The 71,012-nt window shown below is 42.5% G+C and overlaps 4 protein-coding genes and 1 long non-coding RNA gene across 9 annotated transcripts in view; 3 read left to right on the top strand and 2 right to left on the bottom strand.

The window, feature by feature from the left end:
* Positions 1-7,173: 7,173 nt before the first annotated feature.
* On the bottom strand, positions 7,174-8,332 carry LOC116791847. The gene is made up of 2 exons (XR_004358888.1): positions 8,251-8,332; positions 7,174-7,398 (listed from the first exon to the last, which is right to left on the bottom strand). It is a non-coding gene; the product is annotated as an uncharacterized LOC116791847 (long non-coding RNA).
* A 222-nt stretch (positions 8,333-8,554) lies between these two features.
* CMBL (carboxymethylenebutenolidase homolog) lies at positions 8,555-15,307 on the top strand. The gene is made up of 6 exons (XM_032698236.1): positions 8,555-8,755; positions 10,518-10,740; positions 11,503-11,610; positions 12,690-12,832; positions 13,701-13,792; positions 14,804-15,307. Exons 2-6 carry the CDS (start codon positions 10,526-10,528, stop codon positions 14,981-14,983), a joined length of 738 nt encoding a protein of 245 aa, XP_032554127.1. The 5' UTR covers positions 8,555-8,755; positions 10,518-10,525; the 3' UTR covers positions 14,984-15,307.
* Positions 15,308-30,325: 15,018 nt separating this feature from the next.
* On the top strand, positions 30,326-39,740 carry LOC116788711 (serine/threonine-protein kinase SBK2-like). Its single transcript, XM_032691745.1, is given in 6 exon segments — positions 30,326-30,466; positions 30,468-30,539; positions 30,541-30,567; positions 37,441-37,636; positions 38,385-38,587; positions 38,845-39,740. Coding segments are annotated over 6 exon segments (1,227 nt in total). The 3' UTR covers positions 39,433-39,740.
* Positions 39,741-59,326: 19,586 nt separating this feature from the next.
* CCT5 (chaperonin containing TCP1 subunit 5) lies at positions 59,327-67,549 on the bottom strand. Its single transcript, XM_032699891.1, has 11 exons — positions 67,367-67,549; positions 66,326-66,386; positions 66,069-66,233; positions 65,373-65,571; positions 64,443-64,635; positions 63,382-63,531; positions 62,942-63,061; positions 62,383-62,568; positions 61,057-61,194; positions 60,499-60,679; positions 59,327-59,613 (listed from the first exon to the last, which is right to left on the bottom strand). The coding sequence occupies exons 1-11, from the start codon at positions 67,469-67,471 to the stop codon at positions 59,486-59,488; spliced, it is 1,626 nt and encodes a 541-aa protein (XP_032555782.1). The 5' UTR covers positions 67,472-67,549; the 3' UTR covers positions 59,327-59,485.
* Positions 67,550-67,643: 94 nt separating this feature from the next.
* ATPSCKMT (ATP synthase c subunit lysine N-methyltransferase) overlaps positions 67,644-71,012 on the top strand; it is a 9,698-nt gene continuing 6,329 nt past the window's right edge. Inside the window, exons 1-4 of one of the 5 annotated variants that reach the window (XM_032704005.1) lie at positions 67,644-67,831; positions 68,378-68,649; positions 69,698-69,835; positions 70,581-70,631. In XM_032704005.1, the coding sequence (XP_032559896.1) occupies positions 68,383-68,649; positions 69,698-69,835; positions 70,581-70,631 (456 nt within the window). In that variant the 5' untranslated portion in view covers positions 67,644-67,831; positions 68,378-68,382. The other 4 variants (XM_032703988.1, XM_032703996.1, XM_032704011.1 and 1 more) reach the window with 4 other exon arrangements.

The raw sequence follows: 71,012 nt of genomic DNA, 5'->3' as shown, positions 1-71,012 counted from the left end.
AGTCTTTTTAAAATAAACAGTTATTCAAGCTGAGTTATATTATGGGATTTAAAAAATTGTCATCAGCAGAAATACACATGGGGTATTAAATACAATCTCCTTCCCCCCCCCAAATGTTTCACATTCATTTTTGATGCCCTGCAACAGTTAAATTCCAAAATGCAGCAACATCTTGCAAAAACTGGATATGCTACAAGGTACTCCATTTGCTTTATACTTTATAAACCTTAATATAGGGTTTGACCTGGCCTGCAGTTTCAAAAAGCAAACCTCCATGTGATTCTGTAGTGGTCTAGTTTGGAGAGATAGTGCCTTTAATGCCCTCAGTCTATGGAGAATGCAGGAAATCAAATGTCAGCAAACAGTTGCCATGTGGCTGAGATCTATTTGTGGAACTGAAAGGAGCTCTGTGTCTCTGAAGATAAGAATGCTACCTTTGTGAACATTTGGATTTTCTGATACACTGGAACAATTAATTGGTCTATAGCATGCTGCTTGCTGCTGTCTTTCCTGAGGACTTGATATCCACTATTCTGCTCCATGTTTGGAAGTATGTTTGTCTTGTGACCAAATGCAAACATTCTCAACATGAGAATGGACACACACTTTGCATGCTGTGCAGGATACTTGCAAATCACTGGTGCAACACTGTGCTGCTTTATTACATTGAGAGTCTGCTCTGTCAAAATACTCAGTGTCTGATGAATTGGTCTTTATCCACATTACCTTACTTGTAATTTTTCTCAGTGATTCATGCCATGTCACACTTCTTTTTGTAATACCTTCTTTCCCTCCACCTATACTGCCAGTACTGCAGTGGTCAAGGGAGAAGACTGGTGTATCCATTGCTCTAGACAGGAGGAGAACTGAGTGTTTTCAGGTAGTAGTGTCTGAACGAAGAGAAGTCATATGTGTCTTGCCTGATTGCTTCATGACGCTTCTGAACTGGTGCACTGATGTTTACTGAGAGGAAAATAGCTGGATTTTTTCCTAGTGCAGTATGAGGTGAGGAGATATAAGAGATGTATTTCAGAGACTGTGTGAAGACTGATGGCTTTTAGTTTCTTATTAGATCAGTTTGAATGGGAAAGAACCTGTTCTTTGTAGGCTCGGGAAGGTTCATTTTCAAAGCAGTGTGTGTCTTTCTGACAGGTGGTTATCCAAAGGCAGCACAATTTTGCCCATACATTTCCAAACACACCACGCTGTGGATGTCAGTGTTGGTTTTTGGTTCGGGCTTATTGTTTTTGTTTTCCCACAGAAATGATAGAAATGATCAAACAAGGTAAAAAAATAATAAATGCAACATGTTTTGGTCTGATTTAGGCCAAACCAATCCAGTCATTTCACCATGATCATTATCATACACAAGGTGTGTCTGAGGAGGGAGAGAGCCAGACATTTAATAAGTGAAAGATGATTGTTATTTCCCAGGGATCCCATTGCTTCCCTATGGGTCGGTCTTGGGAGAACACACAGCAGCATCTGGTGGTGACCTAGTGATGACAGCCTCTGCCATCATGTGATGGAGTCCCTGCTTGTTTCCTTCTGCATGAAAAAACTCTACTATTCATTACTGAATGCGCCATCATAACTGTGCTGCTGGTCACACAACACATTTCAGCTGAGGTCATCTTGAGCCAGGGTTTGGGCACCCTCGTGATGCAGGAACTCTGCAGTACTGAGTGGATTCTTCCTGTACTTCCCTTTTTCCAGTCACCAAATCAGTAAAACACTCCTCCCTTTCTTCCCACACAGTTTCCCTTCACTTGTTTTTTGCTGACCTCAGTCTATCAGGTGTCTTTCTGGTTTTTTTTTTCTAGCTCATAAGTGAGTGCTCTGTAGTAAACATCTATTTTATGTAATTGTCTTTATTTACATGGAACCCTTTAATGATGCATTTATGTTAAATGGTATATGTTGTATGCAAAATCTAAAATTTTTGTAATCAGGACCTAGTTGCTTAATCTTTTACAAGATACTCTATTATTTTACTGTGTACAGTTTCAAATTATGTTCTCAAAACAGGTAAGTAGTAGGGATAAAAGTATTTATATTTTCCAGATTTATATCACAAAACGTATTTTGTGGTTTAGGCATTGAAAAAAAAGAATATATAGATATCTATCAATGCTTTCTGACACTCATAGGTATCTGTAGAAGAGGTAACAATGGTATTTAAAAACATGACTTAGGAAAAAGAAATCAAAACTATGACTGGATAGAAACCTTCTATGTCATGAAGGGCCCAAAAAAATCTCAGTGTTTGATTAATTCATTCAACGTTATGCTTTGTGTGTATGTGTGTGTCTGTGTGTGTGTGACTTTTTTCAGGAAGAGAAGTTTAGAAGTCTTCTGATGAGTGGTCTATGTTTGGTGACAGGCTGAAAGCTCAAGATGCCATGAAAAAAAAAGTAACATGTCAGGGAGCTGGATATCACATTGCCTGCTGCTGTTACAGACTGCTTTTTTTTTTTTTCCATTTTTTTTATTCTTTTTTATGTTGGTTTGTCATTTTTTTGTTTTGTTTTTTTTTTTTTTTGAGGTTGTATGCAGCTAATCTACCTGCAAAGGTGGCGTTTTTTAATGACTCCTTAGAAGTGGGATTGAATTAGTGACCTTTTATTTTGCTTTGAATAGAATCACAGATTCACAGAATATGTTGAGTTGGAAGGGACCCACAAGGATCATCGAGTTCAACCCCCATTTCTGCACAGGATCATCTCCAGAGTCACAACATGTGCCTGAGAGTATTGTCCAAATGCTTCTTGAACTCAGACAGGCTTGGTGCTGTGACCATGTCCCTGGGGAGCCTGTTCCAGTGCTCAACCACCCTCTGTGTGAAGAATCTTTTTCTAATATCCAGCTTAAACCACCCCTGACACAACCAGTTCTGTCACTGGTCACCAGAGAGAAGAGATCAGTGCCTGTCCCTCCTCTTCCCCTCACAAGGAAGTTAGAGATTGCAATGGCGTCTCTCTTCAGTCTCCTCCAGACTGAACAGACCAAGTGACCTCAGCTGCTCCTCATATGGCTTCCCGTCAAAGCCCTTCACTATCTTCATTGCCCTCCTTCAAGGACAACTCTCTTAGTAGTGGCTTAGTGATGAGTTTTGTCATCCAGTGTTGGAAACATAGACTGCAAGTTGCTTCCTTTGCTTCAAAAAGCTTTGTTTAAAAGTGCCCGGTAACACAAGCCATGAGAAAGCACAATTCTCATCTGGTGTCTTGCCAAGCGTAACAGACTGATCCTTTAAGATGTTGTATGGAAAGAAGAAAAGAGTTTTTGATTGTGCCAGAGTAGTTGCCCACCATGGTGTAACTGCTCTCAGGCAGCTGATGGCTGCATCATCCCAGAGCAATGAGAGCCAGTGGCTCCCTAGGGAATGAGATGAGAGGAGCCAAGAGGAGTACCACATCTTCCCCTCCCATGTGCAGCACTGCCCAAGTATTTATCAGCAAAGACCTGTCACTAGCAGGCTCTGCTGCCTTAATAACACAGAGGGAATCTATTGGCAAGAAAACATGGAGAAGGGGTCAGACTAATTAGAGACAAAACTAAACTTCCCGGGATAGCAAATGTCTTGGGCTGTTGGGACTAGCTATGTCAAAGGTTGCTGGGCTTAGGTATTCGGTGAGAAATAAAGGAGACATAACTGAATCATTTCCAGAGAGTTCCTGTCTCAGAGGGCTCAGTTGTTGTAGAAACCCTTCTAGTTTGGAATCTGTCCCCTATCTGCTGCAATGGGAAGGCAGGGTTGGGCACTGCCTAGCATTTCTTACAGGCAATTCACACGTTTCAAGTGTCAGCTGCAGTGAGGAAAGAATTTTTTGGCAGTTAATTTGCTTCTGTATGCATTTGTGCACTGGCAGATAATGTGCTATTTGCGAAGCTGGTTTATTGATGGCATAGATAGCTTGCATGACCAAGGGGGGAGGAAACAGGTCTGAAAACACAGCCTTGAGGTGATACAAAAGCCTTAAATGCTACCTCTCTCCCACCTAAACTTTCTTTTTACTGCCTCTGCATGGTGACAGATACTTCAGGGGTAAATGAGTATTTTCAGAACTCAGCATCTAGCCAAAAAGTATTTCAGGCTACATTGTAAAATCTGAAAACATCTACCATGTTATTTACATTGACTTCCCTGCAACAAATACTAACTTCAGTTATTGTCAGCATTTTGACTAGCTAATAAGTAGTATTCTCCAGAGAGGTTTTTATTACTTTTTAATCAACATTTATTAAGCAAAAGTTTATCCAGCTTCTCAGAGAACATTAAACTTTTTTTAACTCTTATATAGTGTGTAATCAATCATCTACTTTCTATCCCTTTATGTTTCCTTTGATATATATTATTTATATTGCTTTTTTATTGAATTCTATTGGGTTCTCTTTTTTTTTCTCTCTCTGGTGACTTCAGATTAGTAACCCCTAAGGTTTACCTGAAATAATAATTTATATGAAGTATGTGAAAGAAAATATAGTTGCAGCATGATGTGGGGACACATATGCATCTCTGTATTTTCTTTTCATATTTCAAATACTGGTTTTACTATGGTTGCTTGATTTGCATTTAATTATATGTTCTAGAGAAACAGATGCTGTCCTGAAATATCTAAAGGAACAGTGTGGTGCAAAGAAATTAGGGATCATTGTTTTTTGCTGGGGTGGTGTTTCTGTACATCACCTGATGATGCCACACTGGGAATTAAAGGCTGGTGTATCTCTCTATGGTAAGTAAATACAAGAAGGTAAACGTGCACATGCATGTTGTGTAGCTTAAGTACTTGATCTAACATTATTTCTTCAAATGAGACTGTTAGCTGATGAAGAGAGAGATTTTCATCAGAGCTGGAAGGATATTATGCAAAGAAAATAGCAGTGAGGATATTCGTTCCTATTTTCAGAATGGGTCATAGCAGCCATGTCTTTATTTTAGATCTGGACAGACATACATGTTGTTCTTTGGTCACCTTCCCGATTTAGCTTCCTTTTTCCTGTTTACTACTCCTCTGCGTGCTGCAGAGCTAGAACTTCACCCAGTAACAGAGTGTAATCAAAGATTCTGATGATCTACCCAGTCTCCTGAACCCTACATTTTTCATTTTTGCTGAAAGATATGACTTCATTCCCCTTCACTGAGTATGCTAATAACCATAATTTTTGATTTCTGCATGTTTAAATTTCCATTCTGAATTGGGAGTAAAAATTCAGCCTCATAATAATGTTTGAAGATCAAAAAAACAAGCAGGAAAACAGAGCTAGACATAGAAGGGCTAAGAATGAAATCTAGATTATTTTTTTTCTTAAGTCTCTTTCTTTTGTAAAAGTATGGCTACTAAACTCAAGTTAAAAAGTTTTATCAAAATCCCACTGCTGTTTTACAGTAATCTGCTCAGGGAGTTTTGTTGTATGACAGCTTTCTATTGGTCCTAGCAACATATAAACCATGTAGGATACAACAAACCACATCCGTAGGTGTTTTTAAGAGGCTTTTTTTCAGTTATAGTGTATCTAGCATTGTCATAGATTTCACATATAGGAAATACTGCTGTTCTGTCCATATCTCTGCAGACTGTAAGACCTGCCCTTATATTGTAACAAATTGTCTAGAACATTACCGCAAAAGTTGGTGACATGTTTTAATACACTTTGAAATATCCTCCAGTTCCTTGAGATTTACCTTAATGTTTGAAATAAGTTAGACTAATGGTAAATTAATCTGTTTGTGTATTATGGCCACTGTTTGTCTAAGTTCCACATAAATCACAAGTTGAAAATTTAGGGACACAAATACATTGTTTGGCAAAGCTCATTTTGAGAAATGAGGATTTTTTGACTCGTACCCTAGTGGCAGATATTTAACAGGTGATGTAATGGGTCATATCTTGTTTCAAAATTTGTAGCTAAGGTTATTCAGATGGTATACTACTTTCTCAGATTACCTGTGGCTCTGTGAAACTCTATAGACACTTTCCTGGTCAGATTAGGAATTGAAATGTACAATGCGATCTGCAGACAAGGCATTTAATGTGGGGCTTCCAACCATGGCTACTGCCTAAAGGAGAAATGTTGCATAGCTTTGCATAATTATATCTTGTTACCTACTTTTCCCAGCAATGATATGAGACAAAATCCTCTGTGTTGCATCAGCTCAAGATTGTATCCACCTCAGCACCCAGCCTCCACTTGTGGCCAGCAGTGACTATGCAGGAAATATCCTCTGTTGTGAAACATCCTGGCAACCTGCCCTTCAGGGGATTCCTGAGCTGGATATTCCCACTGGAGGATTGTGTCCAATGACCACTGGTGGACCAAACCTCTGAGGATTTGCCAGTCCCTCTTTAAACTTGCTTGATCTGCTGCTCTCTAGCGTATCTTGTGATGGTGACTTACACTGCTTAATTTTGCCTCATGGACTGAAAGGCTTCTGATTGTTAGTTTGAAATCAGGTGCCTCCTGTCTTCACCAGGTGCTGGTACCTCTAAAGTTATAAGAAAACCAAAAATGATTGTACGTCTCTTTTTACCTTATCAGTGCTACTGATGAAGACTGTATGGAATTTATTGGGGAGAAAATGTAATTTAGGGAAGTCTTAATTTTACTAGTGACAGTCTCTCAAATTAAATATACTGTCAGAGAAATATATATAGTGGTGTGTCTCATGCAAAAATAGTCAACAGTATTAATGAACCTTATCTCTCTTCATTGGATTTTAATTTTGTTTGCTTTTTCCCCACATGTGTTTTCCTCCTTTACATGCTGCTAATATCCTCTCCCCCCCCCCCCCCGCCATCTTTCCCATGGGGAGGTCTTCAGGGAATTCTGGTCTGCAACTGCTGATTAACTGTTGTTTTTCATATGATACCATCTAATGTAATATATTAATACAGCTGTTATCTGGGTGATACAGCTGTCATAACACATCTTTTCCAGGAGAAGAATGTAGAGGTCTAGAAGTTTATGGTACCTTAATTATCCCAGTGTCTAACCTTGATAACTCCACATTATTGATGTTCCATGAGCATTAGAAGGTAAGCTAACGTGCTAGAGGAAAATCAGGACATCTATTTAGAGAAGAGCAGTCATTCATAAATGTTGGAACAGCATGGGTGCTGTAACACTAACACCGTGACTAAGCAAAAAAACCCAACCAAAACCAAACCAAACTGAGATGCAGCATTTGTTTAAAGTGAAAGGGCAGCTGTGAGCTACTACAAGTACAACCAAATCTTCTTGATAAAACCGTAAGTCACTAAGTAAAAGCTGGACATATGAGATCCAAAAAAGGCATATGTTTACAGTATGAAGTGCAGCCAGCCAACTGCTTGTCCAGAGATCATGGAGGTGTTGAATTAAGATTTGACTTTCAAGTGAAAAAACAGCATGGATTGCCTATAAAGGAACATGAAACAACAGGAAAACAAATTAAAAGAAGTTTAATTTCTAAAGTTTAATGTTAATATTAAGGTAAAGGGTAATAGTCGTATGTATAAAGAATTATTTCTAGAGTCACATGACTAAGAAAGTGGAAATGTGCTTAAACAGCTCTAGTGGAGAGAAGGTTCTGCAAGCATTGCTGTAATTTTTCTTTTCTAGGAATGATGCAAATTCCCAGTTTTTGTCTCATTTATTTGTCTACTGTTCTTTAGAGTTGCTATGGAGTATCTAAGCAACATGTGTCCTATAATCTGTAGTACATAAGTGGGAAAAGCCAAAAACCCAAACCAAAACCATTTAGTTTTGAGCCTTATGACTTTGCTCTGTAATTCTTGGGTAGGTTTTTTTTCATTTGTTTGACTTCTTTTTAGGGATTGCAAACAAAGAGCGCTAGAAAAGTTATTTAGAATACGAGAAAACAGCTTCTATATGAAGACAAAATTGTAAGACAGAAGTGTAGTGGACTAATGTACATTTAGTCTACTTTTTAGACATGTCTCTGAGGGAACAGTGAGTTTTGGATTGCTAATATATTTAGTTAAAGCTCTTTAAGGAATAATTCTAATAATCCCATAAAAAGAAAATCAGAAGAATGTGGGGGATACAGTCAGAGACTTTAATTCAAAAAGAAAAAAATAATGTATAAAATGTCCTTTGATAGGATAAGAGTGTATCAGTATTTTAAACACATTGTACAGCAGTCCACAAAGCTGTTACTTTCTTACATGCTGCTTAATTCACTCTGAAAATAGTAAATATTTTTCCTGTGCTATATAACCTTTGAAATGGTGTCTCTACTTTGCTCACCTTGCTGATGACTTTAAATATGTCTTTTACCCAAGTATGAATAGTCTAAAGAACTGATAATGCCAATGTAATGTTTAAAAGTGATAATTCCCCAACCTTTAAAAGCAAAGAAACACCCTTAAAAAACAAACAGACAAAAAACCAAATCAAACCAACCCCCCAAAAAATGTAAACACGGTTTTTTTCTAGATGGATTGCTCGGCTAAGTCAAGCTTAATACCATTTTGTGTAAGTGAAAAAGAAGGCTTGGTACGCAGCTTCAGCAGCGCTCCTCGCGGCAGCGCACCCCGCCTACACTCGCGGTGAAAACGACGTTAAAAAGGGTGGACTTGGTCACCGCGCGAGACACCAAGAGAAAGGCTTATGTAACCCTGACTTAAAGAAACAGGATCTTTGCACTCACCCTTTGGTTTTGTGCGTTAGGGCTTTCTTTTGGAATCCCATTCATCCACGCTGAGCTCCGGCATCTTGCGTCTAACTGTCTCGCACACTTGCTGTGCTGCAGGTATGTGTGGAGTTTGTCTTGTTTCTGTTTTGTTTTGTTTTGTTTTGTTTTGTTTTTTTAAGCTTTCACTGCTTTTTCTTCTGAGAAATGTAGAACAAGTGCGTACTGAGATCTGACTCAGCATGTTTGGGGGATTTTCATTTTATCTGCGTGCTTTTTTAAGGAGTGCGAGCTCATTTAAATGCAACTGGAGGCTACTTTTTTCTTTCTTTTTTTTTTTTTTTTGTTTTGTTTTGGTTTTTGGTTGGTTTTTTTTAGATGATGATTCAGAAATCTCTTATTTTCCCTCCAGAGGTGGGGAAGACCTCTCAGCAGGAAGACTCAGGAGAGTGTGTTGAAAATGAAAGTGCCACACAGCAATATGTTTACACTTTTGTGGTTGTAGATTCAAGTCTCTGAAAACTAGTTATTGTTTGGTCTTCAAATAAATGCTTAAGTGAAATCTCACAGGATCTGCAATCTAGCTCTGGTAATATTGTTTGGGATATTCTGAATTTTAAAGTCTGCAAGTTCAGAAGATCCTGGTCTCTGGAAATCTGTGCAATTCTTCTGACTGCCAGACTGTTTGTTTGTTTGTTTTCCTAAAACTGTCCCTTTAATACCACAACTATTTAAGTCCCACTCCTCCAGGAATGGTTCAGTAATCTGCTTTTTCCTGTTTCTCTCTGTGAGTACATTTGGCACAGTCAAGTTTGAACATCTTTGTTTCTGCACTAACAAGGTTTTCTTTGGTAGTACAAACAATTTATCTGTAGAGAGTTTACCTAAAGCTTTACCTAAATTCTCTCCATGTTCTTTAATAATTTGGAGATGCTCTGTGCATATTCAATGAAGTTATTCAGGTAAGTTCACTCGCTTTGTTAACCTAAGGTTGATGGCATGAAATCATTAACTTGAGTCCAAGGAGCTACATACATCTGTGTTAGATTCAGCTGGCACTTTTTGACCTTTGTGAATTGTTTATTTTCATTTAAGCAATAGTTTGAAAAAAATTAACCATACCATTCTGTTACCTGTTTGATAAAAACTTTGGCTCCACTTAAGGATTTTTCTTCCCTATCTTGGAGTTTGAATGTGTTCTTTATTTAATATTAAATAAATACGATATTATACTCTGACTTTTGCTGGTATATTTTTCTTGGCACCTCTCCTGTGTATCCTTTTTCAGAAGTCTGCAACATCTGAGGCTAAAGCTATTTAGAAAAAGGATTTATTGACATTGAAAAAGTCAACTATGGAATATTTTAACTCTCTGGAGGAAAATATTTAGTCTGAGTGTAATTATATCTTCCTACACAGAAACTGGGGTTTTTTTTGCTTCAAAATGCTAAGTCTTGTATTAAGCCTTTGCAGAGTATACTAAAGAAAGTTATACATTCCTGACAGGAAATACACGTGATGAAGAGTGAAAGAACTGTGAAAAGGACTTTTTTCACTAAGTAAATAATTCGTGATGGTTGCCTGACTGCTTGCTCATAACATTATTTTTATCACATTACTTACTGTAGGGCATGGAACTCCTAGTTATGTACCTGGTCCCTCCTGAAGAGTTCATAAGTAACTCTAACAAGGTTCTTATCTATAAAAAACACTCCAGTGGGTTTATTGACTAATACTGCATTTTAGATCAAACAGTATTGAGCATCTTCAGTATATTACTGTAATGATTAAAAAATTGAACAGTTTATGATACCACTGTCTTTTGAACTTTTTCGATGTGGTATGCTTTGGTGTTCACAACTGAATATTTTTTGTTCTTTAGTATCACACATGGCTAATGAATCAAGGCCCTGTCCATGTGATATTGGAGACAGGTTTGACTATGGAGGCCGCGGGCAGGAGGTACAAGTTGAGCACATCAAGGCATATGTTTGCAAACCATCTGCCAGCACAGACAAAGCAGTGATTGTGATTCATGATGTATTTGGATGGCAACTCCCAAACACCAGATACATAGCTGATATGCTAACAACTAATGGATACATGTAAGAAATACTACTGTTTTCAAAGTGTCTTTTTAATAAGAAAGTTTGTTGAGCCACTATTTTCTGTTTTCATATAAACCCACAAACACTAATAATTTCATAGACTTTCCCTACACCTTTCTCTAGCAACTTTCCCATTAAAACAGTGGAAAAAAATCTAAGAGTTCAGTAGTCCTACCATAATAAGTTAGTAGGTAAGCACATAAGACAGAGATAAATGTTATTCTGCATCTTCCATTTTCCATGAACCTGAAATGGCCTATTTCCTCCCTCTTGATGTAGCCTCTGTGTAACTTTGTTGTTATGGTAAAACTGCAAAGAAGCTGAAGGTCTTTCAGTGTGGGTAAAGTGTACCAGCTCATGCCAAAGAAAGAAACAAGTTCTCAAATATTTGAAAAACATATTTGGTATCTACTTTCCTATATTACTGGGTTGGCGTTCCTTCTAGCCCAAATGTACATGCCATGTATGTGGTTGGGGTTTTTTAAAATTTGGTAGGAAAACACTAAGGATTTTCAGTTACAGTTAGCTATTTATCAAATTAATGAATGAATTTTAACAAGGCAAAATGCATCTGCAAATTATACTGTCTCCTTATTAGATGTAGGAAAATATTGAGAGCTGCTAGTATAATACTTTCATGTAGATTAAGTACTATGTGTATTCAACAAAATTAATTTGTTTTGTAGTACACATGGACTTTGCTTTAATCCTTTCTCATTATTATTTCGTGGGCATAAAATATTTTCATTTTTCTTACAGAGCCATCTGCCCAGATTTTTTTGTGGGACAAGAAGCTTGGAAACCTTCTAATGACTGGGGGACTTTTGAGGAATGGCTGAAAACCCGAAATGCCGGCAAAATAGACAAGTACAACTGTTGTTCCTTGTCCAGCGAGTGGACATCCTTATTTCATAGGGATTTTTGCCTCAGTAAAGATGCAGCATTAGATCCTAGGTTATTAGTGGGTCAAATATAGTTGGATGTCCACAAATAGAAATTTCATATAGCTCACAGGATAAGCTCATTGTTATGTGATGGGTGCTTTTTGGAGAAAAGTAGAAGTTTGAACAAGAATAAAAGCATCCACTGTTTACCTGTGCAGAGAGTAGAAGTGAAATGAGTGACTAAAATGAAAAGAACCAGCAAAGGCTAGAAAATGCAGCTCACTCCTTTCTCTTCAGTTTGATTCAGTTCCTGCAGGTAGGCATAACTTCCACAGATTTTAGATTGAGTGCAAGTGCAGTCACTGAACACTACGTAACTAGGGAACAGCTAGTTCAAAGCATACTAATTTCCCGCTCTTCTATATTTTCCCCATTTTTATCTGACACATAGCTTGATTGCATAATGTTTCTGGTGATTTAGAAGCAATAATTTTAAATTTGCTTCCACAATTTTATAAACTATTTGTCTTCCTGGTTGGAGACAGTTTAATTATAGGTCACATTTGCCATAACGAGATGCTCTTGACTGGCTGTGTGTCTCAAACTTTTATTTGTGTTAGCCTATACGACAACTATTGCTATTTATGAAATTAATTGGACTGCTGTTTATAAAATCACCCTATGTCCTAGTAACAGTGATGTAGAAAGACTGACTTTCTCCTTTGTCTTCTCCCCTGGAGTTACTCCTGTATTTTAGAAATGAATAATAGTAAAGTAGTGTTGTGGGTTGGCCCCTGCCAGCAGCCAAGCACCTGTAATGCCATTCACTCAGTCCCCCAAGAGGAACAGGGGAGAGAATAGGAGAAACAAAGTAAGAAAACTCATGGGTTGAGATAAAGACAATTTGATAAGTAAGGGAAAGAGAAAAACCAGGAGTGATGCAAAGGCAGTTGCTCCCTCCTAGAAGCAGACTGATGCCCATCCAGTCTCTGAGAAGCAGCCACCATGGAGGCCAGGGGAACAGAGCTAGAGCCTTAATTCACTTTCGTTTGCATGTCTCAGAGAAGTTGATGTCGTCCTCAAGTATCTAAGGGACCAATGTGGTGCAAAGAAGATTGGTGTCATTGGGTTTTGCTGGGGTGGAGCAGCTGTGCAACATCTGATGCTGAAAAATCCTCATTTAAAGACAGGGGTGTCCCTCTATGGTAAGCCTGAAATACTTATTACACTCTGAGCAGATATGACCAGTGCAGGAACTAGTTCTGTAGGGCTATTACTGTAACAAAATTCAATGTGACATCTAGTGGATGGAAGAAAGTGATTTTGTTATACAAAAGCAAATTGCTTTGTTATATCAAGCAAATTGATTTAGCACACTAACATTTTTTCACTTAATCATAACCAGCAAGATCTATGTATTTGAGTGGCATGACCAGGATCCCTTCTGTGCAATATAGCATACAAGAGACACCAAATGCTAAGGCTTCACTGTGGCTGAGGTTCCTCTTGACTGGCAATGACAAAAGGGTTTCTGGGCACCTAATCTCAGGAATGAAAAGAGTAGCCAGGCTGATAGGTGTCTAGTTTTACTTAACTTAAATTCAAATATATTTGATCAGTCAAAAATACAGTGTCAATTTGCTATGAATTCATATCAGGATATGTACACTGAAGTCCTAACCATGTATCTGGAATGCTGAATATTTACAATTATCTTAAAAATGGCCTTCCCATTAGAAGGGAGCAGCTAGAGGTGAGCAGCTCCTACGTGTCCATCTTTCACAGAACCCTGTCTCTGATAGTGGTCAGAAGCAGTTGCCCAAAGAAAACCACAAAAATGGGGCAAGTGTAACATTTTGTCCCTGATTTTTCACACAGAACTGGTCTTTTTATCTTTAATAACATCCCAAACATTCCAAAACAAAAGGGATTTTTAAACAAAGTGTATTTAATTCCATTACAAAGCAGTTGTAACTGATCAAAATGTCTTGTAGTTTTATTGTACAGATTTGGTAGTGTTTTAGCCACTTTAAGTAGGATGACTCATTGTATATGCTTCTCTTTCTTCCCTAGGAGTTATCAGGCGCTTTGATGACAAATCTAATTTGCTGCATCCTACATTCTTCATTTTTGGTGAAAAGGATGACATCATCCCATTGGAGCAGGTGAGTTTCCCATCACAGATATTTGTCTTTTTTATGCCTTTCATGCTTGTTTTGTAACTTGGTATTTAATGAGGAGAAAGCAGAAACCTAATTTGCACTTTTCTTCCCCTTTCACTAACTCTTACAGTACATCTACACAAATTTATATAATTTATCCCCAAATCAAAAAGTTTTAAAGTGTCACTAAACATGTTTTTTGCTTCTGTTCGAAAATATGGATGATTGTCGTCAGTTCTTAGGAAAAGAGCAAGAATCCAAAGGAAGCCTTCTGTCAAGTTTAAGATAGCAGACCCTCTTTAGTGATACTGATGGTCCCTAAAATCAGCAGAAAGTTCCCACCTGTATAACTGGAATCACTGGTTGCAGGAGAATTAAAAAATCCTGTGACTAGACTTTTCCTTTCCCCACTGTCCTGCAGAGCTTCTCCTTTCTGATACTCTGTCAACAGCCTTTCTCTGGAGTGTGGGTGGAGAATGACTGGAGAAAGATGATTATCTACCAAGGGGATCAAAGAGGAACGTATGCTTTTATTGAGTGGTGTTGGCTTTAATTTTCCTACCAACAGTGCCAGCTGCTTTGAACTACTGATTTTGTATCTATGCCTCTCCTCCCTCAATTTTAAATTAATTCAAACTCTTACCCCAGTTTTCTTTTTTTTGTGTGAGGCCTATCAGTAATAACTTGTACAGTGATCACTACATGCTAACCTTCTTATGAGCTCAGCAATAGGTGTTTTTGCCTTTACAGGTATTATTACAGCAACCCATATTCTTTTTTTACATTTTATACAGTCATATGCTGTTATTTTACTGGAGAAAAGAGCCTAGTTCAACAAAGCAAGTGTAGAAACAGAAATGCATTTAAGTACAAAATTAGTAGAATAGGAAATAGTGGCAAGGACACACCGTGTCTGTCTTCCAGAAAAGTAATAAAACCAGGACAATTTGAGGACTGTAAGTATAGAATGTGTTAACTTTGTACTCAGTCAACATGGAACATTCTGTGTTACAGGTCACCTCACTGGAGCAGAAGCTTAAACAAAACTGTAAAGTTGATTATGAAGTTAAAATTTACCCTGGACAGACACATGGGTTTGTGCATCGCAAAAGAGAAGATATCAATCCTCAAGATAAACCTTATATTGAGGAAGGAAGAAAGGATATGATCAACTGGCTGAATAAATATCTTTAGCTTAAATTAATGCCCATAAACAAAATCAATTCTTCTAGAAAATCAGAACATTATACAGACTGTATTGCTTAAAATGTTCTTACAAACATAAAAGCTTTTTATAAAACTCTTCTTCAGTAATACTACTTATTTGCACTTACCTTCTAAGTAGAGGCTTAGAAATGGCTTTTCAAATGTTGAAAGCTATAAATGTAAGAAATATTTTGAAAATTAATCTTACATATCTTAAAATTATTAGAATCTCATGTGGCATATTCTATGGCATCTGAAAGTTTCATTTTTTTAATATCAATGTCAACATGATTAAAAGTCATTGAACGTCTGCCCATGCTTGAGAAATTCTCTCCTTAAGCTGTGTTTAATGTTGTTTAGCTGTGACATTTTCAGCTCCAGGATTTTCAGCTTTTAGGTAAATATGTTCTGTGTTGGAAGGCTGGGACATTTTCTTGGAAACAAGATATCCTTTTCAGAATTCATAAAAAGTAAGTTAGAAAAAGGAAGGGGAAGGGCAATGGGAAGAAATGTATGTGAACTGAAAGGGAGCTGCAAAAAGTTAGGAACCATGACTAAAGTGAAGAGACTAGAAGAACACGAAGGACCAGAGAAGAAGGAGAATAGGACACAAAGAGACTATGAAGAGCAGGAAAATTCAAAAGAAAAAGAAGAACAAAGAAGGAATAGGAGACTACTATCACACATACCCAGAGCATAGGAGGAAGATATGAGTGAAGACTTCCAACCTCCTTCCACTTCCAGACTGGTCTAGTGGGGGGAGTGTTCACAACTCTTCAGAACCCTCCTTCTCCTTGGGCAGGAGTTTCTTGTTGGCTGCCACCTTGTTATTATCTACTCCATGGCTGTGAACTGACTTCTGAATAATCTGTTTTCATATCTTTCAGGCATTATGAGTAGCCTAAAAGCACTACCAGTGCCTTCTTTCCACTGTGTTGTGGTTTAACCCCAGCCAGCAACTAAGCACCATACAGCTGCTCACTCACTCCCCCACCAGTGGGATGGGGAAGAGAATTCAAAGGGCAAAAGTGAGAATACCTGTGGGTTGAGACAGTTTAACAGATAAAGCAAAAGCCACAAGCAAAGCAAAACAAGGAAGTTACTGTTTTCCATGGGCAGACAGGTGTTAGCCACCTCTAGGAAAACAGAGCTCCATCATGTGTGATTGTTACTTGGGAAGAAAAATACCGTAAATCAGAATATCTGTCCTTCTTCCTTCTTCCCCCCTCTTTATATGCTGAGCGTGATGTCATATGATATGGAATATCATTCTGAATATCATTCTGACCAGAATGATATTCCAGGTCACCTGACCTGGCTGTGTCTCCTCCCAGTTTTCCATTTTCCCAGCCCTCTTGCCAGCGTGGCAGTATAAGTAGCAAAAAAGGCCTTGGTGCTGTGCAAGAACTGCTCAGCAATAACAAAAACATCTCTATATTAATATCACTGTGTTCAACATAAATCCAAAACATAGTTCCGTACTAGCCACTCTAAAGAAAATTAACTATACCTCAGCCAAAACCAGCACACATGGAAAAACTGGCCTCTGTGTTGATCCTCCTCTATTCCCTGGGGGCATCACATCTGCCTGTGCAGACGGAGACCTCATGGATCACAGAGATGCTTAAACTCCCCAAGGTAAATTTCAAACCTGCCCACATCTAGTTATTCTATTTTAATTTTTCTTCCCCCCATACACCTGTCCTTTTATTTCCACTGTGAAACTAATTTCATGCAGAATATAGTCAACTACTGTAAAGTTTGAACCAAACAGCTCTGGACACTTCAGTCTTTACTAGGCTTTTTGGTATTAGTTCTCCTTCCTCCTAATAACCAACACCTTTCTTTTGCTCTTCTTTCATTTTTTGATGCATTTACAAATAGTTTTACAGTTACTAGTTCTGTGTTACTTGATAGCAGTAAGCTACTTTGCTCCATTAGCCTTTCTACAGAGTTTCTTTTCTCTCATCCTCAGATGTATGCCTATGTTTCCCTCCTTTGTTTGCTTCCTGTTTGATTCTAAAACACCTATGAACATCTGGATGCAGCTACAATGGCCTCTTGCTATGTTCTTTGCCCTTCCTCCACATTAAGACTGCCTGACATTTAATAACATGTCTTTCACCTCACTGCTGTCCTCCACTCCTTTCTCCTTTCCCTCCTTTCTCCCTCACAATATTTTTGTCAGGAGCCTCAGCACAAGCTGAGTGTCTGATGCTGCTCCTTCCTTTTTTTTCAGGAAGGTGCATCACATCATTTCACGATCAGTTTAATGCAAATCCTGTCATCTCTCATGGTTTTAGGCAGCTATCCTACCTTCTGAACCTCATTCAGAGTTGAATCTAAACCAACCTGGATGGCAAAATAACCTCTTCACCTACATAAATCCTTTCTGTGTCATCAGGTTTCTCTCTATTGTGATTTAAGTGTGTATCTGGGTTGATACGGCACAGCCCATCCCCAGTGACTAGGGGAACATTCCTGTGTTTCAGGTCCTTTGGACCTTCCCAGTGTGATTCCCAATAATCATGTGGCGAGGTCTTGCCTGCATCTGTGATGCTGGGGGAGTAGATGTGGCTAAAATATTGTATTGAACTTGGCCCAATTTCCCGTCAGTGAAATAGATAGGAGCCCAGGGAGCCCTCAGCTTTCATAGAATGTTGCACTTCAAGGTACAGACTCTTAATTGTTTCCACTGCCCTGTAATATTTTTCTTTTTGCAGTTGCTGCTGCCAGCCATGCCTAGCAGCTCTCTCATGAAGACACATTCCCTCTTGCTCCTTCATAGCTGAGGGCACACGCTAGGCCAGCCATAAGTAGTCTGTGGTGGGGCTGCATCTGCCTGTGTGTCTGAACTCCACAGTGTATCTGCTTTGGAGTGTCCCACCAGCTGTGTCCCACCTCAGCTCTCAAATCCCCAGTAGTGCTTCAGCCATCCCTCCATCTCGAACCCCTTCTTCACATCACTCCTTCCACTTGCTCCTGCAATGCACCATGGATGTCCCATGAGAAAATAGCTCTTTCTACACTACACTCAGTTGATATTGAAGAAAACCTATCATTTAAAAAGATTTCATGCAGACCTCTGAGGTAAAAGTGCAAAATCTTCCCTTGTTCCTTGGGTCATGCCCTTGGTCAGTGATTAGTGCTCTTCTCTGGTTTGGGCACTGCACATAGTGTTTCTATGGTGTTTCCACCAATCTTCTTGCTGATTGATTTCAGGAGAGATGAGCCTGTTCTTAGTGGGTCCAGCCAGTTCAGAGAAAGCCTCTTCAGGTCTGCAGGACATTTTGCCGTGAGTCATGCTGGTAGAAATTGTCCCTCCACATGGGAGGTGAAAGTTTCACGATGCTCTCCCTGATCCTTCCCTTGTGCTGCATCTCTGCAGATTCCCAGTGACCTATAGACAGAGGGAAGGATCAGACAGTGACTTCCATGCTTCCTGCCAGTCCTGACACGGTTCATTACTCGGCCTTTAGTAGAGAAGCAGTTTCACACGGGAGAACTGCAGACATCTCCATTCACTGGTGCAGGCACATCTGATGTATGTGCCTGTGCAGCTCTGGGGGAATGGAAAGATAACAAGGCACAAATCTTTCCAGAAGAAAGCACTGTGGGTATGTGGTTCAGAAAATCTGTAAAGTGTAAATTCAGCTCCCAGCTGTGGATTCATGCCAAATTTATCAGGGTTGCTATGAGAAGAGAGAAAGATGATGAAATTGAACTCTCTACAACTATTGTCTCACATAGATTTCAAATAAAAGAGCCTTGGTTTCTCATAAGGTAGTATCTTGGTTGGCAAACCTTTCCAGCTTAGTTTTTTTTTGTGAACAAACAGATGTATCAGAGATAGGGCTAAATTTGCCAAATTTCTACTGAGACAAGGGAAGACTGAAACTCAGGAATATTTTGTCAAAATTCATTTCCTTGGAGAATTCAGAATCACTTTCTGTGACAGGTATTGCATTTCATTATATATTTGGTTTTGTAGAAAAAACAATTGGGGTACATTAGGAAGAACATTGCCAGTAGGTCGAGGGAGGTGATCCTGCTCCACTACATCCCAAGTGACACCGCATCTGGAGTGCTGTGTCCAGTTCTGGGCTCCTCAGTACAAGAGAGACATGGAGCTCCTGAAGCAGGTCCAGGGAAAGGCAACAAAGATGATTAAGGAGTGGGAGATCTCTGTTATGAGGAAAGGCTGAGGATCTGGGCCTTTTCAGGCTTGAGAGGACATGACTGAGAGGGGACCTTATCAATGTCTATAAATATCTGAGGAGAGGGTGCCAAGAGGATGGAACCAGGCTCTTCTCTCTGGTGCCAAGCAATAGGACAAGAAGCAATGGGCAGAAACTGATGCATAGAACAGGTTGCCCAGAGAGGCTGTGGAGTCTCCCCCATTGGAGATATTCAAGAACTGTCTGGACGCAATCCTGTGCTGTGTGCTCTAGGATGACCCTCCTTGAGCAGGTAGGTTGGATCAGATTACCCACCACCATCCATTCCAACCTTACTCATTCTGTGATTCTGTGATTTTGCGATTCTGTGAAATATAGTATCTAAGACAGAAAACTCAGAATTTTGCAAGTGTTAACATTTACTTTGCTCTGGGGATATGGGAAGCTGAGACCCTATTTGGGGCAATCATATAGTATGTGGACGAAATGGAAGGGAGAATCTGGAAGAGCCCTAATGCCACCTTTTGTAGACTGGGTTGGATTTTGGTCACTGAGAAAGTGTTACACTTTGGAAGGCTTGTGGCCTGCATGCAAGGAATCCTTGATGCCTGAGTGAAGAAGATTGTATGGACTAAAGAGAAAGAGGTGTCCCAGAAGAAAATCTCAGGCTCTGGAAATAGAACAATGGAACATGGTGGAGGTTAGAGTCTTGAAGAACAAGAGCATATATGACTGAAGGGAGAGTGAGCAATGGTGACAAGTTCCTCCCTGGCACAGTAGGTGGGTTTCCTCTGTGATTGCCCCACCTTCCCAGGTGCATCTGTTTCTGCCCATTGCCTCCTGTTCTGTTGCTTGGCACCATGTTTTGCTTTCTGCTCAATGGCATAAGCATTTTGGTAACATCTGATATCTTTCGTTGGTTTAATATTACACCAACTTAACTTCTAGTTCTTAATTTGCTTTCTCTTTTTTACATGCTGAGTGGGAGCTCTTTTATGGGTTACAGTTTCATTTTTATGGCAAAAATTTTTAATCCATAAAATGCCTCTTCAACTCTGATCCTTTTTCTGTATTCCTCTCTGTCAAGTTAACATTTATTATTGACTTTTTTTTTTACCGTGGTGTCTAAACTAGATAGTCACTGGTTTAGCTTAATAATTTTTCTCAGCTTTTTTGACTCCTCAATTCCAAATAGGAACAGGTTTTCAGTGTACAGGCCATAGTCAGCAAGGACAAAGAAAAGCCCTCCCACCATCCACCCACCCACCCAGCACATGCGTACATGGCAGTGCCAATATTCCTGTAAAATAACATGCACTCAATGAGTATGAAAAAATGCCTACTATCTTCCGGCCTGCAGGCAGGAGGGCATCTATGCTTTACGGTAGATTATAAAAGACTGTGCACTTGCTTTAAAAATGTGTCCCTCTGCACAGCACCAGCTGTACTAGTGTGGAGAGCAGTTCTCCTTCCTCAGCTGCAACTTCTAATTCCAAGAAACTCTGCTGCTAGGTCTTTGAGGTTTTTTTTTTAATTTTATTTCTTCAGAGTAGGCCCTAGGGAAGGAGCTGAATGGTTGCTGTGCTGAATTAGCCAGGCTTCAGGGCTAGAAGCCTGACCAGAAGTTGAACTTGATGGAATTTGGGGAATTGATGGAAGATGTGATAGAGGTGACTACACCCATATATTCAACTAATCTAAATGCCTTGTTATAACTTATTTTGGCCACACTCACAGGCATACTAAGTTTGTGACTTAGGACTGTAGCTGTCTACCTATCTAGGTTTTAACCAGACTGTGCTCCATACCTTTAACTTATGACATTTCGAGGTGTGTCACCTCAGGCCATGAGTGGTAGCTTAGACCCTACAAAGATGTACCTAGAGGGCCATATTTCAAGTAGCTCATTTTGTCACAGGGACACAAAACAATCTGTTTCTTTTAATTTAATATAAGAAAAAAAAAAGGTAGATTCATGAAGAGTGCTTTGGTGCAGAGCTCTCATGGGAAGAGTGATGGGAGTTTGGTGCCTACCTCCTCTTTATGCCTTCAGAAGCCTCCAGCACATTTTATTCTTTTTCTCGTTTCTTATGTTTGGCACTGAAGGACTTCAAAGCTTAGCGAGTAACAGAATGCTGAATTTCAGAAAGTGACAAGTAGAATGGGCTAATAAAGCTCTAAAACAAAGTTTCCCTTTCAGTCTGTGGAGCAGATGGTGGCACCTGTGGCAATACACTTTTTTCCTTCCCTTTCCTTCCCTTCCTGCCACTGTTATTTGAAGAGCTGGTGTGGAAATTTTGCATCTGGGCTGACAGTTTGCCAAGAATGTCAGCAAAGCTATGATAATGTTATTTGCTAAGGGGATTACAAATTATTCCAACTGCACTAATAAAATGTTCTTCAGTTCTACTTCCAGGTGTTGAGGTTACAGATTGTTGAAGATTTCTTTAAAGTTCTTTCTTTTTTTTCCAGAATCTTTAGAAAATTGAGAAAGTTGCTAAGATACTTTAGATGGGTGACTAACCACATGTAAAAACCCCATGTCCTTCAGTAAAGAGAAAGCATTATTGCTTCCTCTGACTTCTCTGAGCAAAAAGTTGAAGGTAATTTTTAGGCATGGTTTTTTGCAAGGAGAAAGACATGTAGGGGGAAGGGATAGTTTTCATGTTGTATATATTTGCAAAGACTGTAGTTTTTAGTCCTCTGTGATGTTGCTTTGGAGAGCAGTGAGCTGTGAAAGCTCTCCCTGTCAGTAGGACAGCAGCTAGCAGCTCAGAGTAGGTTGGTGGAGCAAGGTAAGCTAATCTCATTAGATGGCTTGAATAGAATGAGAGCTTGTTATTGTCCCCACTTTTCCCTGTTTTCCTCACCCAGCTAGTTTACCTCCAACTTTACTCAGAATTTTTCCTTCTGAGACACAGAGATACCCTGGGTGAACGTTAAAGGGACAGGCACACTCGCATCTGTTATCTGCTGCAGGTGAAACCAAATTCTGGCTCTGCAGGGTAAAGTAAAGTAGAGCTTGCCTCCTACTCAGGTGTGTTCCTGATGTATACAGGATGTATATCAGACCTGTATTTTCAGATGTTATAACCAGAAGAATGTTCTCACTTTATAGTGGAATATAACAAATACTGTAAGAAAAAATTAAATAAGGGAAATGGTAGAACCTTTACTAATATAACTGTAAAATCACATCATCAAAATCCCTCTAAGCCAGAAAAATGGAAGTAACAGCTCTCTGCAGCAACATTATTTGTTGCTGCTCATTTACAGCCCAGCCTTTGCTGATGCCTCTTTGCTGTGTAACAGCAAGTAACACTGTTGTGTCTGACTGTGTCAAGGCTGCTGCAAGCAACCATGAACTTACTCTGCTTGCAGCCTGAGCCAGGCTGAAGCTGCACAGCCTTGTCAGCAGGGTGCTTTGCTCAATCTTAGCAACTTATGTCATCTGGAAATCATTATTCGTAGCCAAAGGGTTTCCAGTAGGACTGGGCTTGTACTGCAGTGACTGCCAACAGGGCTAGAGAGTGCACATAGTCCTGTATTTTTTGCCTCTGCAAAATACTGCTGAGACACAGACCTAATTATCTGTCTGCATAACACTCTCATACATTTCTCACTTTTTAAATGTCTGCAAGCAGCTACCTATGGCAAGTGACTACAGGCAGAGCTGCAGAGACTACTGAATAGGAAGAGATGGCACAATTTTAGGGTCTTTCTGGCAGGACAGGGAAGAAGGAAGCACAAGGAGTGTGATAAAACTGGAACAGGTGAAGAGTGAAGAGTTACCTGGTGGAATGAAGAAGGAGAACACAGCTATGAAAGGGAAAGATGTGGGAGATGGGCACAGAAGAGAGCAGAGAGTGATGTTGGTTGCTGAAAATCAGTGAGCTGTGGGAAAAGCAGAACGTTCAAGAACCTCAGTGAGAAGGAAAAGTAACATTGTGAACAAGAGAGAAGGAGACCTGGGACTGACCTTTGAAGACCACCTTCAATAGTCCATGTTCATCCTACTGTTCAGATTTTCTTTTCTTGCCAAGGATCTGTTGAATAAGTCTGGCTTCTCTGTGAGGACAGTGAGCTGAAACAACAACTATGCAAGTAAAAAGTGATATAGAAAAGAATATAGAAAAGTGAAAGGGAGAGATAGTAAGGCAGGGCATGCAGACATGGGGTGTTTGGGTGGGAATAGACACTAGCAGTGATAGTGTTTCCTGAAAGTCATAGGTATCCCATGCCTCTGCTCCATCTCCCTGACTTAATGGGCCAGGAATCAACCCTGGCTGAATACTAGATAAGGTTAGCAGGGGTGCCTCAGTTGGAGATGAGCAAAATGTCAGCAGTACTAAGTGGAGGTAGAACCCCTCTGTGGAGAGACATAAAAGGAGGCCTGCTTCAATGGAGAGGCAGTGAGTCAGCACTGGAGGCAAGGCAGGGTACATTTCTATTTCCAGGTGCCCAAGAGATTTGAGGAGACAAACATTTCTTGCTGTCACTAAGCCTTTCTCTATCACACTGTGAGCAATGGCACTGTAGAAGACAGGTGGCCTTCTGTTGCTTCATGGCTGTTGCTGGGTGATTTGTAGATTGCATGTCAAAGTACAACATTAAATTCCCAGGAATTGTTCAACCCAAGATAACAGCAGAAAGCAGTCAGCAAAATTGGTGAGATGATGGAAGTTAACCCTCAGTATGACAAAAGTTCTTGAGGAGAAATGGCCATCTGGGATTTTTCTCACCCACCCCCTTCCCCTGCTGAGCCCTGGTTTCACTGCCTCCCCAAATGTACTTGTTCTGCTGGGTTGATACCAGGTGATAAATGCAAAGGGTGCTGAAGAGAAACATATCAGAACGTTTCAGTAGAAAGTCAAGGAGTGGGAAAGCAATTCAAAACAGAAGGATGTAAACCAGGAATGAATAAAGTGGAACAAGTCTTAAATATTATTTCTTTCCCTGATTGAAATTGGGGAATGGTGGATCTGAAGGCAGGAAAAGATCTGGAAGAGAAAGGAAATGAAAGATGTTTGTACTGACTCATGCTATACTAGTAGGAGGGAAGTGGGAAAGGCTCAGCAGACCCTTGCAGGCCAATGGGTTGAAGAAGGTATCATCCCAAGCCTTATTGCTTTCCAGCTGGCTCAGATTGCTGGTGTTTGCTATTCCCATGATATCTCTGATAGCATCTGTCTGATGTACTAATGACAAGATGCTTCATTCACCACTCAAGAGAGGGATTAGAGCTCAAATTGACATTCCAGCTTGTCTCTCACCAAGGAATTAAAATCTTCTTTGAATGTGGAATTTACTGACCCCATGGGAGAGCCTAAGACTGAGGAAATGATGCTTTAAACATGAGATCACTGAAATAAAATGATGCATTAGCTGGAGAGCATTCAGCTTTCCAAGCTGTGGCAGAGAGCCACAGGCACCTCACTCATACTCCAGCCAGATGATCACAAATACCCCGGCCATTACCTCCTCTGAAAGAAAAGCAGAATATAGTGCAGGGATCCCAAGAAATAGTTAGTTTTTAAAGAGTTTACATGGCCATTATGGAAGAGGCTTTGATCTGCATCTTTCCTAGTGGAAAAAATGATCCACTTAACGTCCTGGTTTATCACTGACAACTGGCCATGGTCACAAGTCTGGGTTAGGGACTGTACAGAAAAACACTTTGAATTTCATCTGAGCATAACACTGATGCTGATAGTGATGAGTTAAGTGAAATTATATAGATATGTACACATAGGAAGATTGACTTCCTGTAGCACAAGCCTGTGATCTCAGCTAGCTCATCCGTGGTGTCAGGTTTTTCAGCAAAAATGAGCTGAAAAATGAGTGGTGTCCAGGTTCCATGCATCATATTTTTCCAGACCAGTCTTGATTTCTTATCTCTTCCCCTCGATAATATCACCTTGCAGATGTAGCAACAGACATACCAGCAGCCATGCTCCCGGGAAAGTGACAAAAGAATTCAGCTCAGGATGTGAATTTGTCAAGACGTCAGACTTTAAATGTTTATCCCAGGGAGTTAAGACAGCTTTAAAGCTCCTTTCTTTTATGTCTACCTGGAACTCATACATACAGTTATATGCAGGCAGGGATACAGTTGCTTATTCTACCTTCCAGCAGAGGACTGCTATGTTTGCTGTGGAGATTTTCACTCGTGATGCCATATTTGCAGATTGGTCAGAGGCAACAGCTTAGCTGAAAGTAAGACCAGACAGATACTTTGAATGTTAATAAGTCACTAAGACTGCGTGACATTTGTCTTAAAGGCCTGAAGGAATTCAAATATGAAACTGTGAACTGCCGGCCAAGCTGTATGACCAGTCTGTCATTAATGTCTCTGTGCCTGAGCACTGATGGATTGCTAGTGTAACCCCTAGACCAGAAAAAATAACTGGTGAGTCTGACTTCCATACAAAGTAAGAGAGAGGTGAGAGAGGTGTCTATAATAAAGAGTAAGGCTGATGAGTATGGGAATAACAGTTTGGTGAGAAAGAGTCTGTGTGGCTTCTGTAAAGGGAAATCCTGCATCACTGCCATGTTGGTTCCTGTGAGGGTCTTAATAAACATGGGAGAGGGAATCACAAAATCACAGAACGGGTAAGGTTGGAAGGGACCACAGTGGGTCATCTGGTCCAACCTTCCTGCTCAAGCAGGGTCATCCTAGAGCACATTGTACAGAATTGCATCCAGATGGTTCTTGAATATCTCCGGTGAGGGAGACTCCATAAGGATCCAGGAGACATAATACATTTGGACTTCCAAAAAGCCATTGACAAATTCCTCACCATAAGTTCTAAAGGAGCTAAGTTACTAAAGGGTTGGAGGAAATGTCCTTTTATGCAATGAAAGCTGAGTAAAGAACAAGAAGTAAAAGGTAGGGAGCACAGCACACTTCTCAGGGCAGAGAAGAATAAGCAGTAAAAGAAAAAAGAGAAGAGAGAAGAGAAGAGAAGAGAAGAGAAGAGAAGAGAAGAGAAGAGAAGAGAAGAGAAGAGAAGAGAAGAGAAGAGAAGAGAAGAGAAGAGAAGAGAAGAGAAGAGAAGAGAAGAGAAGAGAAGAGAAGAGAAGAGAAGAGAAGAGAAGAGAAGAGAAGAGAAGAGAAGAGAAGAGAAGAGAAGAGAAGAGAAGACCTACGAGGATCATCCAATCCAGCTGCCCAACCACTTCAGAGCTGACCAAAGGTTATTAAGGTAACTGTCCAAATACTTCTTAAACACTGACAGGCTTGGGGCATTGACCACCTCTCTACGAGCCTGTTCCACTTGTTGACCACCCTTTTGGTAAAGAAATGCTTCCTAATGCCCAACGTGAACCTCCCCTGGTGCAGCTTTGAACCTTTCCCAGGTGTCCTGTCACTGGCTCTGCTCTGAGGCACTGGGATCTGTGCTCATGGATTCCACTGGATTAACACTGCCTCTTGCAATCATTCTGCACCCAATGCATCTAACAGCAATGTGAAGGGAGTAATTGAAGTGGGACTGAGCAGAGTGTTTTGAAGCAGATATGGTGGTTGATGGGTGACCAGAGGTTTCAGATGTGAGGGGCTTTGCCAAAGACGGGGAACATGGCTGGGAAGCACTTCTGGGGAGCAGGGCCTGGGCTCAGCATGACTGTTATGTTAGCTGGAAAGTGAGGTGTGACACTGTATGGCACTGTCAGGAAGGCGGCCAGCAGATTCCTCAGTGATGGGGTAGCGCTGAATGACCTCAGAGCACAAATGGTCTGTGCAGCTGGTGGACTCCTCTGAGCACCCTGCCTGTGCTGAGCAGAGCTCAGGGCCCCAGCTCTTTCCCAGGAGTCAACCCACACCTTGTAGTATCCTGCAGATTGGCTTGCCAGCCTGCCTGCTGAGGCTGGGGGGAGGATAGTGTTGGCAGCTCACAGAATTATTAACAGAAGTAGAAAGGCAATGGGGAAAGTCAAAGAGCAATTTCCACCCCAGCATCAGGCACAAAACTGGTTCTGAGAAAGGCTGGGCAAAATTTAGTGCTGGAGATGAAGAGATTGTGAATGCTCTGAAAAGCTGCTGTCAGTGATGTTCTGGGTAAATGCTTATGGTAAGTTTGAAAATATATAGACAAAATGAGTATTGCCATAGACTACAATGTTAAAAGAGCAGTGCCATTTTAGGTCCTGGTAAAGGAGCTTGATGTTCATTTTTCATCAGCTTTCTCTCACACATACCCCTGCTGATAAGTCTCCATACCACAAAAGAGTGCTGTATTGGGTTCAAATGGCATTAAATCTTCTATCACCCTGGATGTCGTTGGTGCCTCTGATAGTACAGAATGGGAACTAAAGAGCCACGTGGGTTTGGGTAACTCTGAAACAGCAGTACAGACTTCCTCATGCAACTCCTGTGGAAATCACCAGTCATTAGGCAGGGATATGTTGAAAAAGGGTTTACTCTAAGGCCAACACTTGATAAACTGCATGTCCTGCTGAAAGTGTGTTGGAACAGCCAGTTCTGTCAGTGGTTCTCAGGATACTTGCCGGAGCCTGGTGGATTTCCCTCTGATGGGGCAATGTTCCATTTGGAAACAAAAATCTGTCATCATTTGACTTTTGAGCACTCATTAATGGGAGATTGACCCTGATACTCTGGAGTTGTGTATGGTATGTACTTGAAGAACTGCTGCTGTTCTGATGGGAGTTAAATGGGCTGCTGTGTGTATGCCAAGGAAGAGGGACAAGGGAAAAGAAGGAAGAACTAAATGGAGAGTCCTTCTTGACAAGGTGCCTTCGTTGTAGCTATTTTAGTCCAGCTCTTCCTCATGCAGTTGTCACTGCTATGACTTTGTGACGCTGGATGCCATGTTTGGCTCTTGGAAATGTTCACATTCTATTATTTTTCTGTGTACTGCCTGTTCTGAGCCAAGCTTGAAAGAGACAGGATATTCATCATACTAAACAAACAATAATTCAAAGGAGGAAAAGGATGCATTTTCACAGGGTATTTGTTGTGCCATATCACAGGCCGTCCCCAATGCTTATGTGTGTCACGAAGGATAAACACGCATTTGCAGTGAGTCTTTGCAGCGGATGAAAGTGAACAAAAGTGCTATTAATACCCACTTGTAATTCCTCCCCTCTTCCACTTTTCCTCTTCTGTTCACCCCCAATGGTTGCCTACAGAGTTTGCACGAAGGATGTGTACAGATCCTCAATTGACCTTGTCTTACTGCAAGATCTGCTGTGGGTCTGCTTATGGTGTTGAAGATAAATTGATCTGCATGGCTGGAGAGTGTGTGTGTCATGAGGTCCACAGCCTCAGACCATCTTTCCAAGAAACTGAGGCAATTTGGTTACATCATATTTCCACATTCTGTCAGCGTTGACTTTGACCAAGATTTTGGCTGCCAGCAGGACAACATGTGTGCAGCATGGGTGAGATAAGTGTAGGTGTCAAATTACAGAGGTCCAGAAATGCAGCAATGCAGAGTTCATTAGTAGTGCAGCAGACCCTAGGACCTCCAACAGGGGCCCTGTGCGCAGTGCTCTAGGAGTAGAGAGCAGGGATTCTCACACACACATATGATACACAGTACGTGACATATTCCCTGTTCATGAGGAACACAGGACAAGCCCTGCAGATGTATTGTCAGATGAATGGCAGATGGGAAACAAGCCCTCAGTGAAATTGCCACTCATTGGTGCACTGCAGGTAAGGCTGTGAAAGAGGCCTCTTCTATAAACCAAACTCCTCAGCAGGTCCCAATCTCAATAGGAATGGTAAACATAGGGAATCTGTCTGTTAAAAATTTAACTGGAAAATCAGGAAGACAACTGTATTTTGTTCCTAGATCTGGAAGCAGGTGTAAGATAGTGAGTGACTGGAGAGAAGGAGGGAGGGACTTGAGGTGTCGGGGAACCTGGGCACCCTTCCCAGTGTTGCCTTGTAACTGTAACTTAAAGCAAGTCCCCAGGGACACTTCTCAGGCAACAGTCAAACTTTCTGTCCACCAGAAGACTAGATAGTACAGGGTCCATATTCATGGAGAGTAGTGATTACACTACACCATTTGTCCCAGTGCTGAGTTCTTGGATGTTGGATAGGCTTCTTCTGTACACCCACACCACCCTCAGCTGTAGGGGCTGTCCTGCCTGTAGGGGCTTTGCACACTGAAGGCCTTTCCCAGTCAGTGGAGCATCCTTCAAGAATGGGTATGAAGGGGCAGCCTTGAATGGTGTAAGACCTTTACATCATTAGCAACACAATTTCACTCCCCACCTCTGTGTGACAAGCCCTTGGCATAAATACCCTCTCTTCAGAGATCAGGTGAGAAGGTTCAGTCCTGCGCTAGAGACCCAGAGTACTCATGTTTATGGGGGCTGTTGTGCTCTCTTCTGTTAGACTGTCTTTCACCTCTCCCAGCTTTCCTCACAACTCTGTGCCCCTAGAGGAGTAGAGAGGCTAAACACTACAGGTCCTCTGCATGGCCCTGGCTCTAGAAAAGAAGGAGGCCAGCGCTGTGACACACCTATGTCATGGCTGCATGCATCACTGCTTCAGATACCCAGTCTGATCCATTTCCCCAAGAGAAAAAAAGCAGTGCTTAAGAGCTAAGATCTAGGACCTTCTTGGTGTCTATGCAGCCAGGAGCTGCTTTCAACTCCATGCTCAAATGGATGAAAGAGGACCTTGGGACAGGAGTACAGCCTGAGGTACTGAGAAAAGATTAAAAGCTTGCAAATCGTGGTAGTCACCATTAATAATTTCAATTTCACCTCAATGCTCTGTACCAATGCTCTGTACTGCTACTACTGGTGTGTGTGAAGACCCTGACCCACTGGGGCCCATGAAGAGTCCTTGAACCAGTCATGGCTTGTGCCTGATCTCCGATGCTCACTGACAGGAGTGCCTTTGGTAGCAAAGGGCAAGCACTGGCAGCGCACAGTCATTCTGAGCCCTGCCATCTGGAACGGGCTCCTATCGGGCACAGGCCCTGACTAAGGACCACGCACCAGCCCAGGGAGCTGCTTTGCTCCCTCAGCTGTAACAAGAGCCCAAGCTGGAGTGAAGGGCTGAACAGGGTGGGCCTGCCAAAGGGTCCCTAGGGGCTTATGATGGTATGGCTAGAGCAGAAATAACCCCACCCTGACCCCTGAAACATGTCCCCCTCCCTAAAGAGAGTAGATGAATAGCCCCCTTCCTCCTCCCCACTCCCCCTCTTTTCTTCCCTGCCAGAGGTCACCTTCAGCAGGGAGGCAGTGTGCCCCCAGGACCTGTATGGGGAAGGGGCGGAGCGTCACGCTCAGTCCTGTAACGCCTGGCAGCCCCCTCCGGCTGCTCGGCGCAGACTGAATCCAGCCCGGAGGCTGCAGCGAGGGAAACGAGGCAGTCCACGGCCGGCTGGCTGTCCTGCGCTGCTGGAGAAGGTGAGAGGCTTAGTACGGACAGGAAAGGAGTACGAGAAGAGAAGTTACAGCTGTGGCAGGATGAAGGAGACTGAACAGGCGTGTAAAAGGGCACCCACCCCTCACAAACTGGTTTTGGAGACTTGGGCGTAGCATGCCGGCACAATGCGAAGTGCACCATTTCCCTCATCGGGTTGATGGTTAGCTCGTTGATGGCTTTGCCCTGAAAGGTTGCTTTGGGTCTTGTGTCGGGTGGGATGGTGCCGCAGTACTGGCTGGAGGGCTGGGAGGAGAGTGTGATGTGGCTTGGTCCCAGTGATGTTGCTGCTGATTTCTGTCCGAGGAGGAGGCTGTGCGGAAATTGTGGTGTGCTGCTTGCTGGGGAGAGGCGTAAGGGACTCTCCGGCGAGGCTGCTGGGTGTTTCTCCCTCAGAAGATCAATACGCACTTCTGCTATGGGGACAGTCGGTTCTCCGCAGTGAGATTAAGCACTGGTTTGCTGACCAGTTTTAGAAAGAAGCTCATAAATCTACCAGCAACAAGGCCAGAAGCAAACGTAATCTGTTCTGATCCCTTGCTGTATTAAACATAGTTTGCACTAGAGTGGACTTCTTGGGGTGGGGGGGGGAAGTGCCATTCTGGAGATAAAAGTTCCAGAGGTGGAAGGATATTCTTTCATACTGTTTGATGAGATTTTTAGGGGTAAATATCCTTCTTCACAAAATCTACACCACAGTTGAGCTTCATCTATTGGTTTTATTATAATGCTTTTACCTAACTGGGAGAGACCTTTTTAGAGAAATTTTAGTACCCAGAAAGGTACATACGGTTGGTAACTTCTTCACTATCTATTTGATAAGCTATAAAGACTGCTCTCCTGGAAGTTTCCCAGTAATTTTCAGCGCTGTTATCATTCTCATAATTCTTCTCTGGTCCTTTTTCTGTCAAAATGGGGACACCAGTGCTAGCTTGCTGAACTGTGGGCTCACTGATGTCATTAAAAAGATAGAAAACATCCAGTAGATAGTTCTGTTGACCTATCAGCTGGCCTTCAGAAAAGTTACCCAGGCTTTTTTCACATTGGTATATTTTTAACATCAAGAAACATCATTAAAAAGCAGATAGAGTACAAAGCAAAGCAAATGGAGAAAATAAATTCATAATAAAAATACAAATTCCACTGGTGTGTGATATTCTTAATTGTAGTGCAAAAGCAGATGGCCAGCTCTTCAGAAATACAGCATTCCTAACTCAGTTGATTTTCAGAGATTAATTTTCAGACTGTCTCATGGCATCTGTATGTAGGAACCTCTGCAGAAACTGGAGTTCACTGTAAGAGGTACATCATCTCAGAACAAATCTCTTTCATTACAATTTGTCTTAGTCTCATAGAGCTAAACAGCTGTATCTATTTTTTTTTTTTTTTTTGTTTAGAGTGAAGCTTACTTTCTTAATTTAGCATCTGGAAAATGCTGGTTTACTTCTCATTGCAGAGGTTTCCTGCATTTTGGGCATCCTCTTCAGCAGAGTTAATGCAAAAGTGGAATCTGCAACATCAGTAACCCTTGTACTGTTATCCTCTCAGACTTGTATCTCTATTGTTGTGTATCTGTATCACCATAGATTATTTCTAGTGCGATTCTGTATCATTGAATGTCTTAAGGCCTGGAAAGGAAGTGAGACTATACCAGATCTACATTTCTGGATTTACCTAGTGCCCATTAAGCAGCATGAAGAACTTAGATATGTCTGATTAATAGGACTTTTTTTTCTTTTTTTTTTTTTTTTCTGTCACCCAGCCAGTACCAGATTAAAATCCTGACTTCTTTGGTTGTTTGAAACCCTTTGGTATGCATGTATGTGCACACACTAGTTTTATCAATCAATGCATTGTCTGCCCAAACCCTTTTTGTTCCATTTGCAAACATTTCCCGGATTATTTCAGTGCTTTCTTCTTGACCGTTGACTAAGGTAAAAGTATTATAACAGAAGAGTTTATAACAGACTCAGGATTTAATAAAATTAATTGTGTAGGGTAAGAACATCAATAAAATACTATTTTTTCCACTCCGTAGGACTTATTTTTAATTAATTAAAAATGTGTCACTTATTGATTTTGAGCAATGCCAGGGTGAATTTGTACAGATAACTTTCAGGAAACAACCAGTGAATGGGATGTTTCTGGCAGGTATTGTTGAACCAATAACAGGATGAGAACTGCTCCAAACTCCCACCAACAATTTAGAGGTTCATGGGAAATGCCTGCAAGTGGGGTCCTTACCAGCCCTAAGAAGAAACGAATGTGGTATTTTCATAACAACTGAGATACTAAGTGATCTGAATTACTTGGTACAATAAGTCCATTTGAGCAAAATGTGCTTTATTAAAGGTGGTGCAGAAGTATTCAGGTAGAAACAAGGTAGGCAACCACCATAAAGGGACATGAAGAGGAAGTGGATTTTTCTCCCGACAGTAACCTGGAAAAACTCTGGAGTAATAATGGATGTACAAGGTAGTGCAGCTTGTGTAGTGTTCCTGCAGAAAGAGATCTTGAGGCCACAGCATGAGGCAGAGGGTAATTCTAGCTGAATGTGTGACAGGAGTCATTCCCCCTGAGACAGTCAGGGTTTTAACAAGGGGGTGGAGGGCGGAAAAAATTGTGAGGCTTTACAGAAGAACCATAAAATAAATCTGAGAGCTGGACAACTGAGCTGAACAACCTGAGAGCTTGGTTTGACAATTAGACAGAAGGTTATTTGAAGGCACTGAACCAATAAGAAGACTGAGGGGTGTCTTGATCATAGAGCATAGAGATGTCTATTCTCAATAAAAAATGTGATCACAGTTTCTGGAAGCATCTTACCTGTTTTTAAACTAACTGATGCGGGCATTGCAGAAACACAGTGCGCCACATGGTTTGTGAAGCCTAAGTAAAGTGTTGGTTAAATACATAGCCTGAGTTTCAGTCTGTGCTCTGATAGTTTTACTCAATGTAATTAGTTGAAAATATGTTCTCATAGGCGGTTATACCTCTGATCACAGTGCATATAAATCCTGTCAGAGTCCAGAGAAAATTAACAGGTATTAAAAGCTTCTTTTTTCTATCTGAGAAACTTCAGCAGCTGGTTAGATAAGTTCAGATTAGGGTCTCATATAAATACGTAACAGCAAGAATGTTCACGCTGGCATTTATAATTGACCAACTGCCTTTGGATCAAGACTGAATGACTTTTTGTAAGAGATGCCCCAAATGCTGTTTGTCGTTTGGGTTGGGTTAAAGCTCTGTAGGAGGGCACACAAGAAAGTGGCCCCTACATGCCATATGCTGAAGGCCAGTTTTAACAGAGCATCTTTGATATGAGAGGCTGAAACAGCTGAAACTCTTCAGCTTGAAAAACAGAATGCTCAGAGGGGATCTTATTGGTGTATATAAATACCTGATGACAGGGAATGAAGAAAAGTGGGCCAGACTCTTCCTAGTAGTGATCATTGACAGGAGTCTCCATCTGTGGAGATATTGAAAACCTGGATGAACATCTTCCTAGGCAATTTGATTCTACTGCTGATGCTTGAGTAGGGAAATCAGATCAGATGATCTCAAGAGGTCTCTTCCAGCCTAAACACCTCTGTGACTCTGTCATCATAACTCTTTATCTGTTATTAGAGACATTACACTGGTTTTGGCTCTTGACAGGTATGAAGTGTTTTTCTGCACTAAGTATATTAACAATTTTGGTTGAAGAACCAGAACAACATTATTTAGACTAAGACACTGTATCTCCATAGGCTCGTCCTCAGCTTCTCAGGTGGCTCAGAACCATCTCAAGATGGTGTAAAGGATATGAGTTTTTTGCTGCTGTAATTAGAGATTCTTTTGAGGAATTAGGGTTTCTCACAGTCAACAGCCTGGAAACAGGACCTCTAGCAGGGATGAAGCACAGAAAGGATAGGGGAGGAAAGGACAGTTTTGAATAGGGCTTTGCCTGCTGCCTCCAATATAGCAGAGACAAATGGTGAATGCATCCTGGCCATGGCCCTGGTGACCTCCTCCTCAGTGCTTGTCACTCTGCAAAGGGCACTTTAGAAGGTATCAGAGATAGGTACAGAGCACCCAGACACATTGTATTCAGTGGTGGCCCAAATTTGTCCCTCACTTATCTTCCTAGTTAATGGCAGTGACATCTCAGAGAAAGACCTGACAACTGTGGTGGTTTCCTGAAGTATGGACTGTGTCTTGTAATTAATATCTTCAAGGGAAGCAAGGACCAAAGTCTGCAAACTGTTCTGGGGTGACTGCAACTGGGGCTTTGTTCATATGAAGCCCTGATCAGACATGCAGGTCACTGTCCGTCAAGAAACTCTACCCATATCCTATGGCTGATCTGTTTTTCCAAGCTGGCTGTTTCACGAATGCTCTAGTCTGTACCCAGACCATTTGCCCTCCCATGCCAGAGGGGCAAGGAATGGAGGTATGGATCTCTGTCACCTATATTGCAGTTTACTTGAATTGTGGAGTAGAAGGACACAAGGAGTTTATGGATTTTTTTTTTTAATTGCCAAAGCTTATGGACTGAAATGTTTCAACTCTAAAACCTGAAGAGAGAACCAAGAATATGCAGAAAAGCATATCTTTCCATTCATGAAAGCAAGTTTTCACATAGTAAATTGGAAAGGAGTAATGAATCATATGAAATGGATGAATCATAAATAATTCAATGTAAATAAAAACATATTCATTTATAAGTATTTGAAAAGTATATAACTATTGAATAATACTTGCAGTATTATTATAATAATACTTACAGTGAATGCAGTGAGAAGATTCTAACCTTTGGGCTAGATAACACCAACAGGTGGCCAGCATACAATGGGAGAAATTTTATCTAACTCAAGTTTGAGAAGTTAAGTTATCTGAGAAGATCATGAACCATTTGCTGACAAGAACTTGTATATGACCATGAATTTGATATAGGAGAAACACTGTCTCACAGAAAATATCTTTTGATATTTTTTTCACAAATGTAAATCTAATGTGTTCTGCACGTGACATCTCTCCTGTTGTTCCACCACCTATTTAATTGGCTTTAGTCTATCTAATGTCAATGGGAGGTCTATGCCTTTCCCAAGTCTGTTACATTTTAAGTATTTTCTTTATATACCACCTAATTTTTTCCCTGTATAACACCGAAATGCAGAATTGCCAGTTTGGAGATGTTGTTAGCAGAGTGGGTCTGTTTGCAGGCTCTGTGATGCCCTTGCTGTGTGGATTTTCACAAGCCATGTTGGCTGGGCAGCCAACAGGAGGACATCAAAGCAAAATCTCTAAAATATTTTCCAGACTGTCTTTCCCTGTGAATTCTGCCCAGCTTTCATCCCCTCCCATGCAGGCACTTGTCCATTTTTGTACTCCCTATAGACTGTTCTAACTTGGACTGCTGTTGGCTCTCACACCAAGCCAAAGCCTTTGCAGAAAAGTAGGGCCATTTACTTGGTACTTCTGAATTGGATAAGGCTTAGTAATGCGGTCTAGGAGAGAAGGGAAGGGGAACTTTCCCACAAATAGTCCCAGTCTCCTGTACAAATCCAATCCTCTTCTAGATTTCCTACATTTACATAATTCTTTTTCTAAATTTCTGTATTCTTAAGAATGACTGGATGTAGCAGCAGTGGGGCTCCTCAGCAGAAGAGAGATGTGGACATACTGGAACAAATCCAGTCTGTGAAGACAGTTGAGATACTGCAATATCACTCATAGGAGGAGAGGCTAAGAGAGGAGAAGACTTGAGCGGGTCATCTTATCAATGCATATGAACACCTGTAAAAATACACAGCCAGGTGTATCACACTATCAGGTGATACAGGAGTGACAGGACAAGAGGCTGTGGGCCTGAAACAGAATTTCTGTTTAAGCATAAGAAAAAACTTTTTTACCATAAAGGTGATCAAACACTGAAGCAGGTTACCCACAGCAGTTGTGGAGTCTCCATCCTTGTAGATATTTAAAACTGGACTTGACACAGTCCTGGGCAACCTGCTCTGGTTAATCGCCCTCTGAGCAGGAGTTTGTACTAGATGATCTCCAGAACTACTTTCTGGCCTTGACCATCCTGTGGCTCTGGTTCTGTCACCTTGCTCCAAAACCAGGAGGAATTCCCAGGCCCAAGGTGCCTGTGTTCAGAGGTCAGGGAGGTAGACAGGGAGAGAGTGCTGCTGCAGGGTCCTTAAAATGCTACCTTGTAGCTGGCTGGGGGGGACTGAAAAAGTATTTCTCTGAAATGGGTCTGAAGCAGCTGGTGGTAGCTCAAAATGGCACTGATGTCCAAGCTTACTTCCTGCCTAAGTTTCTTGGCTGCACAGATGAGTGACTTTGAGTCAGAAATGTCAGTAGGCATGTGAGGTACTGAGCTCCCTTTGGCTTCCTTGGAACACTGCCTCTGACTAGTAATCCCTTTTTTTCATGTGCCAGCTGTACCTTTGCCTAAGAGGCAGGTCTGTCTCTGTGACTACCTCAAGAATTTTCTTCACTGAGCAGTAAGGGTGGGTTCTGAGTAGAGAGACAAAGTCTTGCTGCAGTAGGCTAAGGAGAGCTAGAGGTGTTACACTTGATAATCTGAGACTCTGTTAATGTTTGCCTGAAAGGCAAAACATTAGGCAGAAAGATTGGAGGGCTGAAAGAGCTTCCCTTCAGTACAGGGACCTTTTATATAGTGAGAGTCTTTGGTCAGAGCTGTGCTGAACGAAAGTACAAGTTCAACTCTAGCACAGCTGCAAGAGTGCTCAGGTTCCAAGTGGCAGAGATATCCCCTGCCATGGCATGGTTTGTGTTGCATGTCCGATCTGGCTTTCTCTGTTCATGTTGTGATGTCCCTGACTCTGGCCATGGTGTTTCTGCAGCACTCAGCAATGGCCGACAGCTCAGCTGTGACTGCAGCAGTGTCAGGGACAGTGGCACCAACCATGCTGCACGAGCTCCTGGAGATCACCGCTCAGAGCCTGGTGCGCGCCGAGGTGACTGAGCACTATGAGGTTATTCGGGAGCTGGGCAGGGGCAAGTATGGCCACGTGATGCTAGTGACCCACAGGCAGAGAGGTAAGGAAATGACTGCGCCCTGCGAACTACTGTGCTTTGTCTCCTCTCTGCTCATGAGGGCACGGGGTAGGCTCTGACTCCTTAGGGCTGGGCACCGAGCATGGTGGGGGGATCCCCAGGGAGACCAGCAGGACAGGGACCTCCCCAGCCAGAAACCATCCAATTACACCCAGCCAGGGAACAGGTGATGCCTGGTGGCAGCCTAGAAGATCAGGCAAGGTTATGGTGATGAGGTAGGTCCAAGATCAAACTGGGAAGTCAATGCACAAGTCAGGATCAATAGAGTTCACAGCTAGGCACCAGCGTGGATGTGATATGGCTGGAAACCAGCAGTCCCACCACAGAGCTCAGGCAGGGATTGAAGCCCCAAGACTTAGCTGAAGTGGTGCCCTAAGGCACATGGACAGAGGGTGTGAATGAAGGTCCTGGGTTGGCCATCTGAGTGCCCACAGGGCCCTAACATTGCTCTTCCCCAGTAGTCTCAGCTCAGACTTATGGGCCCACATACCCTGAATGTCCCTTGCTCTGCCCAGTGCTCCTGTGCATGCCCTGACTGGCTCAAAACTCACACCAGTGGTAATGCCTGCTCCCAAACCTGGTGTCCACAGGGTATGCTCACACAGAGCTTTGGACCAGAGACATCCCTGTGGCTGTGAGTGCCCGGACCCATGGCTGCTCAGTGGCCTCTCTGTCTTGTCTTGGTGTGAGTGATTTTCAGAGGAGCCTAACCCATTCTTCTCATTCCCAGGGACTCTGATGGCTCTCAAGCTGCTACCCAAAGCCAGTACCAAGCTGCACACCTTCCTGTATGAGTATTGTGTGGCGCTCTCCCTCGCCACCCACCCTGCCATCATCGGCATGTTTGGAATTGCCATTGAGTCCAGCCAGTACTATGGCTTCCTCTATGAACCAGCACTGCACAAAGACCTCATCTCTATCATCAAGCCCCGTGTGAGTGTTGCCACAAGGCTGTGAGGACTGAGGCTGCACGTTTGGCTAGTGTGCAGACTGGCTGGGTCAGAGGGAGGGAGATAAAGGCAATGGGCTATAGGTCTCTCTGGGGTCTGCAGCAGTGAAGCAGCCTTGGGATTGCAAGATGAGAAAGGTAAAGGTCTTTCCCAGTGAAGAGCATGATGGTGAGGGCCCAGCCAGCAGGGCTGCCAAGGTGCCTGACGTTTGCCATATCACCTGTGTCTCTCCCTGTGCAGGACGGGATCCCTGAACCGGCCACAAAGCACTGTGCCAAGCAGCTCGTGAGTGCGCTGGAGTTCATCCACAGCCGGGGGCTGGTGTACCGTGACATCAAGCCTGAAAATGTGCTGCTTTTTGATCCCGACTGTCGGCTCATCAAACTGACTGACTTTGGCCTCACGCGGCCCAAGGGTACCAAGCTCAAGCTGGTGGCCGGGGTGATCCCTTACACTGCCCCCGAGCTGAGCAACACCACTGATGCCCAGGGGGTGCCCATTGACAGCAGCATGGATGCCTGGGCCCTCGGTGTGCTGCTTTTCTGCCTGCTGACCGGCTACTTCCCCTGGGAGCAGAGCCTGCCAGACGACCCTTTCTTTGAGGACTTCATGCTGTGGCAGGAGACAGGCCTAGAGAAGGACGTTCCCCACCACTGGAAGCGGCTGACAGCTGAGGCTGCCCTAATGCTGCGGAGCCTGCTAGCACTAGATCCTGCCAAGCGTGGCCCTGTCAGCAGGGTGCTACGCTACATTGACTGCCCTTGGAGGCTCCAGGATGAGCACAGTGAGGAAACTGCTGTGAAGTCCAAGAGCCAGCTCCCCGTGTAGCAGGAGTGAAGGAGGGTCTCACCCTGCAAGGGACTTTGTGGTTTGGGGCACCTCGGTCGCTAGGACATGAGAGGCCATGGTGACCCAGAGCAACTTCTCTGCAGCATTGTTGCTGCATGCCACACATGGTCCTCACCCCATGACTCAGTGCTGCCCAGTACCACCTCCTTGTGCTCCCTTAGGACTTGAAAACATCTCCTTTCTCTTGGAAATGTGTGAGGCATTCTCTCATTTCCTGGCCACAGGAACTCCAGGGAGTTTTCTAGGCTGCAGCATCTGCCTTGTCTCAAAATAGAGCAAAGTATGTACTTTTGTGTTCTGTATGTGGCTCTTTTTCTCTCATAAAAATGCCTGTTGGGACCCACTTGCTATCGGGGAGCAGGGAGCATGACAGAGAATGCAGCTATCTCAGCACAAACTGTTCAAGGCAGGGGCCATCCCTGAATGCTACCTAGGTCTCCACCAGGATCCTTGAAAGTTGGCTTCAGGCTGGTGGGGTGGAGGTGCTGTGGAGCCCCCAGCATGTGGCTGTGGATGGTAGCTGGGAAATGGTTATGACATTCAGGTTATCTGACATGAGCCCTAGTACGTCTCCTGCCTTGTACTGCCTTCAGGTCCTAAGACGATGTCCTTCATGGTCTTTTAGATGCCTGGTTACCCCTCTAGAAGACTTTCCTTCTCCCATTTCCTATCACTACTTCAACCTTTCCCCAGACACACAACTCTCCTAATGTCTTCTTAGGTTCACATTTTAATTCTGGAAAGGGAAAGAATTAGGGGTTAGTGCCCTTCTTACTTTTCTACTTCTCTCCAGTCCCCAGGATTATGTTGTTGCTAATCCCTTCCAGCACTTAATCTGGTCCTTTTGCTGGAAACATCCCCGGCTAGGTTTCCAATCTCAGGGGCTTCATAACTTCTAAAAATGCAGTGTTCCAGCACTACACTTTCTAGCATCCCAGATTTTCTTTCATCTCAGGCCTCTTCTTGCACACACTCCTTCTGTGTTTTGCCAACCTCCAGCTCTTTTTTTCCAGCTTCTTCTCATCCACTGGCATTTTATCATTACTTAACTTACCAACCAACATTCCATTTCCACTACCCGTTACCTGGTGAACACTTTTTGCTCATTCCTTTCTCAGCAACATCACCTCTGTACTAGTATTTTGTCCTATTCCTGCTCCCTACGTCACTTATGCCTTGTGCCTTCCTTCCCACTCCCCAGCTTACCTTACCAACCAACTTACTGTCATCAAGATACAAAGTCTGCTTCTTCTTACTTCCATCTCTTAGAATCTTTCATTACCCTGAATCATAAAAAATGCTGCTCAACTCTGGCCTGCTGAGATTTGGCTTTAATTATTCTTTGATTACTGTAGGAATAGCAGAGGAATGTTAAGGTGCCAACACAGTTCCTGTATTTAAAGTGGAGAAACCCTAAGACCAATGGATCTATAGGCCAGGTAGCTGGCAACTATCCATTGAAAAATAATGGAAAATCTGATACAGATGCTAGAGAATTATAGCAGTAATGTGGCTTTTTGGAATGCGACACTCAGCATTCAATTTTATAATAAATTTGTGTTTAATAAACTAAATTCATAGGGTTATGGTACACAGTTTTTATAAAACCTGACCTACTGATATAAAGAAAATTATGGTATACTGCATGGATTCAGAAAATGCATTGTGCAAGGTACATAGAACATAAATTAAGTGGATTGAGAACTTTCAGTGGATAGAAGAAATAATTGTCGGTTTGGAATGCTCTTTGGGTATTTTGATTGTTTTCTGCAGGGATCAATTGTTGAATGAAAACCATTTAACATTTTCAACCATGATTTTAAGGAAAATAAAAGCCGCTGCAGGTAAAACCCTGCAGATTCCACAAAAAATGAAAAGGGTGATAAACAGGAGGAGGAACAGGCCACTCAAAGAGATCTGGATAACTTGGTAAGTTGGATATATTCAAACAAAATACATTTTCTTACAGATGGGAGAAACACATTCAAGAGTTCTCCTCGTGTTGTGCTGTCAAAACGTCTAATGGGCTCCTTGCACAGCTAAAGAGGGGCAGACATCCAGGGTGGTCAAATCTCCAGCAAAGGCAGCTAACAAGAGTCATGCTGGCCTAAATATGAGTGTGGGAAGCAGGAGTCAGTGATCAGTATTTGATATCTCATGGGGAGATCCCAGGGAAAGCTGGAAAATTGGAGACAGCTTAGAAAAGAACCCTGGTGGGGCTGTGGTATAAGGCTGTAAGAAAGTCTTAAAGAAGGTAACAAGCTAAACTATCTAAAATAGGAAGACTGGATGGTGAATTGGTTATGGTATAGAATACTGAGAAGAAAATACCACCTAATAATGACCTATTTTAATCTGAGAAAGGTCCAAGAGCACCCATGAGGGTGAAACCAAACACATTCAAGTAAGCCTCAACACTGCAGCAGTGAGGGTTCTTGCCTAATGAAGGAAACCATCATATGAAGAGAAGCTGAGAGATTTGGGGAGTGTTCAGCCTGGAGGTGAGAAGGGTCAGGGTGGATCTTATGCTTTTGCATACTTCTAGGCACTAGTATAAACTGGAAGAGGAGTGGCTGGAGAGCAGCCCTGCAGGAAGGGACCTGTGGGGGCTGGTCAGCAGCAGATCAGTGTGAGTTGAGCCCAAACCCCATCCTGGGGTGCATCATATACTCCATCACCAACCAGTCAAGAGAGGGGATTATCCTGCTGCATTCAGTATTGGTGCAGCCTCACCTGGAGTGCTGAGTGCAATACTAGGTCCTACAATTAAAGAAGGATTTGAAGGTCCTTAAATTTGCCCAGAAAAAGGTGATGAAATTGGTGACAGGGCTGGAAGGAATGTCCTGTGAGGAGCAGCTGAGGACTTTGGCTTGTCTAGTTTGGAAAAAAGGAGGCTGAAATGTGACCTTGTTGTTTCCTATAGCTTCCTATAACTCAGAGTCTTTGCAGTTGTACTGGATGACAGTTTAATTCCATTTAAACATAAGAAAAATGGCTTTATGGTGATGGCGGCCAAACTTTGTAACACTGGTTGTGTATGTCAGTCTTTAGAGATGTTCAAAAGATGATTGGACAAGGCTATGGTAAACTTCCTCTAGATGTCTCTGTTTTGAGCAGGAGATTAGTGTAGGCAATCTCCAGAGGTCCTGTCTGATGTAAGCCACTCTTGGATTCTGCAACATTTTTCATCTTGAGGACACTCTATGTTGTAGCTGGAGATGTTTAGGGCTCCCAAATATCTCTGCTTTGGAAGTTCTCAGCATGGTCAGCAGAACTGGGCACAGGATGAGAAACTGGCTTGACAAGGAAGGATTAGTAAGATTTTAGGGTTTAATCCAAATTAAAGTGAACCTGAGCTGATGGAACACTGACATCTTTGGGAAAACAGATCAAATTGCCGAATGCCACGAGGACCAAGGCTGTTTTTTTGCAGTCTAATTATGGCAATGAAGATCATGGATTCAGTGCTGCCTGACAAAGTCATGTGACAGAGGTTAATGGCAGTGAGGAGTGGCAATGACCAGGATTGTTCCTCTGTCTCCTTTGTCACAGAGCCTTCAGACTTTGTGTGATGCGTAGTGAAGTGATGAAATCAGCACTGTGACTGCATCATGCATGTGATGGTGGTGCAGGAAGGGCTGCAATGAAGCAAGGACAGATTTGAGCACAGTGGCGAAAAGCCCTGCCCTGAGCCAAGTCCCTAGCCTGGGCTCCTTTTCTCAGTAGCTTGATCATAATTACAGCTGGATTTCTTAAATCAATGAAAAAACAGACCTGGCAAAGAGTATCCCCAGGGGGTCTGAAAAAGGATCTGCTTGTCCCCATCACTCCCAGAGCAGCTGTTGGGAGAGGATGAATGGAACAGAGCTGTGTGCAAACATGCTGGCCCTTTGCACGCGCAGCCGCTGGCTGTGGGAGGGCTGGCCAGGAGCCCAACACCATAAAGGGCAACACTTCAGCTAATGTAGGCACAAGGTATGGGGTGGATCTGGTGTCGTGCCCAAAGAGGCATCAGGTGGCTCCAAAGAGGAGGGGAAGATGCAGTACTTCACTCCTCTCTGGGATGGAATGAAGAGATAAATTGGGTAATTACAAAGCTCAGTCCACAATGTGAGTTCTGGTTGCAGCGACTCCAAGAAGTGTGAATCCAGGCCCTAGTGCCTTGGTGCCTGCAGCACACTGCACATGCAGCCCGAGAGCGCGGATCCCATAGCTTGGGATGGGATGTGTGGTCTGTCTTTCCAGATCCCCTTGTGCACCTCACTTCAGATTCTGCTCTGTCTTCTGCACTGTGCAGTCCACATGGCTTCTCAATAGTTGCACTCAGCAGTGGCCTGGGGACTTGGTGCAGATCAGAGACTGCAGGGTGTAGGGAAGCACTTTGGTATTGAAGGGGCAGGGCAATGGATTGAGCCTGGGTCTGTTAACTGGACAGATACCTTATTTGTCCCTCTTTTCCCAGATAGGAAGTGTTGGTAGGAAGAAGGGAAAGTGGAAGCTGTTTGCTGGACAGTGATGTGAAAATTCAGACAGGTGCCACAAGTTGTGATAATGGTTAAACAGTGCCCCAGCTGAGTCGTCTCAGAATTAAAATATTGATTGTTAAAGACAACCTGTAGGCAAATTATTTGGGCTAACCACAGGTCAGCAGTGTCCTCTACATATAGACTGTGTTGTGATGCTGGCTGGACTCAGAACATAAAACTGAGGATAAGACGAAGTTGGATAATGGGGTTGATGTCATCTCCTCTTTCTACAGGAAGTGGAAAGTCACTCTATTGGATACTGACCCAGTGACCAAAGGCAGGGCAGAGGCCCAGCCTTCAGGACTTCACCAGTAAGGCTTCCAGTGTAATTTCTAGAAGCTTGCAGTATATAACCTTCCTTCTGCCTTGTCAGCTCCATGTTACTTCCATCCCTTCCCGCTTAAGGCCACTTAAGTATCATTACTAGGACTGTGACTGCAGTTTTTGAGGAAGAGTAGTATTCCACAGCATTCCCTGGTAGCCTTGTCTCCTGAACAAGATCACATGCTGATCATCCTGTGTGGCCCTGCCCACTCTGCACTCAGATGTCAGGTCTCAAGACTGCAAAAGAGTTGAGCACCAGTTACCAAAAATGAATGGGGGAAAGCATCTCAGGCCAGACAATATGATAGGGCAGATGCAGGACTGCATGATGCCTGTGCCTACCTCTTCCCACACTGCTTGTTCTTGAGTTTTGACTTTCACTTCAAAGACAAATCAGGCCAGAGCTTTGATAAAAAACCATAAAATATGACCCTGTTCTGAGCAACTCGCCTTCCATCCTGAGAACAGGGATGGAAAGAGAAAATAGCTGGGGAATAAAGATGGTGGGAATTTGTTACCTTTCATTCTTACTCATGTAGGGGGCACATAGGCAACAACTGCAACGCAGCTGATGTCTTCTAGAGCTGCCTGTAGCCAAGAAACCCTGAGAAGTCATAAAATGCCATTGTCATGCCAAAGAGATGCAGCATTGAAAGCGACTGGATCAGAAGATACCTGGTCCTTAACTGGGAAGCATGAAATGGCTCATGGAGTTTCAGGTATTAGGCTTTTTTACCTCTATCCTGCATCCCTGGGTGAAGATGTATAAACCAGAGGGAAATACTTTGGACAGAGAGATGAAATGAACTGCCTTGGCATTTTCCACATCTTGTATCTTGGGTTCGGCAGTACTTTGCTACCCATACTATAATTCTAGTTCCCCTTATACTGTGCTGGGCTATCTGTGTTGGTGCTGACCACAAGAAGAGAATTGACCACTGCTAACTTCCCTAATGTCTAGTATCAGTCCGTATCCTAAACTTCCCTGCTTAGGATCCACTGAGGTCTGACAGCCAGCCACACCAACCAGTAGTCTGGTCTTGCCCATATATAGGTCTGTTGCTGTGGGTGCGCTTGTTTTTTTTCCCCTGGGCTGACAGGCAGCTGGGCATGCTCATGTCCTGGGCCTTGGCTCAGCTTTGTGCAAGAGAGGGAGGAAGGGGGATTTGGCCTGACCCAGGGCGGTGACAGAAGGTGGTCATGGTTGTCACACAGACTAATTGCACTTCTAACCTCTTTGCTGTTTACAAGCTGCCCCCCACCAAGGACTCGTGTCTCTGTCTGGCTCCTGTCTCAGTGAAATCACAAAAGGCTCCAGCTCCCACTCTTGACCTTCTGTGTGCTAACTCTGAGTGCAGCTTCCACCTGAGCTTTGCTGACGTATTTCTTAGGGGGTAGTGAGAGAGATGATCTATAACTATACAGATTTATTTAAGTGAGGTGCTTAGGAGACAATTTATCTTAGAGTGATAAAACAGTAAATTTTTTAATTTGTATCTGACATCTGGTTATATAGAACTGGTTTCAGGCAAAGCAGTCATACTACCATGATTAAATGCTGTGCAGATGGTCTGCAAAATGCCATTTGAACAGTCCCCTGTCCTTGTGCTGCCCTGTGCCTTGCTCAGCTGGTTCCCTTCACTTCCCCTGGTGGAGTAGGAGATGGAAACAGAGCAGGGACAGAAATGTGTGAACACTGGTTGACATCTGCTGAATCTGCTCTCTCCAAAGCCAGGTAGGGAAAAAGTGACAGCTTTCACATTCCGTGTTCTGCCATTAACAGTTGTTGCAGCTGACACTTTTCCTTGAGATATTATTTCATCTTCCTCTTCAGGACAGTAATCTTGAAGAGATAGACAAATGTAGAGCTAACTCATAATTGTCTTCCTCAGGGGCATCCTGGGCAGGCTTAACTCCTGACAATTCCTTCAGCAGAGCCTCTCTCTGCTTTACCCTGCACCCCTCTCTGCAGCTGCTGCATAACTTCTGGCTGCTCAGCCCTCTTGGAATGAACCAAAACACATGTAATTGCTCGTACCTTTGTGATGGGATAAGCCCTTTGTCACCTACAGGTCAGTTCCCTGAGGTGTGGATGTGCTTACCAGTCAAACCCCCTGAAACTAAGCAAGATGAGCAGATGGTAGACCTCCATACCTTTGAACTGGTCAATACAGATTGAGTACAGGAGTTTCATAATACACCAGATTTATGTGATGATCTGACTACAGACAGACACAAGCCTGTTCTAGTCCAGGACTCATAGCATTGTTGAATACAGCTATGCACATATCACCAAGGCATGACAGTAGTAGTTGTGCTATGCTCAAAGGTACAGATTGCCCCAGGTGAGTGGTGAGAGCTGCTGCATATATATGAGGCTTTGGTAACATTACAGTGTTCATGATGCTATGGACTAACATCCCTTATGTGGAAGAAAGGAACCTACCAGAGACTTCTTTCCTCCTTAGGCTCTGAGGAGCTTTCAAGGATTTTCCTTCTGTGGTACTTTTTCTCTTCTCTCTCTTTCTTGCTCTTTGCTCAATCTTTCTCAGTCCTTTAGCCCTGTTTTTGCATCACTTGTCTATCCACTATCTCACCTTGATGAGGTCATCCTGCTGTAAAAAAAGTATCCCTCTATACAAAACTCTGTAAGACTTCACGCTCTCAAGAAACAATACAGGATGCTCAGTGCTTCTTTCTTCATTCTGACAAAGGTGTTATTCATTTGGATCAGTTCATTTCCTTAAAGCACTGATCTGGGAGGCTGTAGCAAGAAGCAGCATGCACTTGTGTCATCAGGTTCCCCTCTCTCATACCCATACTGTTCCTAGTTCTTCAGAGAAGACTGCAGTGCCTTTATCCCAACAGGACTTTATCACTCAGCTAGAAACATAAGAGAACACTTGCACAAAGAGCAGCTGCTGTTTGGGTACTGCTGGTAGCAGGGTAGAAGGGGACTTCAGCAGGCAGGTTGGGCAGCTTCTATTCCCAGTGCTGGAGGAGGTTAGGGCAGAGGGAAGGTGGACCTCCTGGTGATTCTCTGCACGTCTTTGAAGGTGGCCATTGTCAGTCTCTGAGTTTCCTGTTGCTGGGCTGCCCCAGGAACTGCTGAACTGATTGGTCTCTTCTGTACTGCTTCCTAAAGGAAATATGGGGATGAAGTGGGAGCCATGATAGGCAGTGATTCTGCTCTACCCCTGAGCAGCCTGCCACCCTCCCACTGATTCCTGGCTGCACAAAGGCATGTCAGGAATTGGATAGGGCTGGCAGAGACCTGGCTGTAATAGGATGCCCCTGTCCTTTCCTTTCTTTCCATGACAGAAGAGAGATGAGTTTATGGCATGTGGTATTGGGGGCTGCCAAGTGGCACTGGCCAAAGGAATGATGGGACCTCAAGAAGGGAACTTGCTACCCACCACCAAAAATCAGTTTGGTTCAATAAGTGGAAACCTCACTGATGAGAAGTTTGGACACAAAACAAAGTCCTGAGTTGTAACTCAGCTCACCCAGGCTGGGCCTGGGAACAGTACTCAGTAATCCCTACTTCAGGTCTCCTTAACCAGTAGATATATCACTGTTCTGCCAGAGTGCAAAGAATTGTGAGTCCTGACTCTGACTTCTCATTTTTCTTTCCACTCCTTCCCTTCTTACCCCATGTTAGGGAAAGCAGGGGCAATAATGCCTGTATGGGCCTGGGTCCTGTTTTCTGTGTTCCCAGTTTTTGACATGGCTACTCCTTCTGCCAAGCTCTGATACAGATTTTGTTGTTCTTCAGTGGCTCATGGGACTTTTTTCATCTTGCTGGCAGAGGATGGCTGGGTAGCACTCACATGTTAGAATTATCCAAGGGAGAGTAGCAGGTCAGGAACAATGCTCAGGTTGGATTAAATTGGATTTCACATCTCTGCTTCTAAACATTCAGCTTGTTCTTAAGGTTGGAGGAAAATGGCACGGGAAATCTGCTATTTTCCCATTAGCAATCCCAATTGGATGATGGTAAAGGAAAAGAAAGAGAAATGAAAAACTCTTCGCTAGAGGTGAGGAACCTTTACCAAGAGCAAAACCAGATCATTTCCAATGCAGGGTCACTTAGGACGGATAGTGTTAAGCTCTTTTTTCCTGGCTCCTCCCTTTATTCTGGGGTCTCATGAGATGCTGGAAGAATTTTCATGCTATTCACAAGGCTGTTGCTTTGCAAATCTCCCTCATTAGCCTTAGATTCATTGTCTTTGTGATTCTAACATGTATTTATTTACTTCAGAAATAAATCTGCTCACCATTTCATTGACAGATCATTTTATTCCAATTAAGAACCAAAGACTACTATGTATCAGCCTGCAGACAGGGAAAGAGCTCACGTAGACACACTACTTAGATTAGAGGACTAAAACTCACCTCTCTATATAGCTTGTCAGGCAAACACTAGCACACCAGTCATATCTAGGCAGTCACTAAAGCAGATAATTTCTTCCTTGGGTCCTGGGGCTGAAAAGAAGCATTTGAGAATGGAAAATCAGCCAATGCATGTCTTCAGGCAGACTTCGCAGCCTCAGAGATGAGTCATTTATTGATTGTCTTCACATACACACTTATTCTTTCCTTATAGTACTGTATGATTAGGAAATAGCTGAGAATAGTTCCTGAGAAAGGGCTTTATAGCCTTGAACCATCTCACCTTTCCAGGCCTATAGCTTCACTTTGGGATTTAGTTATGTTAGTACCAGAGAGGATATGTATATGTTTTCTGTAGGTGAGTAAATCAAACACTAGATAAATTTAACATGCTTAGATAAGGGGCTGGTAAACTCTGGTAAGTATGTAAACTGGGATATGTGTAAATGATTTCGCAGGTTTCACAGAGTATTCTGAGTTATTTTCAGCACATCCTCTCTGTATTTCTCCTCCATGATGGAGCACAGCCTGTGTGTGCACTGTTACTGGTCACTCAGGTTCTGACTTTCATAGAAATCCTGGCACATCAGAGCAGAAGCCAACAGGACCAGGTCTCTGTTGTGGACAATCAAGACATCAGAGGCACTGAATTACCTTCTTTGTGTACTCAACAATACCTCTGATATCTCATTTGTGGCACTACTTAAACCCTAATAGGAGCTAGCCCGACTTCCTTTAATGACCTGGAACAGAGCCTACAGCTCAGGTTTGGAGGTAAGGATTATAATCCCACACTCACTGTCGCTGGTGTGTGGTCCTATCCCCATTCTGACTTATCTGCAGAGTAATTTTTTGAAGGAAAGTGGGATCTGGTTTTTGCATTACCTTAAAGAGACTGTTTCACTCTAGGGATTCTCATTCCTACATCTTAGTCCCTTGGATGCTCACACTGCTGTGTTGCAGTAGCTGAAGCTTCCAGTGCTGGAAGCGTGCCAAGGATTTAAACACCCATACCCACAATAATCCCTGCCTCAGGAATCCAGATTTGCCTGGGACTTAGTAACATGACCTGTTTTCCACCAGCTCTAAACTGCTCCCTCCAGAACTGAGTTTCATCTTCTCCCATGCTTAGTTTCAGCCAAGGAATGAAATCACTTCTGAACAGCTACTGAACTTTGTTGGCTCTGTTAGCTTTTGCACTTCTACTCGAAAGCATTAATATTCAGTGCCCAGTTTTAGAATAGGTACATTTTCTGTTCTCTGCTCTTCCTAAACAATCAGAAACTGGAGGTTACATACTTTTTATATTAGCAAAAGAGAAGAAATTGCTGACAACTTTGTCAAGGAAGAGAAGGCAAGGCTGTGCTGATCTGTCCACCTTGTGGGCACTTGCATGATCCTAGCACGAAAGAGCAAGGGAGAGAGCTTGACCCAGATCCTGAGGAGTCAGAAATGGAGCTTCCATGGGATTTGTAGCAGTAGCTTTTCTTAGAGAGTGAGTCAACATAGCTAAAAAGCAAGGCAGCATAGCAAGTATTAAGAGGATGTGCCATTGCAATGTTGTGCCAAAGTTACTCAGCTAAGGATGTTTCCTAAGTGGATTTTCAGTCATTTCAGTCACTCTTTCTTCCCCAGCACTTGCCATACATTACCTTCTGTCCCTCTGTGCTCATTGCCTGTCACTAGCACTTGCACTCACTTAACCTTAACTATTAGTGCTACCCTTAAATCAAATGCAGTGCTGGAAACTTGCCTTTCCCGGCTTTTGGCCTTCTTTCAATTACAACAGACGTGTTAATGAGAAGACCTCATATCTAAGCGTCTAGTCAAGGCACTTGCAAAATGCCAGCCAGCACAGTAGCTGGATGTGAAAAAAAGAAACCTGCTAACGTCAGCTCAGAGCAAGACTCATATTCAAAGAGCAGCAGAGACCACCTGGGACAAGCATGTGAAGGCAGGGCTCAGTGGTCCTTGGAGAAGTGTTATGTTCACTGGAAAACCCAGCTGAGTGTGGGGACTATCAACTCCTGCCAGTGTGTTGCGGGTACACACGCCTGGCACCAGGCAGCTGAGGAGTCAGTGGTGTACGCGTGGGAGAAAGGTCAGGAGATTGTACAGGACTTTTCGCTTGTGAGTTGGATGATGAAGATGGTCAGTGAGTGATGAATATGAGCAGCTGGTAGAGAATTTCACCACGAGACAGTTCAGTTAGAGGGTGGGAACTCAGCAATTTTCATATTGGGCAGGGTTTTTTTAATGATACTCTGAGAACTAGGTGTCATAAGGCACGTAAATCAAAGCAGCTTCTTGAAACTGAGATAGTCTGAGGCCCTGATGCCCTGAGATCTGAGCAGCTGAGGTGACACTAGATAGTCCCCTGAGTACATGGGCTCTGTTTGTGCCAGCAGTGAAACCACTCCTTTCTGATCTGGAGTGAAAAAATAAATGACATTTTTTAGGAATCAGCTTAGTTACTTAGGAGTTTTTACATGGTTTAAAAAGGTATTACACTTTATCAGAAATCACAAAATCTTTAAATTCAAAACAGAGTTTTAAATATTTGTGTTATATTTATTTTTCTTTTTAAAAGAAATAACTTCAAATTACATGTGAATTCAAGGAAATCTTTTCAAGACTGTTCATTTGATATCCAACTAATAAAAATATTTAGAGAAGGAAAGCAATGCTGCTTTAGTGTCATCTCTGTAAATTTTATTGAGCTAAAGTTTTTTGCTTATTGAAATGATACAATATTGACCCAAACATAAAACAATTTTATTTCTTTTCTGCCAGAACTTAGGGTATAGGAAGAATATACTCTTCCTGTAACTTTGGATTATGTTCCAAGAAAAGACGTACATTTAAAGGCCTTTTTAAAAGTCTTAGACAACTACATAATTTTGACAATTGCTTTATGAGAATCAGAATCTATCTGCCAGTTCACCAGTGTTAGCCAGTTACTCCTTGTTCTTTACCTCAGCCAGTTTTATCTATATAGCACAAAGTTTGAAGAGCTTGCCTCAACATCGTTATACTTCCTAAACGTTTATACTTACTAAACATCTTGTCTTATCTAATATCCTGTCCCTTAAAAATTAGTTATAAGAACAGGTCAAGTATATGGTGACAACGATGCCCAGTTTTCAGCAGATTTTGTCTTAGGAGGAGCCTGCAGATAAATGGAGACCTCAAATGTAGTCGTCCTTGATAGATTTTTCTCCCCCATGGATTTGAGAATGAAACTACATATTGGAGTGTAGGGAAGGGAATATATAGTCCTTGGCAGTGCAGCCAGTTCACGGAGAGAAGGAAGAAAGAAATCTGCCATCATTTGAATGGAGGCAAAGAAAAAGTGAAGCACCAGCTAAGTAGAATAGGAATCCCTGAGACATGACCACAGTTCAAATGAGTAACTGAGCAGTGAGGAGTTAACGCTTTGCTCTGCCTCAAACACAAGTGAACATTGCAGCTGACAAGTTAGAACGGGATGTGCCTGGAAGTACTGATGTAGGAGAGCACCCTTCTGGAGCCAGCTTCTCTGTTCTGGTACATGAAGACTGCACAACACAGACAGCACGAGCGCAGAAGTGGGGTCAAGGAGTAGGCAAGACCAGTAGAGGGGGATCAAAAGACCAGTAGAGGGGGATCAAGACCACCAAAAGACCCTCAAAGACTCCTAGCTGGTTTCCAGAAAGGTCCAGAAGAATGGACTGCTCATGCTCACTCACACAAAGAGTAAGAAACCCCATCCCAGGGCAGGGAAAAATTACCTATTAGAAGGTGCCTCCACAAAGCTTGGGTGGCTTCCTCAGGACTCTGGACATCTGTCAGCTGGATTGGCTGGTGGTCTTCTGTCTTCTCTTTTCTGATCTCTCTTTCACTCTCCTCTTCTTCCCCCTTTCCTTTTAGTCTTTTGTTTGTCTTATTATTAGAAAGTAGGGTCAAAACATTTATCAATTTCCATGCTGAGTGTGTTTTGCTAATAAAACTTCGTGAGCTTTCTTCTCTGGATCCTCTTGGCTTTTGCTATTCTTTTTTGACCACATGCATCTATGAATCTTGGGTGCTCCCTTCTTTGTAGGAGTGGGACACAACAGTCACCAAGTCTAGCATCATAGTTCACTCATAGCATTTTGAAGTTCCTCATTGCTGCTCCCTCCTTAAACACTGCACCGGGATAATTCAAAATAAAGCTGAAGCAGTTGTGATCTTTTCTTGTTGGCAGAAAACACCATATCCCATTATGGGCCCTACTGCAAACAGAAAAAGAGTTAGAATACACACCAAGTGTTTATAATCCTGTGTTCACAGCTGCTCGACTTTTTTGAGAGAGCAAGAGAGCTTATGGTAGTACCCCATCCCAGAGAGCTGATGTCTTCAGCAAACAGTGATAACATTACTCATACTGATATCTATTTTCTAATTCTAATATTTTGATCTTCTTTACCTGACTAAAGTTCCAAGTGCCCACCATTCACTATAATCAAGTGCTGATTTCCTTGAGATTCCCCAGCTTTCCTTTGCTCGTTCCACTTCTACTTTCCTAGACCTTGCTTGTACACTGCAGGAGAGCTGCCCATGCCAAAGAGTAAGGACTCCTTCAATGGCCTCCTGACATTCTCTTTCCAGACAACTTCTGGCCACCTTTCTCTTCCAGAGCTCCTCAACATCATTGCACCCAAACAAGAAGAGCAGAGCAGGTCCAGTCACAGTAACCAGGGTCAGAGAAAAGTCAAGATCATCAGGCAAGTCTGACTTGACAAGGCAAGGTGTAGTGGTTTGGACTTTGTTTTCCCCCAGAGGATAAGAAAAGTGGTAGACCCCAAGGGGTGGAAACCCCTGGAAGTTTTGGAATTCTGTCCAATGAGCGCTCCTGCAAAAATGTAAACATACCACAACCAAACGGAAGAGAAGAGTTGTAGTTTTGGGTTAGAAGAAGTAGCCATGTTGTGAAAGCCACGAGGAGAGGGCAGGAGCCCTCTGGGGGGGGCCTCTGCCCCCCCCCCCCAGCCCCAGTTGGGGGCTACAGAGACTTGGAACAGTGTTAAGCTGGACTATGTGTCTGTAGCTGTAAGCTGGAGGATGTTTTCCATCGTGAGTGAGCAGAGAGAGCAGAAGCGGCGGCAGCGTCCAGAGGTTATGGCTAAAAGCCAACTGATAAGACCTGAACCAGGGAAGCAGCAGAAACAGCATGCAGCCAAGGAAGACTCAGAGTTGCTCAAGCCGAGGTAGAGAACCGGCAGCAGAGAACAGAACTAAGTTTCTACAGAGAGAAAGCTTGGGGGTAAGAACTGCAAACCTCCCCTAAACTTTCTTTGAGATCCCTCCAAAAATGGAGGGGGGTGGACTCTTACTGATTAGAAGTCCTAAATGGAGTAAAGGAGCTAAGAAGCTCAGTTGTCCTGAGAGCTCAGCCAGGACGGTGTGTGGAGGTTGACCTTGAGGGCCCTCCCTTGCTGCAAGCTACAAAGAAGCTCGCAGCCTGAGACAGGGCACAGAGGCCCTGCAAGGAGCTTGAATCTCCTGGAGATACCAGACCGTCACGAAGACCCCCCTGTGCTTCGTGATATGACGTGGTGATACGACCTTGTCTGGGGTTACGCAGCCCACAGAAGACCCCTCATATGGAGAGACGAGTGGCCGAGGGGGATACCCCCCCTCGTGTGTGCTGGCAGAGATCCAGCTATCAGCTGCATGCATGAGATGAGGAGAACCTGCTGCCTTAGAAGAAGCTGCTGCCCTGAGAGACTGGAAGGGATCTGTCCTTCTTTCCCTCCTGGACTTTTATTTGGAGGCGAGAAGAGATCTGATCCATTGTAAATACTTATGTCATAGTAGATATAGCTAAGGTTGTATACAATGTGTTATAGTATTTATTTGTACAGTCATTGTAATATATTCCCTTTCCCCCATTCTGAGTCTGGTTGTGTTTTGTCTGGAAAAACCCATCTCACATTAGGTTGAGATGTGGGAGGGGGAATGGAGCTAGGGAATTGGATTTTGGGCTATCTCAAACCATGACACAAGGCTAAGGACAAGCTGGGAAGTCAATCCAGCATCAGTATCAGCAAGGCACAAGCATAGCTTAGACATAGTTCAGGCAAGGAGCAAGGGCATGGGCTGAGCTTAAATGCAGCTCTGGAGCAAAAGTGAGAGAGCTTTTCCCCAGCATTTTCCCCAGAATTCTGATTAAGGTGACAAGTAGCCAATCCCCTGTTGTGGGAAGCCAGGGGAGCACACTCAGGCCCTGACAGCGGTGTCCCATGTTCAATGAGCACTCAGGCACCAGAGAGCTGGCAGGGACCAGTGCCTGTGCTGCTGCTGTTCAGCACTGAAAGGCGGGAGCCTCACCACAACACAACACAACACAACACAACACAACACAACACAACACAACACAACACAACAACACAACTACTGGTCCCAAATAGCTCAGGGAGGAATCTCACAAGAATGCAGATTCTAGTGCATGTACACCAGGCAGGAATCACAGTCTGTGTTACAGAGAATGTACTAAAGGTTTACTCCATAGTCATTTGAGTTTAGCAAACTGTCTCTCTTGTATCACAGAGATGAGTTGTTTACAAACCAAACACTGTCAGTCCATTTAATTAGCTCTTTAGCATGGTGAGAAATGTTCCCTGGCACCGACTTCCTGGGAAAACATCCAAGATGTGAAATGGAGAAGGAGAACATACAAGGCTAGTGTCCCAGACCCAAACCTCACAATTGAATCATCCCTCTTTGGATGATGGTGAACTGAGCCCAGAAAATGTAATAACCATCTTCATGGCCAATGTAATTTTTAGCAGTGCAAGGGACACTCATGCCATCTTGCCACAGAGGAGAGCAGCTTCCACTGTGCCCTCTTTTCTTACAGATGTAGCATAAAAACATACAGCCCTGACACGTTCTGGAGCTGCCCAGCTTAGTTTAGGTAGGTCTGGGTCTAGGTATCCTAGTATTCAGGTGTCTTGATATTAGCAAGATAGCTAGCAGAGTGTTAGCAAGACTGCTTGACTTGCTCCACTAAAGACCCCATCTGCAAGCTTGTCAGATTGGATCATTCAGACAGGAACTGCTCACATTATGAGGCATCTTTCCCCATGAAGTATGCAAAAATGGTAAAACAGTAGGTTTTTTTCCTAAACAAAGGAAAAATGTGTTAGTTATAAGAAGTGTCTGTAGAGAAACAACAATGTTGTTTCACAGGTCTGCTTAACCCTATTCCTGAAAAAAAAATCCACTCAAACCCGATTTCTCTGAATCACTGTGGCATGCTCGAAGTCAGAAGCTCAGCTCTAAGCTGAGAAGCATGGCCCTGAGCTCAGAACCACTGCATCCCACAGCTGCTGCAGGCTGGGTGTGAGCAGGAGGGATGGAGAGGAATCTACATGCTGTGCTCTTGGCAGCCTTGCCTTGTGTGCTCGCACAGACAAGCACTGGGTCAGCATAGAGATGCGAGAGATCAGAGGAGGAAAGGAGCCCAAGCTTGGGAACACAACAAGAGAGAATAAGAAATGAGGCTGGGAACAGCCAGCTGGTAACATAGAGGCAGGGCTTGGTAAGGGTCCTGGGAAGATGTGAAAACTTGGATGTGAGCAAGGACACAGGGTCAGTCATGAAATTAGCTCAAGTCAGTGAGCCCTTGAGGGGAATTCAGAAAGATTCAGATCTTGCTGATGACATATATGTGCCATGTCAGCGATACTGGGAAAGACCTGCCGGCTGCCTCACCTCGCTTTTAAAAAACCTGGATACAGTTTACTATGGCAGTGACAGGCATATGTTGCCCTCCTGTGGTGAACCTCGCATTTTCCCTGGAGTAAGGGAGTAGTACTTGAAAGGACTGGGACCCGCAGCTCCAAACACACCACTGGGCTAGGCTTTTATTTCCCAGTGGTTACAAACGCACCATTATTAATTTGAACATTGACAGTGTTTGTCTCCTACAGCCTTGTCGGCATTCAGATACATTTACTGTTTTGTTTGACCAGACCTGCACACAAAGTCCCAGGAATACAGGTATTCCCATTGTTCTGTCAAAACACAAATTTAATTACTCCTGCCACTAAAGTGTACCAGTTTGAGCTGCACTGGTTTCATTAATTTGGTTTAATACTTTCAGTTGCATGTTGCATGCTGTGATGAAAGCCATTTGTCCTGCAATTGCCTCCATGCAGCCATGACTGACAGTGCTAATGTTGAACTACAAACCTCTGAAAAATTAACCACTTAAATTTCTTACAATTTTGTCAAAGTTCCATTACCAAGCTTCAGACTTCCCATACTTAGATCTATTTGAACGTTAAAAAATATTTATATACAGAGCACAAAATGTTTATTACCGTAAGTAAGATCAGCAAAGTCACAATTTCAGTTTTCAAAATAAATTGTCCTGTGTTCTAGAGGCTTCTGAATTAAGCAGTGATTACAGTTAAAATCTGCCCTGGGAAGAAAACCACCCAAACCCAACATACTACCACCGAGTTCTGACCAGGTCTCAGCTTACACCTTAGAGACTACCAGCTCATCCTGCTGATGATCTGTCCAATGCTACAGTCAGCTCCCAGTTGCTGTCAGCCAACCCTAGGTACCATCTGGAGAGCACATCTGCAGAACTTTCCTCCTGCCTACTTGCAGCAGTGCCTTATGGACCTCTCCCTCCTGTTCCTGCTCCACATCTTCCACTCAGAACATCCAAAAATGGTGTGCAGTACTGTCCATTTCTTCCTGGCACCTCACATCTCAGAGGAGTCACAACATCTAAGCCATGCCAAAGGAAAAGTAACTGAAAAAGAGTTGATAGGTGAAACTGAAATAATTTAGTAATGGGATTCACCAATGTGGACAGACAGGTGTGCTGGCCCTGAGTGGGATGAAGTTAATTTTCTTCACATAGCTGTGCTTTTTCTTCACATGGGGCTGCGCTTTAAGATTTGTGACCAAAACACTGCTGAAACCAATGTATTTGCTATTGTTTAACAGTGCATCGAGGCAGCCTCTGCTTTTCACATTGTCCCTGACCAATGGGAAAGAGGCTGGGAGGGGTCACAACAAGGCAGATGACCTGAATTAGCCTCAGGGATAGCGCATGCCAAAGCTCCCCAAGTCACTGTTATGTGTGATAGAGCCGTTTTCCTGGAGATGGATGAACACCTGCCTAACCCTGGGAACCGGTGAATGAATTCCTTTTTTTGCTTTGCTTTGCCTGGCTTTTACTTTTGTTATTTAACTTGTCTTTATGTCAACCCATGAGTTTTCTCACTTTTACTCTGATTTTCTCCCTCACTGCACCAGGGAAGAAGTGATTGAGCGATTGTGTGGGGCTTAGATGCCAGCTTGGGTTAAACCACAACTACAGGGGAGAGGAGGTGTAAGAAAAAACTAGTAAAATGGGAATAACTTTTCTCACTTCCTCTCTATCACATGTACAACTTCACTGAGGTGAAAGGGGTACATTAGTACAACTACATTACTCCCTTTTAAGTTCTGGCTACACCTGGGGTTTTTTTGTGTTAGTGAACAAAGAGATGGCTCGAAATGAGCTCAGATATTGATGGGCTTTTAGATTCACACTTACAACCCTCAACTGATTCAGAATGCCAGAGTTCAGCAGCAGTAAAACTGAATAACTGTTGCTATCCAGTGAACTGCATATAAATGAAGCGAAGTTGGGAAAAGGTAAAAGAGTAACAAGGAAACACCCACTACTCACTAACAGTGACAATAAAGCTTTGCATGATTTTCCTCAAACAGTTCTAGGAATATAACCAGTCCCACAACAACTAAACTTGCTGTTTCTACCCTTCTCCTTCTATCAACACTCATTGCTTGGCACAAGTGAGGTATAGTCACAGTAAAAAACAATCAGAATCAGACCTGCTAGCAAACAGTAACCAGGAAAAAGTTTCCTCTGTCCTACACTACACTGAAAATTTAAAACTATGCATGTGAAATGTAACACAAGTAATGCTGAACTGATATTTACAATACTTCCCTTGCTTTTGAAATATGCAAAAAAAAATTGTACATTAGGTTCTGGTCTACCACTTGTTTCTTGCTGACAGTAATGTATCTTGCTTGTGAAAGTAACAATTTTACTCTACCATTCTAAGATCATATGGGGTAACTTTGAAGTAAACGCTCTCAATTGTGGTATTATAGACATAGTTCTGGGGAAAAAACACTTAGGTGGATGTGTCTACTCCTGAAAAAAAACCCTCCTCACACATAAATCAGGAACAGGGTACCAACAAGAGAAAAGAAATAGAAGCAACTGGAATCATGAAATACAGTTCCCTTAAATCTTCAGATTGAACCTTCATACTTGATATACTTAACATATGAGAATTACTGGAGGCTAAAATAATTAGTTAGTAACTAAATAATGAAATGAAAATTTATTTTAATAATTTCTGCTTGCTTCACTGAAGAGTGACAGACCTCTTAAAATGAGACTATGGGGGCTTTGCTCATAAGCAGCTAATACTTAGCTGCAGGAGCAATGGAAAAGGACCCATGGAATTTTACTGCTGCATTATTTACGATTTTTCCCTATACATTCAGTGTTTTCTATGAATATTCACACTTGTCTAAGAAAAGATGCACCAATACTTCTGAAACAAGTCTTGAAATCACCAGTGCTAAATTGTGTTTTATTTCCAACAATTAGCCATTACAGTATGTGAAACAAAAAGCGTCCAAAATAAATAGCTGAAGATGAAGCATCAGTATACTACTGTCTTCGCTACTGTTGTGGCCCCTTAATGTTTCTTGCTTTTCAACCTTCATTCTTCAGATTCTCCAGGCCTACGGATATCATCAATCTTCAGGATCATTCTAACAACCTGAGTCGCCAGAGAAATCTGCTGTTTCTTACCAATCAAGGTTTCTATAACATGCTGCTGTTTCATATCTGCCAAAGGAAAGCAGAAGAATTAGACACTCTCCTCAAGACTAGATATTAAATTTAACCTGAAATAGTAATTTCCATGTAATTTTATAGAACGTTTTGAAATTATTACTCTTGGCCACTGTAGTTTACAAACACCATTTGTACAAATCAGTTTTACATCTGGGTTCTTACCAAAGATCTTGGGACATTAAGATCCAACTCTTCTCCCAACTAGCTCTTCCCTAACTAACTTTTCACCATTCTGCATTACTTTTTGAAAAGCACATATACATATACACATATACTGAAAGCACCTTAAGGGCTGAGCAACTACGAAAGAAATGCAAGTTCAAATGCCATAAAACAGAAACACCTAATCAAAGAAAGGTTATGAATTGACAAATTCTGCACTTTACCCCATTCTTTTGTAAAGTGTACATTCAGAAGAAAATAAGTTTTTATACACTGGCTCCTTAGTCTTCACATGCTTGTTACACGTCTATATACGCAGACCTACTGGTGTGAGCAACACTATACGAAAATATTTTCAGCCTTTTGTTTACCTCACAATTATTTGCAGAGCTGCAGTGTAAACTGGATCACTAAAACTACAGTATTTAAAACACAGCCTGCTCGTCTCATTATGAGAGTAGCTTCTTTTTTTCCTGTGCCACAATGTCAGCACACATCATCAACTAATCTTGCCACTAAATAAAGGTTTTCAAGCAATATATATTTTCTTCCTGGTAGACAAGTATGTACCTCTCCACCTGCATTCCCATTTATTATGACAAGGTGCAAGAGTCTGAATAACTGAAGCTGTTTAAACAAAAACATAGTAAGCATTTTGAGCTTTTGAGAAAGAAAAGCCTATAAGCTGCTCCTTCTCCACACTGCAGTTCTTACCATTTGTTCCCTTCTGCAAACAGTCAATGCCGAGGGCTGGATTATTTTCTTTCACTTGCCTAGCCCGCACTTCGGTCATAGTCTGTATTGGATTCATACCACTATTCTCTGAGAGTGCCATGGGAATTACCTCCAGGGCATCTGCAAAAGCTCTCACAGCATACTGCTCCAAAGATGGGCACTAGAGGAAAAGAAATTTGAATTCAGAAGCTATTAACGCCAATGTTAGTAAAAGCAGATTTTTATACTAGCTATAAAATATATATGCACAACATGCAGATTTTATTGGGAATAAATTAACTGAGCTAATACCTCTGGATGATAACTACTTGCAAATTAAAAAAAAAATTAAACTGCTCTTATCATAAAAGGAAAAATAGTATTAGTAATGACTTTTTACAGAGAAGGGAAGGAAAACTTTTAATGCTGGTTATCAGTGAATGTCAGAAAGTTCCACAACATGCATGTTTTGGAAGATCTTTGATGTTTTTCTGGAATCTCTAAAGGCAGACTTAATCCCTCATAAATTAAAGACAGTTTTAACTATTCCTTTCTCACCTTATCTGCTGCTTCACTGACTGCCAAGGCACAAGAAATTTCAGCTGCACCACCACCATACACAATACGATTATCACGAACGAGATTCCGGATTACACACAATGCATCATGAAGAGAACGTTTTGCTTCTTCAATAATCTGGAATTATAAAAAGCATGTATTTTACAATATACACATCTCAAGGCTATGAAGAGGTATTTCCTAATAGAGAAATGAAAACTGCAAATAAACTGTAGGATCTTCTCATGGCTCTAATGCAGCTCTACTGCTGCTATATTACTTCAAAATACAGAATGTTAGACATCCAGTGACAAAGAAAGAATAAAAATATATGTATCATTTCAGTGTTATTTGTTAAATCTGTAATTAAGAAAGACAAAAACTTATGTAGTAGGGTTTTTAATCTGCTATATTTACAAGACACAAAACACCAAGATTTAAATGCCAACATTTTTTTCAACTGCAGTTTCTGTTAACTCTCAACTTCAACAGATGTAGGAGGATTTAACATATATTTAACAACATACATTTAACAAACATATTTAACAAATAAATATACTGGGCTGAGACTGATGTTCATTCAGTTTGTGAAAGAACTGCTTCTCAGTTTGCATCAATGTTGATTCAGAATTTGCCACCAGGACAAGTATGTCGGCATCGAGACAGAATTTGTCAATCCAGCTGTCCAGCTCTGTGGTTACAGAGGAGGACATAAGTTATGCTAACCTTTACAGCAGTATGTTTGCTTCCTTAAAGAACTTTTCAGGATACGTTCTTTTTTCCTAAGTTTTTTCACTCGAAGTAGGACTTGACCTATAGTAAACAGAATTTAGTGCTAATAGTACAACCAAACCCCAGGTTAAGTACATAAGCATTTAAAATGGTCTCGTCCTGGGAGGGTGGGGGGTGTAGGGTGTGTGTTGGCTTGGGTTTTTTATTTTTCATTTTGTTAACTGGACTAAATCAGAAGTTTACAACTAGGTCTACAATAAAACCTAATCTTTCAAAGATGCTAGTATTTACTCATAAAAGTGACCCATGAGAAAAAAAACAGAGAATCCACAGGTAAAATTATTTCTATATTTATGAACTATATGGTCTAATAGAGAGGGAGCAAAGTTTTTATTTAAAAACACAGAATATGAATCTAACAAGTGACTTCTGACACACAGCCATGATTGCCTACAACCCTTTATCCCTTCTATTTGTCCACACTGCAGGGAAAACGTAGACAAAATCAAGAGGAGTTTATTAACATGCTTTAGAAAGAAACCACATGTTCTGCAACTTATGTATCAAACATATGTAACAAACCAAGCATCTCACCATTTTATTTCCTCCTCTGATGAAAATGGTCACAGCTCTGGAATTCTGACACTGTTCAATGAGAAGCATTCTGTCCTTTGTTGTTCCAAAGGAAATCTCTCGGACAACACCTGCAAACCCCAGTTTCTCTGGTGTGAGTTCACAGAAGCGAGGAACAATGCGTCCTCCAGTCGCAATGGCGATTAACTGAAGTTAAACAACCATTAGTTAAGACTTTTTCCACTGTGTTTTTCATAATGTAAAACTAATGTAAAAATGTCTACTACAAAAGCTTATCTTCCCACCACTTGAAAGTATTTCAGGTGATGCTTTGTTTCTGCAAACTGCAAGACTGAAGCAGAAACGTTCCTAGAACATCTAAAGTCATGTAGATAAACTGCAATTATAAACCATAATCCCATTCACTGTATGTTCCTCCATAGATCCCCAATGATTTTTCTCCAATAGCCACCCATGCACACAATTATGCAGTTCTACACAGAAAGCCTGAACTTTTAGCTGGTACAGCCTATTATTTAACAAATGTTTGACAACTGGTACAAAGCCCAATTTCACTTACTTCTATTTCAGGTCCACCAACCCAACGAACAGCAGGCAGCTCATTCTGGAGCAGCAAGTGATTTGCCTCATCATCAAAACCCCACTGGCAAATAGCAAGGTTTGCACCAGTGTCTTTTATCTGAAAGCAACAAAAATCATCAATCTTCTGATCAGAACTAACACAGAAATGAAAAACAATCTCTTTGTGGTTTTAATTCTCATAATTTTCTCAAAATAGAATTCTGAAGAAGAACCCTCTGGCATACATAGAGATCAAAATATATTTTAAACCAACGTGGTATCTCTTTCTTACATAAACTTAACTTTTATTCATAGCACTACAATTGCTTGTATGTTGCCTCCTATAAGGAGGCCTTTCCAGGAATAAATCAATGCATTATGCTATTTTGTGTAAAGGCTACGAAAGACAAAGAAAACAGAAATAATCCTAAAGACTACCTGCTTCACCATCTCTTCAAACTTCTCTTTTTCGTATTTCTGCAGTGCCTTGTAGTCATCCACAGATGTGACATCAAGCTTATGTTTGGTTTTAGGCTTAGGTGGTTCGAATGGACAAGTAAGGATTGCAATTTTAACATCTTTTAGCTCCTGTGCAATTCAAAAAAACCCAAAAAGTTGAGTTTTGACCTCACTGGCACCTCTTTCTTATATGTGCAAAACTTACAGACATATCTTTATAAACACGGGCATAGGAGGAAATGCGAAGACCATCTAACTTATTCTCAAGTGGAACTAACTATAACTAAATAATTCTGTCAATAATCTCTGTAACCCTCTTAGAATAAACTAGACACTGTTTAAGCCCTTAACAATCTTCAACAGTGATGTCTTTTTATAGTTTAAAGTTTAAAAACCAGAAGAAAATTCAATGAAACTGTTATTTGCCCTATCCACAGTGACAACTGAGAATACTAATAATTTTTATGGCAACATTTCAAGTATTACATGACTGATATTTTTCACTAGTCTTCCCTTTTTTACAGAATAAACAGTATAACCAGCTGGAAAAATAGTTAAGAATAGTAGAAATTTTTAATTGCCTCCATTTTTCTTGCAGTACACTGCCCACTGCCCAAAGACTTGGAGACCTTATCTACACTAAATATAATACAAAGACAGTTTCTGGGGTGTTCCAAACAGCACAACATGGAAGCTCAAAGATTAAGAAGCACTTCTTGATATTAACTTTCATTAAACATATTAAGCCTATCACACACTATGGATGATTATTTCTGCTTTAACGTAGAACTCTGCAATTGTCCTCACTTAGTAGGACAGCAATTCCTCCCCTTGCCATAATCTTTCAATATTATTGTAAATTCTAAAATTCCAACATGAAGAATTTCACACTGCTCTCCCCTTCCTCTGTTGATACATGGGTAAAAAGCCAAGCCAAACCACAAGGTTGTTTAGATATTAAACAAATGCCAAGACAGCATGTGAAGACAATCTTATTTAAGCCATTACACGTGACAGACACACGCAGGGACATCACTTACTTTAGGCATCTGTGGATGACTGAAATCTTTATCCACAATCACTCCTTTAACCAACTGTGTATCTTCCAGTCTACCTCCCACTTTGCCTTGTACCTTGATCAGCTCAAAATCAACATCTTTACGTTCCATGTCTGCTACTGTCAGTACAGCATTCACGGCAATTTCTGCCATTTGTCTGTGACAACGGTTAACTCTACATTTAAAAAAAAATACAATTAAGTTGCATTACCTTTCTTCAATTTGGGAAAAAAAAAGTGATTCTATCAATCTCAAACAGCAGAAAGTATCACTATAGCTAGAAATTTTTGCACTCTACATTAAAAGAGAGGGTCCTGTCTGCTTGTTCACAGAAATAAAAGGTGCTGGATATGGCAGAAAACAGAACATACAATAGGGTTGGTGTAAACAGCCTTTGTGGACATAGTCTCGATACAGGGAGGAGCACTAACTACCAATAAGCATTCAAATGACAGAAACCACTGTTAAGACAGCCCTGCAAAGGAAGCCCTTCCAACGTCTGAACTACACACAGAATCCATAAAGGAAAATAAACTTATAGAACTATTCTGAGGTAAAATTTTTTTAGGAGAAAAAACCCCACAACAAATGAAACCTCTGAAACATTACACATTTACATTACTCTTGGAATTTGCTGTGATGCAGAAATCTGGAACTAACAGGTTCGAATGAAGCTGATTCTGCGCTGTTTAACGTTATGGAATTGACCATTTAGAGACAAAGGATTCACAGCATGAGTCCACTGAGAAATTAGCCAAAATGAAACGTAAGAGGGCCTTCAGCAGCACTTCAACAACGCAAACAATTTAATAATTCATCAAAACAACAGGATTTCTCCTTTCAAAACTCTTTGAAAACCACTCAAAGAGTTTTCAAGGGAAGCTTAAATATTCTGAAGTTTTTGTGACTTACACTTTAGAGCCCAGAGTCGTCTTTGCTGTCTGGATCAGAGGCTCAATGTTCTGTGGATCAACTGGAAAGCTGTCACTGATTTTGTCTAGATGCTCAATAGCAATGCGGGCTGCCTGCTCATAACCATCTGCTATTCTGATGGGGTGAATACCTCGATCTAGTAATTGCTCAGCCTGTTCCAATAATGCTCCAGCCAGAACTACAAAAAAAAAATTAAAGTATGTTTCACCCTTGATTGGACCATCATTTTTAATACATTATCAACACATTAAAAAGCATAGTTTCTCATTTTTTCTGTAATATTATAGGAGTTCAAGGTTTCCTAAATAACAAAGTAAGTCTAAACAACCTCCGACTTGCTATGCTTAGAAAGAAAACACCATTAATGTTAAGACCAAAATGAAGCACAGACACCAAGGCAGGACAGGTAGAAGATTATGGAAGAAAACTATGCAGAAAAATGTTTAAAGTACAAAGAGGACTCTCAGCATTACCTTAAAATACTTAAAAAAGACACAAAAGTATCTTTCTGATTTAAGCGTTTCTAAGACAAGAACCTAAAAGGACACTGCAGCAATACTCTAAAGAAGTACTACAGAAAAGCTACTGGTACTTCACACAAAATTTCTCAAAATAGCTGAAGACACTTGATTTTAAAGCTGAAAAATCTTAGTTAAATTTAAAATATTTTCTTACCAACAACTCCAGTAGTTCCATCCCCAATTTCATCATCTTGAGATTTAGCCAGCTCCACCATAAGTTTGGCTATCTGGTGATCCACATCCATCATATTCAGGATAGTAGCACCATCATTTGTCACAGTCACCTCACCATCCTTGTCCACCATCATTTTATCCAAGCCTAAAAATACACGTTCAAAGCATGAAGGAAAATCTAGAAAATCCTTCAAAACAGTTACTAAGAGAGAACCAGTAGAAGTGTTTCATTATTACCATTGGGCCCCAGGGATGTTCTTAGAGTACTTGCTACAGCCTTTGCTGCCATTATGTGAGACTAAAAAAACAAAGGAAAAAGAAGGTAAATCATTACCATGCGTTCTGAAATCATAACAATAAGCTAAGAAAGATAAAGTAACACAAATACTGTAACTGAACTAAGAACAACCAATTATGACTGAAAAAAAGACATCAATATATGCTTATTATCTTTATGCCAGAAACATTTCCTATGGCTTTTCTTGTATTGCTTGTGCTGGCTCCGCTAAAGCATGCAAAGGCAGAGCAGCCAAAGCGACAGCATCCACATTTAAAGCAGGGCAGCAACAGGAGCAGGCAATGCTACAAGGAGATGTCAGCGCAATTTTACTCATCACAGAATCACCATATTATGGTTTGGGTTGGAAAGGACCTTGAAGATCAACCAGTTCCAACCCCCCGCCAGGGGCAGGGACACCTTCCACTCAGGTGGATGCTCAGAGCTCCATCCAACCTGGCCTTGGACGCTGCCAGGGATGTGGTACCCACAACCTCCCTGGGCAACCTGTGCCAATGCTTACTCCGCTTTTCCCTCGCTATTTGTATCACCCGCACTCTCACACGGTGCCGACTCTCTCAGCCCCGGCCTTCCCGCTGCGGCCACTCCGGCGGTCCCAGGGAGGGGCTGCGGGAGCCGCGGGGAGGGGCGCGCTGCACCACCTACAGGGTTATGGCCCCAAAACCCCGCAACTTCGGGGCGGATTCACAGCACGGTGACCGCACGGACGCCGTGCCGCGGATTCCCGGCCCCGAGGGCGATGTCTTTCCTCTCCCTCCATCCCTCCCACGCTTGCGGGCCTACACTGGGCTCCATCCGCCCTGCGCCATCCGCGGGGCTGCCGGAGAGCACGGCACCGCCTTGTCACCAAGGGCTCCGTCCTCCCGCCCCTCTCAGCAGCACGGCACGGCACGGCACAGCATGGCATGGCGCGGCGCGGCCCACCCAGCGCGGGCCCACGGGCGAACCAGCGGCCCTGGCGGCCGCCCCGCCTCGCTCACCTTGAGCGCCTCGAGCCCCATCAGGCGCGTCTTGCGCTCCTGGTCCTTGAGGATGAGGAAGGGGCGCCCATACTCGTCAAACGCCAGAGTCCCCATGGCCGACATGGCTCCCACTCGTGCCACTGCCGCCGCCGCTCGCGCGCTCCTCCCGGAAGCCGCCGCGCCCGCCGTGACGCCACGCACGGCCCTGCGCCTGCGTAGCCGGCCCCAGCGGGACATATTTCGCGGGCGGAACCTTTGTGGCGCCCCCAGCGGACCCTTCTGGAAGCGTCCGGCGCGGGGGGAGGCGGCATCCCCCAGTTCGCGGGGGCGGGGAGGGAGGATCGCCTCCAAGGGGGTGGAATATGGGCACTGAGCGCGGTAGCAGCGGGCCGCATTGGGTGGTGTGAATGCGGCGGAGTGAAGAAAGACACACGACGGAAGAAGTGTGTGCGGCAGAGTGAACACAGATACACGACGAAAAAAGTGTGCGCGGCGTTCCTCTCCGGAGTGCCTTCAGAAAGGTTTCTGTCCCCCACCCCGCATAGCGAAGTGGTACTGCCCTTCCCTATAAATTCCGCGGGATTAGGGTGACTGGGGGTTGGTTTTCGAGTGTTTGTTTGTGCTTGCGGTGTCCAGGCGGGCACTGGTGAATGTCGCCGTCCCCTGGAAAAAAGTTTCTCCTGGGAGGAAGAATAAGAGCTCCTCCGGGACGTTTCCCTGGGCGCAGGCTCCCGGGCGGTCCCTGGCAGGAACGTCCCTGCCTGCGCCGCCCTTGAGCTGTTCCGAGGTGCTGCCCTGAAACAGTGTAACCTTGTGCCTCGGCTTCTCAGCAACTGTAACGTGTCCCTAGGGTCTGGGAAAGGGCTAAAGGAATATAAGGGAGGGGGAGGGGGTTGTTTGATTGGGTTTATTTTTTGGTTTTGTTTTGCTTTGTTTCGAATGTCCTCTCTATTTGATATAACACACTGCTTTATCTCAAGTAAGCGTTTAATAAAGCTATTAGTGAAAATATTCTTTGTCAGCCCCCAGGTGCGATGTCCGAGGCGGTAGTGAAGGAGAGCCCGGAGCAAGATGGTGAGGGCGGCTCCAGGAGGAGCAGCTGGGGGCTGCTGGTCACGGCTGGGGTCGGTGGGACTTTGGTGGCCCTCTATGCTGTGGTCACCCCCTTTGTGACCCCAGCCCTGAGGAAGGTGTGCCTGCCCTTTGTTCCTGCAACTGCCACTCAGGTCCAGAATGTGCTGAAAATGTTGGAAAATAGAAGTGGCCCCCTAGTTGACATTGGTAGCGGGGATGGCCGCATTGTAAGTTATGGACATTGCCTTCCTTTCATACCGTGTCTCAAAAAAGTACCAAATTCTGTAGCTGTGGCTGCTGTTTTCTCATACTTATGAATGTTTTGTCTTTGGCATCCAGTGGTTTTGTTTGAGTCTTATGCAAAGGATCAAAGTTGAGGAAGTTTAGGTGAGTAATAAGTACTTTTTGCTCCAGTCTTGCAGCTTGACCAAGGCAGCATACAAAATGATAGCCTCGTCGTGGTGACTGCAGGGAATTGCACTGCATTCACATGAACAGATACCATCAAAATATTGGTGCTGTGATTCCACATAGATGTATAGCTGCAGCAAGTGATGCTGTGAGATTAAATAGCACTGTGCTTTTGGAGCTGCAGTTCAAGCTTAATGTATAAACCTGAAAAGAGAAAATGAGAATGAGAAATGACTGATAGATTACAAGAATAAAAATTCACAGTTCAGCAGAAATTTCCGGATTAAAACTTGTCAGTAACCTTTTAAATTATGTCTTAAACCTTTATTCTAGAAACTGGTGTCCTTTTATATTTTTTTTTTTTGAAAATATAGATCAAGAGATTACTTTCAGACTCTTGCTATTAGTATGTTATTTTGGCTTTGATTCAGGAGTTGCTCAAGTGCCTACCCCTCACTGCTTTTCAAATAAGTGGCCTAATTTTGAGCATTTTTCCTTGTGTGTTTCACTGTTCTCTCCATGGTCAATTTTGGTACTGTTTAATTCCAAAATAGTGTCGTGAATGTGCTTAATTAAACTTTATGTAAGTCATACATGTACTACAAGGTCACAGTTTTGCCCTATGAATGTTTATGAATTAATTTTGTTTGTCTGAATATATTAATTTCAATTGGATTACTCATAATAGTAAAATACAGTTTTGAGTTTCTGTTCACTATACTACACTATACTCTTGGGCATCTAAATCTGAGTGACTTACACAAGTGCTCTCTTTTGATTTATATTTTAAATAAAACTCTGTGCAACTGTTTAGATGAATAGGCTTTTATGTTTCTGAGTGAAAATTTGTTTTCTTTCTTGCAGGTGATAGCAGCTGCAAAAAAGGGATTCAAAGCTGTTGGTTATGAATTAAATCCCTGGCTAGTTTGGTACTCCAGATACAGAGCCTGGAGAGATGGAGTACATCAGAATACCAAATTTTATATTTCAGACTTATGGAAGGTAGGTAGTGAAGTATGTAAGAAGGAATCTGGTATGACTGAGAGATTTTCATAGTTTGGAAATATTTTCCTGAAGGAAGTGGAATGCTGACTGGCAACAAGGTGCTGTGTTGGGCTTTGAGCAAAGTACTTGTGCTGGGAGTCAAGTTTCTATGGGCTTTCTGCACTGCTCTGCTGGTTCTGTGCTTTGTTAATGTGCTGCCCTTTATCCGTAAAGGCTCCTGGAGCAGGTCTGTGGCTGATGAATTACGTCCGGCTTTCTTTGAGGGTTTGGGATTTTTTTTTTTTTTTTTTTTTTTTCCAGAGAGGAACATAGGAAAACTCCATGGCACTGACTGGAAGAACCCAGGCACTAGAATGCCTGGTATGTTTTTATAACTAGCTAACATTTAACAAAAACTTAAACTATACATGATTTTAACATTTACAGAAGCTATGAAAAAACTCTAAACTTAGATATAAATAAAATCATGTAGGTATTTTCTAAATTAATTCTTCCTGTGCTACTAGGATTGGTGCTATATTCTTGGCCAGACAGTAGAATTTTTTGCTGTTCAGCAATATAAAGTTTTCTTTTTGTGGAAATTTATGTGATGAAAAGTTGACATGGGATCTCCTTTCATATTTTTGGTCTAAATGCCTGCTGAAAGAAGTGCAGCTGGAGGGATGGGGAGAAAAGAATGGTGAGAATGTCTCCAAATATAAATGCCATTTTCATTAAGACTCATTCTCAATTTTTATTTTAGGTTTCTTTTTCCCATTATACAAATATTGTTGTTTTTGGCGTACCTCAGATGGTAAGTTTACTATTTTTACACTGTTTAATTATTTTAATACCAAGGCATTCAGTGATAGTACATTTATCTGCAAAATGAACCAACCTGTAGCAGGTCACAGGTAGTCAGTAACAATCACAGAATGATAGAATGTTAAGGGGTTGGAAGAGACCTTAAAGATCATCTAGTCCCGTCCTCCCTGCCAGGGGCAGGGGCACCTCCCACTAGGTTGCTCAAGGCTTCATCCAACCTGGCCTTGAACAGGGCACCCCCAGCCTCCCTGGGCAACCTGTTCCAGGGTCTCACCACTCTCACAGGAAAGAATTTCTTTCTACTATTTAACCTAAATTTCCCCTCGTTCAATTTGCACTCATTCCTCCTTGTCCTATCACTTCAGTTTCT

The sequence above is a fragment of the Chiroxiphia lanceolata genome, chromosome 1, assembly GCF_009829145.1.
Source record: "Chiroxiphia lanceolata isolate bChiLan1 chromosome 1, bChiLan1.pri, whole genome shotgun sequence".
NCBI classification, from domain to species: domain Eukaryota; kingdom Metazoa; phylum Chordata; class Aves; order Passeriformes; family Pipridae; genus Chiroxiphia; species Chiroxiphia lanceolata.
Note: the sequence above shows the minus strand (reverse complement) of the source record. Positions and strands in the feature narration are given on the sequence as shown.

Coding starts and splice junctions, on each gene's coding strand:
- CMBL (XM_032698236.1), top strand. CDS start 10,526: ATGGCTAATGAATCAAGGCCCTGTCCATGTGATATTGGAGACAGGTTT. Junction 11,611..12,689: donor AATGCCGGCAAAATAGACAA/GTACAACTGTTG, acceptor TGCATGTCTCAG/AGAAGTTGATGTCGTCCTCA. Junction 13,793..14,803: donor ACATCATCCCATTGGAGCAG/GTGAGTTTCCCA, acceptor TCTGTGTTACAG/GTCACCTCACTGGAGCAGAA.
- CCT5 (XM_032699891.1), bottom strand. CDS start 67,471: ATGTCGGCCATGGGGACTCTGGCGTTTGACGAGTATGGGCGCCCCTTC. Junction 63,532..64,442: donor GTCATCCACAGATGCCTAAA/GTAAGTGATGTC, acceptor TGAATTGCACAG/GAGCTAAAAGATGTTAAAAT. Junction 60,680..61,056: donor TCAGTGAAGCAGCAGATAAG/GTGAGAAAGGAA, acceptor CTTTTCCTCTAG/TGCCCATCTTTGGAGCAGTA.